The sequence below is a fragment of the Triplophysa dalaica genome, chromosome 13 (assembly GCF_015846415.1).
Source record: "Triplophysa dalaica isolate WHDGS20190420 chromosome 13, ASM1584641v1, whole genome shotgun sequence".
Lineage (NCBI taxonomy): Eukaryota > Metazoa > Chordata > Actinopteri > Cypriniformes > Nemacheilidae > Triplophysa > Triplophysa dalaica.
The window spans coordinates 9,713,016-9,785,104 of record NC_079554.1 but is presented as its reverse complement, the minus strand read 5'-3'; the positions used below and the strand labels follow the sequence as shown (position 1 = coordinate 9,785,104).

Genomic DNA, 72,089 nt, shown 5'->3' with positions numbered 1-72,089 from the left:
TGACAGTACTTAGTTTACATGATATGTGCACTTGCAGTTGGAGGCAGGAAATGTCATCACAGTTTTGTATGTTACAATTACATTGCATCATGATACAAGCATTGTTAAAGGGGAGTTTGACTGCTCCGACAACAAACTATCTGAAAGTGTGGTTTGTCTTACAGATGTACAAAACCTGAGAATAATAGTACACTTCCCTCTACTTATCCAAAGTAAAGCTGATGGAATGTTCAATGTTCAAAGGAGTGGTCAATATATTGTCCATAAGTCACCTAAAAAAAACCCTAAAAACAAACTGTGTGCTCTATAAATGTAAAGATGCTCTATAAAGAGATTTAGAACGGCAGAAATAAAGATCCACTCTTTATGCAGTATAGCTATACTTAGCACATTGCTTTCCTGAAGAGATGAGGGCACCACCCACACACTTCTCTCCGCTTCATATACTGTAATAGTTGGAAAATAAAATCAGCGCTTTTGATATTTGATTATATTTTTATTATTTCCTATCTAGGATAAGCTATTTATCAGCACTCCATCATCTGTCAGTGTTTTTCAACACTGTGTGATGGCTCGCCAAGTATCCCCATTTTTGCAAGAAGACATGTGGCTTTTCTAAATACTGACTGGACTGAAATCACAGTCTGCCTGCCAGCTTTCCAGGGGCAAGCGGCCAATGTTTTATTTTAATCTAATTAGTGCATCAAACATTTAATGCATTTTTACAACACTTCATGTTCATGTTTCTGAAGCCAACATATTGCTGTTGAAAATGAGGAAAATGCAAAAACATTTATGCATCTTTATTTATAGTCTGACCAGAAACCATAAATTTGGTACAAGTTGAGAATATTCCTATTGTGATTATCGATGGCATTTAATGTAGGCTAGATTTTTTTGAATTGCAATCATTTATTTACAGAAATAATACAACTTTATTGTCAGTGTTGTGTGAATGAATCACTTTTAAAATACAAATGTAAAGAGGCAGAGATATAGTTTGTAACCATTTTTTACTTTAAACGGGGGCTGAATTACTAACAATATCTGTAGAGTTTACACAATATGGATTGTCATGGTTATTTATATCAGGATTACTGTCAATATCAGTATATTGTGACAGCCCTACCTCCCCTCCTCCCCATAATCTCAGTAAAAGAGCTCTATTCTTGGTTACAGTAAAGCGCAGTCAGCTTTTACGTCATTACATTCTGTAATGTAATAACCTCTGTTTCAGTATTTATAGATGCAGTGGTGACGCCACATTAGACGCTGATGCACAATATTCAGAGATAATGACTGCACAGCAGGCACATGTGAATCTCTTTTAATGCCTATAAAGGTACTGCATTTCGCTTGCCTCTAGGGAAACAGTACCGTAAGCATTTTTACAGCACAGTACTTGTTACCATGGGACAGCATGTTGATGGCAATCTTTTATAGAGTTTACAGACAGACAGCTCTTTGTACTGTGTGCAGTATTACAGTAGGTTTTTCCCACCATGCACTGCAGCTCCACATTGAGTCAGTCATAAACGATGAATCTTGATGTGCTATACACGGCAAAAATTGATTTGTTGTCTCAACAACCATATTGTATTATGTTAAGTAGCTTCTACTGAAAAATAAACAAATTTATATCATTTCTTGCTTAACTTATAATCCTTTGTTCATGCAACACAAAAATAAAAATTACAAGAAAAGCTCAAAAGTGTGCATAAAGTGAATGGAATATTTGAGTTCTGCAAACTACAGTTAAAATTAAGTCCTAACACACATTGCCAGTCCAATTAACTTAATATTATCAGTACAATTGCTGTGAGGAATACCCATAAGCCCTTGCGCCTGAAAAGTTTGATCATTCATGCTTTTTCAAATAAAAAGCACTTTTGGTGCATTTATATAGATGTTAACAAGATGTATAACGAAATTTACGATGTATTAAGTATTATTGATGTTGTTTTGCATTGAATAATCGTTTTCTGTGAAGTTACTATTCATGTGATTTGTGTTTGCTTTGGTGCATAGACCCTGTTCAACCCTTCATATTTCTTACCACAATATGGAAGACACGTCAGAAATGCAGTATGTTATGAACTTCTGTGGAGAATCATTCAATGACTGACATCAAAACAGTCATCAGTTATATCAAAACTGTTTGAACAGAACTCGTGCTAGATATTTGTTTATGTAATGAAGGTCAAGCGAACTGATTTATTTGTGTAAATCCAATAAAGAATATCTTGTTATTTTTACTTAAAATCTCCTTAAGTTTAATTTACTTAAAAACCATGATGCAAAAATGGTGCACATATTGGGACACATATTTGCACAATACCATTTACTATGTGGTTACATATTGTAACTTATACCGATTTTCTGAAGCCAAACAAACTTATGGTTTGAAAGAGTCTGAATTGAAAACACTTTCTGAAAGAGTCTGATCTATATCATAGTACTGTGAATATGTATAAGCTTTAGGTATATTGATATTATTAAAGAGTACATGTTTTATACAGAATGCAAATACATTGCAGAGCAATAGATTTTATTTTAAATATGTCTTTGTATTTAAAGGTTTTATATGTTTTTTGAATTAGATTAAGCCAGGACCAGGTCTTAGTTAAATTAGGACAGTTTTTACAAAATAAAAACATTATTTATGTGTGTTTTTGAGACAAAACGTTTTCATTTTAGACAGCCTTATCATTTATTTCATAGGATTAGTCTCAAACCCTGTACGGCAAACCACCCCAATATGTTTAACATAAAAGGTTAAAGTACAAACAAAAGATTTGGACTTTCATTGAGACACCTTATAAAGCAAAGTTTTTATTATATAAACATGTACATTCCAAAATAAGCAATTTACGGTATATCTCACACACAGTAGCAATAGCCTAAAAAACTAATGGTTCTCCATAATCCTTTTGTTTCCCAGAAACAAATATATATATATTTTTAAATAACTACAGTATAAGTATATACATACAGTATATTGCTTTTATATCTTTTTTCAAGGTGCAGTATCGTCAATTCTTTGGAGATTTCTCTTTAGATCCGCTAGCTTGCAATGGCCTATCAGAATAAAGTCTGTTTGATATGTGTGATGTGTATTCCTTCTCTTGAGAGTTTTTTATTTCAAACTTAGAAAACACGCAGCTAGCAAAAGTCTACGGAGGCAGCTTGTATCATTGCTCTGAAAGTAAACACTTTCACAAATTTGGGGATCGTCAGGGGTAATGTGACACTTATTCTTTTCACAGTAGTTATGAGCTAAAGAGATCTTTGAAATAAGATAATAACTTCAGCAGTAGGAAGTCATCCATCCATCCATCCATCCATCCATTTTCTACCGCTTATCCGAACTACCTCGGGTCACGGGGAGCCTGCGCCTATCTCAGGAGTCATCGGGCATCAAGGCAGGATACACCCTGGATGGAGTGCCAACCCATCGCAGGGCAGTAGGAAGTCAGTGATTGGTAATTTGTTATAAAAAATATCTTTTGTGGTATAACCACATACCTAAACCATAGCAATTATTTTTGAAAGGACCACAATGTTTCCATGGCAACAGTATCTGAGTATCGCTCCACAAGAACGGATCTACCCAAGACTAAACATTGCATGACAAAACTGAAGTTACTGTACACAGGGATACGGACCAATGACTTACATACATTTTTTATACAAAGCTGTAAAAGTCTTGTTTTGTCATTTCTATATCACAATTACTCTGTGTGGATTCATTTTAGAAAGGAGAGCGAGGCTCAATGTAACTGTTTTTGGTTTTAGCTCAATCACTAAAAAGATATTTGAGCTTGATTAATAATAATTACACAAAACACATACACATATCTACAATGAACACTTAAAGTTTGTTTCTATAACCTACCGTTACCACACCATTACAACAAAAGTGACAGAAGTGCAAACGTTACGACAGCCAAAGTGGGTGGGGTTCATTTGGAATTTCTTGTCAATAAAGTAGTTGGAAATTGTTTGTACATTTGTCTATATTAGATAGATATCCACACATCTATCATCCAGCCATCCCTCATCTAACCATCCTTCTATTATGGATCAATACATATGGATAGATATATGCGAAAATCGTCTGGAGAAAATAATGCACAATGATACAGTTTTTTACGATCGCTATGATATATTTTACGTGCCAACACACCTACAACACACAATTGACAAAAAAGTTAATTTCATGCTCAAAATCACACATTGCAAACTAAACTCCAACATTAATTTTCAAATTACAATAATATAATAACACAATACACTACAACTACAAAAACACTGCAAACATGTCTGAAAAACAAATTATTTGTCCAAAACACTAATACATTTTATCTTCCAACAGGAACATTTAGTCAATCATAGCACAATATCATAAAACAAGGACATCTAATGGAATTACAGAATCTGCATTGTTTTAGGTGTCAGGTCTGACCTTATAAAATAGAGAGATATGGCATTGATCATAGATTGTGTTTTACAGTACAGTTCATTTTTCTATTTAGTTTTATTTTGCTGCAGAAATTAAATACATCATTTGAATGACCAATCTCAGAGCAGCTTTATAGAATGAACGGTTTATGTGAGATAAAAAGAGACAGAATTGCTGCAGTAAAGACTTATTTGCATCAGAAAAACAAGAAAGCAGGAAAAAAAATCTGAAGATAGTTCTCATTTACTGTATTATGTGAATAAAATAACCCTGAAAAAAAAAAAGGTAATCTAATCGGCCCGGCCTTCGCCGTTTTGCCACATGTTCTCATCCACATCACATCTGATATCTTCTCTGGCAAGGCACATTGGGAGAAACTTTTGGTATGCCTTATCCACCCCTGCCAGTGTTCAGCTGTAATGTCTTGGCATGTAGCATCCATTGAATCCAGGACGGACATTTGGTCCTGTGGACGATGGTAAAAAACCTGCATCTATAGGCTAAGAAAAACTCCTCAATGGGGTTAAGGCAAGGGGAGTAAGGGGCAACGAAAAGGGACATCATCCCGGGCATCAAATGGGCATCAAACCAGGCTATGACTGCACGGGAATGGTGGAATGCCACATTGTCACATGTGATCACATTTCCATTGCTACCTCTGGCACAAGTCTTTCATGCAAGTCTTCTAAAAACAGGAGAAGGCGGTCGGTGTTGTATGGGCCAATCACACCAGTTGACTTTCCTGCTGAAACTCTCCAATATCTCCTTGAATACACAAACTTTTAAAACTTTCCAAAAGCTCAAAGAAGACAACAAAGTGAAGGAATCATCAGTAGAATGTGAATAAAAGTAACTGACTGCTGCAGTAAAGGCTGTATTTGCAATATATGTAATTGCTGTTATACAAATGCATGCCCTTTGGTTTAAAGATAGCAAAAATGTGACAAATTAACGAACAAATAATAAATAAATAATGCACAGAACAAAGTACAGTTGTAATATAAATGATCTTCAGCATTTGGATGCTCATGATCATGAATGTCTCAGATTGAGATTGAAATCAGTTATTTTTCAATTATCACTAATTATAACATTCTTATCAGGTCTTTTACTGTAAGATGCTGTCGTTGCAGAAGAAGAAGGGTTTGGAACATTAGGTATTTATTTTTGTCAGTTGTATTTAATCATTTGTAAAAATGATAAAAAGATCCATAATTTTGGTGTGGGGTAAGCTTGTGTGAATAGAAAATGTAAGCATTTTAGAAAAGTATTAATCGATTGAGTATTGTGTGAAAACAATAAGGGTAAAGGTATGTTAATGGTATGGTCAGAACAGACGGATGTTGTGCTAATTGTGTTTAGAGTTATGAAAATGTGAATTCAAATTGGTCAAAGGGATGTTAGGAATTGAAAAAGACTGTAAAGGGATAGATTACCCAAAAATGAAAATCCTGTCATCCTTTACTCACCCTAATTGTCATTTCAAACTAGTGAACTTTCATTTTTCTGCAGATCACAAAAGAAGATATTTTGAAAAACGTTGTTTATCGAACAATGGCAGTACTCATTCATTCTATTGTGTGGACACAAAACCAATGCAAGTCAATGGGTACCCCTGTTGTTGGTTATAACATTCGTAAAAATATCTTCTTTTGTGATCTGCAGAAGAACGAAAGCAATTCAGGTTTGAAATAACATGTGGGTTGAGTAAAAGATGACAGAATTTTTATTTAATGAGTTAACAGTATATATAATTGGTTTATACTGTATATATAATTGTTACACTGCACTAAAACACAGCAGCTCATAAAGTACCGGCCACTCGAATGCCTTTACCTGCAAGATTTCCTTACAGTAATTATGCCCAGAGGGAAACAGTGGGAGCTCCTGAGGACAACCTTAGCAGCTTGACTTCTGACAAGCTGGAAAAAGAGTTCATCCCTCAACTTCCAAAACCACTCAAGCTTGTCTTGTCTTTTTAGTGCGCCGAGATACTCAAGAAATCTGGAGGTGATTGGAGGGGAATTTTAAATTGTGGGATGCCGATTGTACATCGGCAGATGAGGCATGGTGGGTCTGTTGATTTCATCTTTATTCCTGCAGGCTGTATCCTTCCCTGCCTTATTACCCTTGGGGCAGAAAAAGAAAATCCTATAATAAGCCCTCCACCTCCACACAGAGAACATTTCTTTACTCGACTAGAGGAGCCAAAGTCATCCATTCAGGTGTTCACATTCTCTTTCAGTACGACAACGCCTGTATCACTGTGCTGACTTATGTTACATTTAAGAAGTATGATAGTTCATGGTATTTGAAGACCAGATGCATGTCTACATTTACACGGACATAATGCATTACATCTTGCCTTTGTGACGATGACGGAATTTTTAAAACTACCTGACATGAAACTGTCTATATTGAGGAAAAGCTATAATCTAGACGTTATTAAGTGAAGACTATAAAAAGCAGTCTTCTTTTTTTTCTAGGATATTTAATTATATACAGACTCATATGCGTTTAAATCCTCTTGTTCCAATTACACAGACTTGAAAAGAGTTTAGTAAATAGGTGCTTTTGGGAACTTAATCAGGAAATGCTCGGCTGGATTTCCAAACCCATTACAGTGCTCATAAGAGAACCCTAGTGTTTGGGAATAAACCATCTGTTCATGTAAATCGAAATTAACTGCTGTACACCTCTAGGCCATTATTGGCTGCTATGTAATGTGTTTACAGAAGACAGTCACAGTTTAAGTTCAAAACAATTATAATTAAAGCATTGAGTGGCACGTTTTTGTTGCTTCTGAAATGGTCTCTTTGTGAGACGTGTCTGGTTCATATGTGAGTATACTGTACTCTAGATTCCCTATCACAGAAAGTGGAGCTGTCAGGAGTGATTATTTCATGAGACTCTGTTCTGTGTTTGTAAGTGTGTGTCCCTGAACTATAATGTGGAGGTTTGTGTTGTGCAAGGGGTTTTAATGGGGTTTCAGGCTCTGCCCCTAGAGACATACCCATCTTCTACTGCAGACTTATCACATTTACACATATCTGCGACTAAAAATGCTATTGTTTTGTTTTGGGCAAGATTTTTAGTTTGAAAAGAGTGTTTATTCAATATGAAAATGGACGAATAAGACGAAATATATTGGTTTTGAGTTGTTAAGATGTATTTAATGCTCATTTTGTCAAATGTATTGTGCGTATGTGAGTCCACATGTCCTCACAAAGATAGTGAAACCATTCATTTTTGACCTATTCAATTTAATTCAATTCAAGTTTATTTATATAGCGCTTTTCACAATGTGTATTGTTTCAAAGCAGCAAACAGGGGCAAACAGGAAAATCAGAAAAGTTAAAACACAGCACAGTGCATGGTATTTATACAACGAGTAAGATCATTATAATAAATGATATCTAATTTCTAATATATAAATGAATGCAGTCTCCCGGTGAGCAGGCCAACAGTGCCCTGCTGTGGCGAGGAACTCAAACTCCAATGATTGATTAATGGAGAAAAAACCTCGGGAGAAACCAGGCTCAACCGGGAGGGCCAGATCCCCTCTGACGTGTCACAGCTGCACTCAGACTGCTGACATGTGATTTTAGTTTAGCATTTATTACCAAATATTGTAACTTCAGCATTAATAAGATAAATAGTCCGTCTTTGCTCTTGGTTGGGGATGTAGTGGTCTGAGCTCATATTTCTCTTGGCTGGTGGTGGAATTGCCTTAGATGGAGCTGGGATGGTCAGTCAGTCTGCAGCTGTATCTGGCGTAATCTCAAATTGGGGATGGGCATCTGTCGGTCGTCTGGACACGGTGGAACTTCTTCCTACCTCGGGATGGGCATCCCGAGGCAGAGGCGGAAAGAGAATAAAGAGAATAATTAGCGTAGCTGCTGTTCATTAACTATGCATTAAGTGAAAGCTTGGCTGAAAAGATGTGTCTTTAATCTAGATTTAAATTGGGAGAGTGTGTCTGACCCTCGAATAGTATCAGGAAGGCTATTCCAGAGTTTAGGTGCTACGTATGAGAAAGCTCGTCCACCTTTGGTGGATTTTGTTATTCTAGGTGTTGTCAAAAGTCCTAAATTTTGTGATCTAAGAGAGCGTAATGGGTTGTAATGTGATAAAAGCTCGGTTAGGTAAGTCGGTGCTAAACCGTTCAGGGCTTTGTAAGTAATTAAAATAATTTTAAAATCAATGCGATACTTAATGGGTAGCCAGTGAAGCGATGATAAAACTGGGGTTATGTGATCGTATTTTCTTGACCTAGTAAGAACTCTGGCAGCTGCATTCTGAACTAACTGTAGTTTGTTTATTGATGATACAGTACAACCACTAAGTAGAGCATTACAATAGTCAAGCCGTGAGGTCACAAATGCATGAATAAGCTTTTCTGCGTCTGCAACACATAAACTATTTCGTAATTTGGCAGCATTTCCAAGGTGCAAGAAGGCTGTTTTTGTGATATTTGAGATGTGATTTTTAAATGACAGGTTGCCGTCTAATATAACGCCTAGGTCTTTAACTGTATTTGTTGGAGTAACAGTAGAGATTTCAATTTGCAGGCTGTAATCGGAGATATTCTGTTAACTTGATTTTGGTGCAGTAAGTAATATTTCTGTTTTGCTAGAGTTTAAAAGGAGGAAATTACTAGTCATCCAATGTTTTATGTCCTCGATGCACTCTGCCAGTTTGGATAGCTTAAGGGGACCTAGAGGGACATTGTTTGGCCCCCATGAGAAAAACAGCGTATAAGTCAAACTAAATGATGTTTAATTAAAAATGCTGAAAGGTTTGTGTGATGGTTAGGTTTAGAGGTAGGGGGAAAGTTTGGGGATACAATATACTTTATAGAGAATGTAAAGCTACGTCACACCATGTTGAATGTTGCGCGCCATCTTAGGAGGATCGCCGCTTGTGAGTTCAATGCAGTGTTTTCTTTTTATTTTTTGATTAGGAAATATAACTATGGTTGGTCGATCTTGCTGTTTTAAAAACTGCTATAGCGTTACGCAGAGTCATTCAGGAAAAGCCCCTGGTTCTTTCACTTTCGATTTCTCCATATATCAAACAAAACAAGTAATGGTACATATCAAAACAGTAATAGCAGTGGAGTATGATTCTCCCAAGATGGTGGCACCCCTGCAACATGCAACATAGGGCGTGACGTCAGCTTCACATTCTCTTTAGTTTCTACAGTATAAAATCTATGTCTTTGGAAAGTTCCAAAAACATAGAAACCCAACATTTGTGTGTGTTGCATGTGTGTGTTGGTGGCACCGTGGCAGTAATGCCTCTATGTGCAGTCTGTGATATGAGGCATGACTGCGTGCTTCTGTTTACCTGCCGCACTAAACAGACTTCCATCTTTATGGACCCGCTCACCCTGATGCAATAGGGCTTGAGCGTTCAGCTCCATTAAACGCACACATCCCTTGAGTCAGGTTTATCTGGCCATTCACAGGAACACAAGTAAACCTCAGGTATTTTGAGAAAAACAAAGTCAAACAGTTACAGTGTGTCCTGGCAGTTGGGAAGTATTTGACATTCTGGATAAATCTGGACAATTTATTAAAATCTCCTTGGGATTTTTTCTGATCATATAACAGCAATTAACTAGTTCAAGCCGATGATTTGACCTGTCAAACATGCCATTTTATTTCTGTTTAATTCTGTCTCATTTATTTCCACTTTATGAGAGATGTAGCCATAGTGTAATAGGGCCAAACTTCAGGCGAGTACAGCTGGTAGAGAGGAAATTTTAGTTTTAATAAGCTACAAGACCGATGTGCTTCATGCAGGTTTAATGCCATCCAACAATTATCTTCACCGATCCTGATGAAAGTTTGACATATAGTTACAAGCATTTAATGAGGAACCTCAGTCTTACACTTTCTAAAGATCAACACATTTACACTGAGCCAATGTTCTGATGACACTGCATGAGTCAGATAGAGCTCACAATGATAAATTATGCATATCAGCCAGTTACAATATTCTTTTCTGGATAATGCTGAAAAGCCTGATGCGTACTTTTTGAGACAGCGGTGATAGCAGGAAAGTCAACAGAAAGAAAATGGATGTCTCGGTATGTGCCGTTTCTTCTTATTGAGTCATTTAAAGTTGCTTACCAAGTTGCTCCAAGTTTTTAGTTGACAACAATTTGCTCCATTTTTGCCACGTGTGTGTTTCAGTTTGATTCAGGTTTTAAATTAAGTTAAGCCTCTGCTTTGATTGTCATTTTTTTACTTTCATTTGTATGACTCTTTGAAAATATCTGTGAGCAGTAGGAAAGTTATGCAATACTTCAAAAGACTGCCCAAACCGACTATGTACAAGAATAACAGAAGATGTCTCATGACTGTTTTGTGTTGCTTAATAAATTTGAAGGAGGATTTCTTTACTGCAATACTGTTTTTGTCTCAGAGAGGAAAGGATAACTTTATTTTAAAGTTATGGCTGAATGGCGTTATGCACTTCGAAGACAGATTTAACATTCCTATTTCTATGCTACTAACTTCGGCCAGTTGTGAATACGGGGTTAAAAACAAATGGCCAGTTAAATCTGGACATTGACATTTCCAGCTGACGCACTTATTTGCAGATCCAGTGGTGACAGTGAAAAAGAAACCTTAGATTTGGTATTCGGAACCCAAGACTCTGACTTGGATTTATTGCAACACGTGGTATTGAAGTCAAGTTGCAAGCTGAAATGTTGTTACTTAAAACATGTCACCAAAACATATTAAAAGGTCTCAGTCTTTCAGTAACTTATTATTTCACACTTTATAAAATCATGTATGCTGACTGGTTCCCTTGGCAACAGAGCACCTGGTACAACCCAATAGTCCTGCATTTCTATATCTAACTTCTATAACCTTTTGCCAAGAGTGAGGGACCTCTAGCTCTAAAATTTACCACAGTTGTTTGTAAGATTCATGTTGGGAAACGTTATCGTTGAGAAATAAAGCAACACCTTATAATAAGGTCGTATTTGTTGACAGTTTGCTCGTGAACCATAAACAATACTTTTTCAACATTTATTAATTGCTCATTAATTGTTCTTAGTTCATGTTTATTTAAGCATTTAATAATAAAAAAATAATCAAACGAGTTATCTGTTAAGGGGGGCACGGTGGCTTAGTGGTTAGCACGTTCGCCTCACACCTCCAGGGTTGGAGGTTCGATTCCCACTTCCGACTTGTGTGTGTGGAGTTTGCATGTTCTCCCCGTGCCTCGGGGGTTTCCTCCGGGTACTCCGGTTTCCTCCCCTGGTCCAAAGACATGCATGGTAGGTTGATTGGCATCTCTGGAAAAATTTTCTGTAGGGTGTGAGTGCGTGAGTGAATGAGTGAGTTTGTGTGCCCTGCGATGGGTTGGCACTCCATCCAGGGTGTATCCTGCCTCGATGCCCGATGACTCCTGAGATAGGCACAGGCTCCCCGTGACCCGAGGTAGTTCGGATAAGCGGTAGAAAATGGTTATCTGTTAACAGTAGTACATGCACCATGAACTAACATGATTAAATGCACATTAAAAAATATTATTAAAAAGGGTGGCTTGCTCACTTCAGGTAGTTCCTGCCTCAAGTGGAGGAGTACAAGTATCTGGGGGTCTTGTTCACGAGTGAGGGAAGGATGGAACGGGAGATTGACAGACGAATCGGGGCAGCTTCTGCAGTAATGTGGTCGCTGTACCGGTCTGTCGTGGTGAAGAAGGAGCGGAGCCGCAAGGCGAATCAATCTACGTTCCTACTCTCACCTATGGTCATGAGCTGTGGGTCATGACCGAAAGGACAAGATCCAGGATACAGGCAGCCGAAATGAGCTTTCTCCGCAGGGTGGCCGGGCGATCCCTTAGAGATAGGGTGAGAAGCTCGGTCACTCGGGAGGAGCTCAGAGTAGAGCCGAAGCTCCTCCACATCGAGAGGGGCCAGCTGAGGTGGCTCTGGCATCTTTTCTGGATGCCCCCTGAACGCCTTCCCGGGAAGGCGTTCCGGGCATGTCCCACCGGGAGAAGACCCCGGGGAAGACCTAGGACACGCTGGAGGGACTATGTCTCCCGGCTGGCCTGGGAACGCCTCGGTGTCCCCCCGGAAGAGCTGGAGGAAGTGTCTAGGGAGAGGGAAGTCTGGGCATCCCTGCTTAGACTGCTGGCCCCGCGACCCGGCCCCGGATAAGCGGAAGAAGATGGATGGATGGATGGATGGATGGATAATATTAAATGCTGAAAAACTTTATTGCTGTTGTTAGTCCATGTTAGTTAACCTTGTTAACCTTATTGTATAGTGTTACCAGGAATATCATTTAAATAAATAAAAATGACATCTGGATGAAAAAGAATGAAAAGATTAAGAAAACAAAAAAAAAGATAAAAAAACAACTGGTTGTCACTAATCAAATGTAAATCAATGAAATACGTCAATAAGGAGATTCCATCTATGTAGGTGTCAAAACTTAACATGCAAAGACAGCAAGAAAATGTGAGCAAATTCAGATTAACATATGGCTGACAGTACAGGCTGAGTAAGCGCTGAGAAAATTACATTAACAATGAAATATTGAATGGCCTCCGCCACTGTTTGTCGGTGTAGAGATGTTTGTGTGGCCATAACGTTGATTTACATGACAACTTTAAAAAATGTGCAAGCTAGCAGCAAAAGCATGTGAGCAAAGTGTAATACTGTATATGTGTGTGTGTGGCTTTGTCTACATGTGTGCATGCTGCAAAAAAGAAAAATAAGATAAAGGTTTACATAAACATTTAAGCACAACATTTCCAAAACATCTTGTTTCAAGTACGAGGCTTGCATACCTTTGTTCTTTTTGGAAATGGCTTCTTTGTCATATAAACTGACTAATTGCCTTTTACTCCCTGGACAACATACAATTACTGTACTTTCTCTACAGCATTCTTCCTTTCGAAGTGAAACAAATGAACTGTTGGGCGAACAGACTTAACTTCTACAAAGAACCAAACAGCAGAGGAAATTGGGCTTGTTCTTGTAGCAGTTTAACTTCATGGTTCAAGTTGTTTCGTTGGTCATTGAGAGACTTGCATTATTATGTCTCGGTGTGTAACTTTGCTATATGCTTGGTTTGGTATTTGTAAAATGTGCAAATTTAGTCCTCAGGGAGATGTGCAATGTTGTTTGTTTGCTCTAGTTAACCACATACCAGATATCAAGCAACCACAATTCTAAATATAAACTCAATAGGAACCAACTGATTAGACGCCTTTTTTAATCACTAGTTGGACAGTAGATCAATGAAATTACCTCCTTCATTTTTTAACATGTCAATTCACCAAAATGTAAATGTTCTTTAATTGCAAATGGGGGATTGGGAGGGCATCAGTAAAAATAATCATTGTGTCTTGAGTGCTTCTCGTTTTTCAGGCCCTGGAGAACAAACAGAATGCTGAGGAAAGGTCACTGGGACCATCGCTGAGACCCCCAACAGTGCTTTGAATGAATGGAAAGGTGAATGAAAGAGAAAAACAGGCAGTGAAATGAGAGATGCTACTGTAAGTTTTCGTTTTCTGAAACAGGAGGAGTTCGGTTTGGTTCACCGATTGGGTTCGCACTAAATACTACCCCGCTGACTTATGGACCCCCTTCTTCTGCAGTCTTTAGAGGAGTGAAAGTAGAAGTGAAAAATAATGATGACATCATGACGGGGAGTACATTTGGAGGTAAGGGAATAAGTAGAGCCGTTTAAAAATATAAAATGTAAGCTTTTAATATTTAAACATGCAGAGCATATAAAATGGGTAGAAACTTTGCTCAATTGTGTTTTAAAAGATGTATTATTAAACAACACAGATCCAGTTTTCTTGTGAACATAATTCAATGGGGGCATATAGTTGATCACATAATAGCGAACAGCTCTTTGTTTCAAGAACTGAAGTGAGTATTCAGAGAAATGCCAAATGATTGCTCTTGATTCAAACGCCAGTGTGATAAGAGGTGTGAATCTAAAGAGCTGAAGTAATTTACCAAACAGCCATTTACATTTCTATTTAAGTTAGCACTCAAAGACTAAATATGCAGCGTAATACTTGATCATTTAATGGCATAAACTGTGACCTAATTGCTGTGTGATGTTGAAGCAGGTAATGACGATGAAAATGTGAAATATAACATAATTACAGACCACTTTATTTTTAAATTAGGATATCACAGATGTGTTGAAATGAGTAATATCAATTTGAGATAAATGTGCAGATCTGTCAACAGTCATGTATTAATAACATTTAACAAAAGATTGTTACAGCAGTTCACTTACTGTTAGACATGAAAGTTTGTCTCAGTTAAAATGATCTTTTTAAACTTTATTTTTGCTATTGACGAAAACGTGTTCCATTCTACCATCATTAATCGGTAGGATAGTCTTTGGGGACTACAACATCCACCTGGAGAAACTATATGTTTCTGAGTTCCATACCCTCACTGCCTCGTTCGACCTCATGCGCTTCGCCAGAGCCGGTACTCACAGATCAGGAAACCAGCTTGAGCTTTAAGTCTTGATCTTATCTACACCCGCAATTGCCCCACAGATAACATTAAAGTCACACCTCGACATATCTCTGACCACTTCATCACTTTCAACATGCAGCTTCCTACATGCATTACACCTACACCACCACCAGCTTATTTTAGACGGAAACTTTGCTCTCTCTCCCCCCTTGCACCCTCTCTGCTAAAGTGACATCATCTCTTCCCTCCAACCTAGATGCTGACACTCCCACTGACACCTTATGCTCAACACTTATATCCTGTCTACATAACCTTTAATATATGCCCTCCAGACCAGTTATGACCCCCTCCTGCCCTTGGCTGTCTGACATCCTCCGTAAACAACGGAGTACAGTCAGGGCTGCAGAAAGGAAATGATGCAAGACCAAGAATCCAGCTGACCTAAGGGACTACCAGTCACTACTCTCCTCTTTTTCTGCAAGTGTTACCACAGCTAAAACATCTTTCTATACCACTAAGGTGAGTAATGTGCCTAACACTCGGCAGCTTTTCCAAGACATTTAACTCTCTTCTTTGCCCCCCTCCTCCCCCTCCCACTTCATCTTTGACTGTTGAGGACTTTGCTCACTTTTTCACTGAAAAAACATCATCCATCAGCAAAAAAATTCAGCACCTCGGACCTCAGTACACAGTACAATCACTTCAAACATTGAACTCTCCTCTTTCGCCCCACTTACTGACACTGACTTCTCTCCAGCCACCCCACCATCTGTCCCTTCGACCCGATCCCTACCCATCTCCTTCAAGCCATATCCAGCACACACACACCAGAACTCACACACATCATCAACACTTGCCTGCTCACTGGCACTTTTCCATCCACATTCAATCAGGCCCAGGTCACGCCCCTACTTAAGAAACCCACGTTGGCCCCTCAACTGCCAACAGTTCAGACCTGTCTCTCTCCTCCCGTTTATTGTGAAAACTCTTGAAAGGGCAGTTTTCAACCAGGTGTCTTCCTTCCTAACCCAGAATGAACTAGTGGATGACAAGTAGTCCAGCTTAAAAAAAAACACGAAATCTAAATCCTCCGTCGTGATTCTGCTAGACTTATCTGCAACGTTCAACACTGTCAATCAACAGATACTGCTAGCAACCCTGTCATCTCTAGAAATCTCAGGCACCCCCTCTGCTGGTCCAGATCCTACCTCTCCATCAGATTCGTCAAGGTGTCAAGAAGGGGCTTGCTGTCCACCGCTCAGCATATGATCACTGGGGTCCCTCAGGGATCAGTGCTTGCACCACTATATTTCTCCATCTACACTTCATCCCTGGGACCATCATACGGCACATGGCTTCTCCTATCACAGTTATGCTGACGACACCAAGATTTACATCTCATTTAACCCACATGAAACCACTGTAGCTGCTCGCATTTCACTTTTAGAAGACATCTCAGCTTAGATGATAGACCATCATCTCCAGGTGAACCCTGCCAAAACAGAACTACTTGTATTTCCGGCACACCCCATGGTGCAACATGATCTCACCATCCAACTTGGCAATGCCACAATCACTCCTTCCAAAAAAGCCAGGAACCTTCGAGTCTATTTGATGACCAGCTGTCCTTCAATGAACACCTTATTTAACATTAGAAAGGTTAGACTCTATCTCACTGAGCATGCACCACAACTCCTTGTCCAGGCCCTTGTAGAGAGAGAGAGAGAGAAAGAGAGAGAGAGTCGCGCCTGCTCCATTTACTGTAATGGTAAGTTTTTTCAGAGCAATGGCGGTTTGAGGATCCTCTCTCTCAACGGCTCTGGCAGCAAGGTGGGCAAAGGTTCTGATGTGGAGCCGGGCCGGATTCCCGCTCATTCTTCTTCAAAACTTCTTCCTGGTGGAAAATTCTTCCCAACTCAGTCAGGGCAACCACATTCCTCACAATTAAAGAATACTTCAAATCTATCTCTTCTGTGAATACTTACAAAACTGCAAATGGAAGAAGAAAAAGAAGAAAAAGAACTTACCTTCTCTCTAAAAAACTAACCCTCTCTACCATACTCTCTATCACATAGGTACTGTTCTGGCTTTTGTGGAAACAGTAACTTTTGTATTATTGCTCCTGTTTGACATATCGCTAAATGACACAAATGTGAATGTAAATATATTTTGTATTAAACACTGCATTGTCTTTGCGTGTTTATCTATTCTTATCACACCATGTGCATATATACACTGAAAGAACAACTAATAGGATTTACTTATTTTTGTTTTAATTTGGACAAGTTTTTGCACAGCCTCGTTCATGAAACATTCGTTGATATATGAGTAAATTCTGAGTAATTTTCACGTAAAACAGATCTTACCGAATACTTTCCTACGGATTCACAAATACTTCGTAAACGTCAGATTTGTTGGTAAAATGTATCTATGCTAATGAATTCCAATCACTCATACTCGTGCTCATGCACGATCATTTACAATTAGCATAACCCACACCCATGAATTACAGATAAGCAAATTATGTATAGGAATTCCGGAATCCTATGGAATTCATTCTCTGGTTTATCTACATTATATTGCATGCATGAATACTAATAGGTTAGATGCTTACCAAGAAATTAATCAATTAAACGGTGTCCACCAAAGCGGTTTTAGCCAGCTAAAATAATAATACCTGGTGCTCTTCAGAAAACGATGATATCATACGATACATAGTGCATCAAAATGCAGAGTCATCTGTTATTTAAAATTATGTAGAATGTACGTGCGGTTTTACTCACTATTTAGCCTACATGTTATGGAGCAGGTTTTCATTTCTTTCTTATCGTGATGTTTTGAAAACACTCACATTTTCAAGAATACAAAAATTCATGTTAGAATGACTTAAACGATTTACACAAAAACATGTTCTGCTCGTGTTTCACGAATGAGATGTTTTTAAGTACATTTTACTTTTAAAAAGAATTGTCAAGATTTTGCAACCTGTATCTAATCAAATATTACTTATTTTTCGTGGATTTACTTAGAAAACTGTTTGCAAAAACTTGCGCAAATAAACCGGAAAAATTAAGCAAATCCTATTTCTTTGTGTGTACACCAAACAACCTACATATATTATTTTCTTACATACATCTAGGTAGCCTGTTATTGTTTTGTTTTTAGTTTGATTAACATTTTAGCAATTTTGTAACATACTTTTGTCATTCCATTATTTATTTGTTTAGTTTATATAGCTATGTAAGTTTATTTTATTTTTAGCTTTACATTTAATTATTTAGTTTATGTTTATTTTTATATTTTTTGTGCCTTAAACTTATATCAGTGTATTTCTGAGGCAACATTTCTATGTTTAATTTAGTTTAATTCTTTAATTTAGATGTTTAATTTTTTGGCCAACATTTGATTTCAATAAAGAGAAATGATTTCAAAGTTGTTATATTTGTGAACTTATGTTTTTAAGTTGAACCAACATTTATTATACAGTGTAAGCATATCATACACTCCCCGCATTGGCTGTTGGGTTGTAAACTAACCTATGGGTTGTTTCAACCCAAGTTACTTGGCGTTGCTTTAACCCCTTTTGGGCTCAAATACAGTACTACAACTTTCTCTTTTAATTTACCCCGGTGATTGGGTTTGTCCTTTTTTACCCAATGCTGGGTTGAAAACAACCTTGGATTTTTTAGATTGTATAAGGAAGGTTTTTTAATAGATCAAGGAGGTGACACATACTTGGACCCTTGTGTTTTAGGGGACTGATACACATCGTTGCATTTGAGGTCTCTTGTGTATGTGTCTCCTTAGGCATGACTGTGACCGAGTCCTTCAGCCATAGTCCCTATATACAGTCTGTGTCTATGTGTCCCCCATCCTAAAGTCCCACTATTGTCTAATCCATCCTGACAGCCACGAGGACTGCAAGATATGAAAGCACTGAGAAATTTTTGAAACCAAATTGTTTTATATCTAGAAATTGGCTTGGAAGAATGAAGTTAGAAGTTTGCCAATCATTTGTTTAACTTTTGTGTGAAAACTGCTCTGGGAAAAACACATTTTGTGGCTCGGTTGCCTAGCTTCACATTCAAGTAAGGGTCTCTCTCTATCTTATAGATTTAACTAGTTTGAATACTTCCAAATGAAAGGCTTTTATATAAAGTTTTTAGTTTTGTCCTCTGTCACTCTTATTGTTTTCTCTCCTGTCCTTTCTTTTTTGTACGACACTTTCGAGCTCCCACTTGCTGTTGTACCAGGTGCAGCTGTGCCTTTGTGCATTGAAGCAATGCTTCCAAAATTAGTCTCAATGTGCAAAGCAGCCATGCGTAATCTGCCATGTCTTAAAACTTTATGGAACAACAGGCAAATGATGGGGTTATCCTCGTAGCAGACCTTGACTGTTTTTTGCATCGTAAACTGGCCAAGATCTGCTCACTTTTTTCATGCACGTTTTTACTATTTGTCCAAAACCACCTAACACAGGTTTCTCAATTACATTTATTCATGTACTATATTAGACGTTATTTTTCAAAGTTGGACAACCTAGACCAACAAATATGTATAATGCACACAAAAAGAACACCAGTATAAAAGTTCAAACACAAAAAAAAACAAATTTATTAGTCAAATGCTCCTGAAATTGTTTTTTTGATGTTTTGGCTGTAAAAAAAGGGGATGGACTGTAAAAATATTTGTTTTTGTTTGCATGCCTCTCAATAATCCACTTATATTCAACTCAGTATTGTGTAGCTGCTTATGCCATTTCTACAGACTACAACATAAATGGCAGATGTGATTGTGTAGCTCTCATTAATACATTGATACTTGACATTCAGGCGCCTGTGCTTGCGTGTGTGTTCACAAGGTCGTGTCACCGTAATAAAGTCTAATTTAATTATGACACAGAGACATATCACATCCCTCAATGGTACAGAGAGAGGCAGCAATAATAGCCAACCTGCTCTCTGATAAGCAGAGAGGCAGTAATTGGGGTGTCATGAGCCACAGGTGTGACGTCCTCCCACATGTTTCTCTGAGGAATGTACAGTAAGATGACTGGGTGTAATGATGAGATATACCTGACTCTAATTAAAATAATTCGGTCCAGAGAGAGCTCAACGTTAGGATTGGGAATCTGTAAATGGAAACCTACACAAATCCGATAAAGTGTTGTCATGAATTTGGTGTGTAAATGATGCTTCAACATTTATTATGCACTGTAAAAGTTTGTAAAAAATATTTTTGCTGATCCTTATGAGAGCCAATGTGTTGATTAAGTAGTTTTTACAAAATATGTATATTAAATATTTCCTGACCTGTTTACTTAGGTTGTAGTACTCGAGACCAATCTCAAGCCCATTTTTTGATGGTCTCGGTCTTGTCTTGGTCCCAGTGGTCTCGGGAATTTATTTCAAGACCACAACTGTGGAAATTACATTAAATCGCTGGTACATAGTCTGATTTATGTGTTAACATCATTCATGTGATTGGTTCTAAAACTTCTGGCTTTCAAAGCATTTACCATTTGTTCCTTTATTTATTCTTCTGTTACTTTTGTTGCTCTTACTGCTGGAAGGAGAAGAATGGGGGATTTTCTTAAAGAAATTTGGGTAACACTTTACAATAAGGTGTGATTAGTTAACATTAGTAAATGCATTAGTCAACAATGATCAATTAATTTTTTCAGCACTTATTAATCGTTGTTAAGGTGAGTTCATGTCAATACAGTTATTAAAGTTGGTTCATGGTGCATCAACTAATGTTAACAGTAGCAATGTTTGATTTTAATAATGGATTAGCAAATGATGAAATTAACATTAATAAATGCTTCATAAGTATTGTCAATTGTTAGTTCATGTTAGCTAATGCATTAACTAATTATTAACAGCACCTTATTGTAAAGTATCACCGAAATCCGTCAAGAAAATGTATACAAAGGCCCAAAATATTCAAGATGTGATTCCAAAAAAGGGCTTTTATTTGAGATCTTGTTTTTTTATTTCATAATATCTGATGTGATATTTTGTATAATTATTCAATAAACCTTGAGTTGAAAACTGACTTAAGTTTTGATGCAATTAAACAGACATTTTTGTTCTATCTTAGCCAGTCTCAAACAAATCTAGAACAAATCTAAACTTTTGTGCATTTCTGCTATTTTGCTTTTGATAAGAATAAAAAGCAATGAAACCAATTAAGTCACTGAATGCTTTGTTTTGTTGAAGGTCACAGACTTAAATTAATCTTTTTTTTATGTAGGCTATCGTTTCTTTTTTGTGTTTAGTTGTTCGATTTTTAAAATATGTTATAGTACGTGGGTGATAAAACATGGAAAATAAAAACATCCTACGCATAAATTTCTGCACAATAAATCGCCCAAGTTATTTCTAAATTTAACAGAAAGTTGTTTGCATAGTTAAACAACCACTCAGCCTGTTTCTGTCACTGTGAAGGCAGAATGGCAGCAAAATGAGCAACAGGTGAGACCATTAATATAATGAGCGTATAAATGTGTCCCATTAAAACTTCACACTTGAAGTTCTTCCTGGTTGAGTTCCCTCAGAAGTGGCCTTCTTTGCAACCTTTAATGCCTTCTGCACTAATTATATAACCCTTATAAAGTGTCAAATACAAAACGATTTCATAAATGCTTTTTGAATTGTGAATCAAAAAATCTTGTTCATTTAAAATGCAGAATTTTCTTTTAGGTGTGTGTGTGGGTATGTGCACGTCAAACAGTCTGATTATTAACTGTCTCATCGGATTGATCTCTATCTGCACTGCATTTAACGCTCACACATATAACATTCCTCCATAAGGGGTCAAGATGTCAGAATACGTTTACACTTTATGTCCTCAAGAAATAAATCATTTTATCATATTTTCATTACAAAAAAAATTCACAGCGGTATGTGTTAAAACACTGCCATCTACTGTGACACTGATGTCTTTGTGATTAAGGAAAGAAATCTGAGATTCTATGTAAAATTTTACTTGCGTTGGAGATGATGGTTTTGTTTAACACTAAAGTGGGCTTTTGTGGAGGTACTTTAGCAGGGTAGTTCGGTTGCACAAGCAACTGTAATAAATGTCTATCAACAGACAGTCAGTCTGTTGCTTTAAAAGAGTTGTTTTGGTTATTTTAAATGAAACTCTTGCAACTCAGTAGATGCATATTAGTATAATCATAAAGGCTGAAGCAGCTCAATTGCTGTTCAGGTAAAGGTCAAGTAGTAATTATTGTGCACCTTCCAGTTAAGGCTAAAAATGCTTGCTTACACTGACCACTAGATATCAGTCGTGTCTAACTTTAAAATGCATTCATTGAAAATGTGTTACATAAAATGAAACACTGCGTAATATGGATGTGTTAATTTCATATTTCTCAAAACTGTGGAGGTAAAGGAAATAAAAGGAAAATATTTCAACTATTTCACCAAACTATTTATCAATTTAAACTGTTATATAAACATCGGGTCTGGTCAAAATACAGAGATGAGGGTCTTTAAATTATATTGCTGTTGTACTCTGTCTCAAAGTGTTAACATGTGCTCAATGTTTCTTACCATCGTTGGTATATTGTCCATTACCATCATGGTATATTGTCCATTACTATCGCTGGTATATTGTCTATTCTTCTACTTGTTGGAACAAACTGTTGTTAAAATAAATACTTGTTATTGTGGCAACTCCACCATGATATAACATTTTTAACAATCTGTGAGTAAAGTAACAATGAAGCTCATTGTATAATCACCAAATGGGGACCTGGGGTGGGATTAAATAAGATGTCTTCTTCCCACTCCCTTTCAGGCAGAATTTGATTGTCATATTTAAATACTGTATATTCAGTTATTTTTTATTTTTTTTATTTTCACTATATGACTTAACTATATTTGTCTACTTTGTTTTTTTTGGTGCCATTGCCTGAAATAAACAAATAAACAAACAAACAAAACAAACAAACTAAAAATTACACGTTTTGTGGGATAATTATTTTGTTTACTTGCTAAGAATATTACACATAAAACCATAATAAAAACTCTACATTACATGTGGCTCTACTGTGCTCTTACATACTGTAAGAAAAACATGCAATTGCATGCAGATGCTTTAAATTGTCAGTTTACTGAAAAAAAAGTATAAAGCAGTTGTTATGTTAATCTAATATTAAATTGTAAATTGAGTTGAAGTAATGTATTTGACTATTTGGGGATGTTAGAGGACCGTTCTGTTCTTATAACAGATGAACCCACACCGTGGGCTCCCTCCAGTGGGGCAGTAGCGCTATTGTAGGGCACAGTGTCCAAGTCAGGGCTAAAATTAAAGTTTAAATAACGGAAGATTCGCTATAATCACTACATTATGAATTGTATTGCAATAGATTTGTATACTGACTTGTTATACTTGATGTCATATTTTATGCAGTGAAATGAATTTACAGATATTTGAAAAATAATGTTTGCATTATTCATCCAATTTTATGATGTGCATTCTTGTAAACTGGTCAAAATTTGTGCCAAAAAACCCCGATTATTATTATAATATTTATATAAAATATGTATTTATTTTGTTTTTTTGGCCTTGTGTTTTTTTTGTTGGTATCTATATGTTTACGGATGTTTAAGAAGCTCTGACACATGGCATTAAGGAAGTGCACGTAAGGCCTTATTTAAGTGAAGGGAGTGGCTTTACGCACTCTCCACATCTACCTGACTCTCAGAGCTGGACTTTGAACTGGAGCTTTAAGCAAACAGGAAAAATCCCAAGGGAGCAACTCTGCAAGGTTAGTAAGCGACCTATAAACTATTCAGCACTAAACAGCATTTGGAAAAACGTCGCTCGAGTTGTTTTCTGTTAGTATAATTCTTATTTTAAAAGGTTGATTTATTTTTATATTTATTACTAAGTTACGAATTCGAAGATTTCCAAAGTGTCATAACTTTAATAGAGTCACAGTTAAACGCGCTTAACTCGCTTTTAAATTGTTTTGGTCAATATGTGTTGTGTGTGTATATGAGTCGAGTTGAAGAAGGCAAGTCTGCGCAGGTACAGTTATGTGTGCGCGCATTCCTGTGTGTAAATGGAGCGTGTGGTGATTCTGCCTACACCGTCCGAACAGCCTGTGCTTCTATACAGCCTTCTAGGAATCCACAACCTTACATTTCTAGGGTATAAAACCAGTGTAAATATAAGTCGCGTTTGTCATTTCTAAGCGTAGAACTTTCTCCCACTTCTGATCGGTGTTAGCTTTTAGAAAGTAACCATAGCCTACCTCTGAATTTTGCTTGTTTTGGGTCGACTTTCAGGACCTTAGGACCTGGGACCTTATTCCAGGTAGGGGTGATATGGGATAGGGCTACTTAGAATACTGTGTATTAAAATTTTAATGGTATAAAATTGGGTCCCCGGGCCTGGGACAAAAGTGTTTATTCCCCACCCAAAAATATGGGCCCTTTAATAACAGGACACTGATGACAGCCATGGTGTAAACAATACGTAACACATCAATTTTGTATTCAGTTGTTTTTCAGTTCAACTTGCTTCTTTCAGTCCATGCTTAATACTGTATGCTTTTACGCTGTGTAAACCACAAACCATAAAACTTGATATAGTTAGTTGACCCATAAGAGTCCAACAAAAGACCTATTATGCAATAAAATCATTTTGCATTTCCATAATCTGGAATAGGTTTAAATGTTACCTTTGGACAACCTCAAATTATTTTTCTCTGGTATTAGAAAGCACAATTGTTTTTAATTGCTTTAGCCTTTTGTTATGTTTTCTATGTGCTCCATGAGTCCTGAGCTAGTGTTGGTTTGGAAAAATTATAACCTCAAAGGTCCTCAAAGGTCAAATCACACACAGTTGTAAGCACATGACAATAACCCTTTCAGTGCTTCACAGAAATGCACAGCCATGGAATTGTTAACATTTCCTAAAATGTGAAACTGACACTTTTTATTACCATTCATGGTAAATTCATATTTAACAGCAACATTGGTGGATTATAGTTAATCTCTGTATTCTAAATGCAAGAGCATGCAAAAGTTTTGTATACAGTTGACACACTTAACTGACTTTAGCAAAAATACAGGTAGCGTGGCACAGCGAGGCTTGACTGAGTTAAAAAGACACATACAGTCGCTTTACTTCTAGGTATTCATTGCCTCAGGCAAACAAAACAGCAAGACAGAAAATGCATAGGTTCACACAACCTCTGTTAAGAAAAGGAAGATTGATAAGTCTGTATCAGTGTTTTTCCATTCCATCAATACTGTATCAGTTTAAGAAGTCCTATCATTTTACCTTTCTTGGTTAGTGCAGAGATAAGATGAACATACCAGAAAATAGAATCAGAGGGGTGTGGGAACATGCTAATGTAAGCACATGATGACAACCAAACCAATGTGAGCAAACACAGTGTAAACTTTGTTCAAATGCATTTTAAAGGACATCTTGGATTTAGAGGATGGTAGGTTTTTGAGTATTTTTGTTTGTTAGTTTGTTTAAAATGTTAACTATCACTCATTCATCAACAATTCATAAATGTTTTAGAATGCAGACATAAAGTTAGTCTGTAAAGAATACACCTGAACAATTATTGCTGACAGAAAATCTCTCAAAAAATACGTTATTTCAGACTGTACTGTGTATGTAGTTGTAATAAGGTTCATTAAAAGGAAGGAAGGAGTCGGGAACCGGCAAACATTTAAATAAACATTTAATCAAAATAATAACAGCCGGCGGCCCCTCACGGCCGACCGCCGGCGAACAAAACATAAATACAAAACACAAGAACATAAATACAACCGTAAAACAAGTTCGGGCCCGGTCCTCTCTCCTCGACGGTCCGGTCGCTCGTTCCTTTTATATGCTCCCTATCTCCTACGTGATTCGAGGCCGGTGTGCGCACAGCTTGCGCTCATTCACAATTACTCACCGGACTCGAACCACGGTCTCGCCCCGCCTACTCTACTACAGTAGTGTTTCTAAATAATTTATTTTGTAATAAAATGGACAAATTCAGATTTCAAAGGCTTAGGGTTTAATAGTCATACACACAGCCGTGGAAAAAAATAAGAGACTGGTCGAGTTTTGCTTTTTATCAACCTTTTCTGTTTGTATTGTGGCAATTTCAGTCAAGTGTCTGTTGAATTTCACAGAACTAAACCTCAGGAAGGACAAACTCCTCCAACAGCAATGTGAAAAACTGAGAGAACATCCTAAAAATACATAAGTAATGTGTTAAAAATGAAATCAATCTGTTCCCCATTTCAAACATGCAAATAAATGCAAATAAAAACAATATCTTTATTTGGAATTTAGGAGAAATGCTGTCACTGGGTCAGTGTTCATTTTACTTAAATGTTTACCTAAAACGAGAAATTAAAAAAAATGAGTGGAACTGAAATTGATTTTCGAGTTGCTTTGAAGTTTCTATGGATAAAAACCTTTGACGAAATCTGTAAATGTAGCAATATGTTTTTTTCTTCTGCTCTGTAAGGTAAAAACTAATTTTTCGTAATTTCCCTTCTCTCTCAGAATAACTAAAAAACTATAAGTAGTAAGTACACCTTTAACACGTCACAACAGAAAGTACTGATGTGTTTGGGTGGGATGTGCAGGTGAAACTTTTTAACCTTAAACCCTGTTGTTTTTCAAACCATGGCACATGCAGATGAGATGAAAGTGGTGATGGTGTGAGGATACTGTATCTTTGAGGACGTTATTGAGGATGGCAGGTGACACAACTACCCTCTCCTGGAAGGTACTTGCCCAAGACTGGGATGGGGGCATCAAAAGCCCTGACCTGGGTCCTGTTGGAGAAGGTGGTCCTGTGAAGATCATCAAAGTGTGCTTCAGTAACAGCAATAATATTAGCAAGAACTTTAAATTGGTCAAATGTGACAGCTCATGGCAGATCAAGGTATAACTCATCAGTAGAACTACATCATAGTATTTCTAGTCGTGTGTTGGAATACTGATTTTGTTTTCCATCAGACCATCATCCAGTCTATTCTGAACAGTGGGCGCTTGGGCCCAAATGTGCAAAACCCAGGCTGCTTCGGATTGAGCCTCAAACATCTCAAATCTGAGGAGATCCACTGGTTGCACCCAGAATTTACAGTAGGACAGGTAGAACAGCGCTATGAGAGTCATCACGCTGAGGCTGAGTGGAGGTACAAGAGACTTGTTTCTTGCGTTAGCTGTTTTAATCTGTAATCTTTATTAAAACGACTGTGCGTGTTTTATTTCAGATATGACCTTAGAATTCGCTACATTCCTGTTGATTATATGAAACGATTAAAAGAAGACAGAACCTTCCTATTGTATTTCTATCAGCAGGTCAGCAAACATAATTTCCAGATGTTCTCAATCTGTTTGGTTGTGAATAGTTTGTTGGTGAATTGTTCAAAATGTGTGTGGTAGGTGCGGAGTGACTACATGCAGCATCACGCTAATAAAGTTAGCGATGGAATGGCACTTCAGCTGGGCTGTTTAGAGATCAGGTAAAGAACACCAAATCTTGATCGTGCATTTTACAGCTATATTTCTATTGTTGTATTACGAATATTTGTTTTGTTTTCAGGCGCTTTTATAAAGACATGAATGCCAAAGGTCTAGAGAAAAAGACAAATTTTGATCTGCTAGAGTAAGTTTTTATTGTTTATTAAAATCATTTATAAAACTATAGATATTTGGCTAATATGCTATATTTGTTTTTTTTTAGAAAAGATGTTGGTCTGGACCTGTTCTTTCCCAAGGGACTTATTGACAGTATGAAGGTTAAGTTTAGGTTTCATTAACACTTCTTTCTATTCTTTTATTTACTTTTTATAGCAGAAAGTTGTAAATTATAATTATTATAATGTATATTGCACAGCTGTCACTATTAAGTTTTGCAAACATTTGGTATGTATTATTTACTTTAAATCCGTCTCCATAAAAATTTGTAAAAGTTTGGTACTAAGAACATATGTGTTTCTAATAAACATGGCTTATGTAAGCTGTCCTCCTCCAAAAAATTACCCCCATAGGTTGTTTGTGCAAGCAGCTTATTACAATGCATGTTTAAAAGTTAGGACCGTTTGACTGGTGGTGTCATTTTATGTGTGTCTTCATGAAATGACTCTCAAAATGTGGGTTGTTTTTGCGTGTGTGAACTACGTGGTTTGGGTTCAAGGATAAGTCATAAGAGCTGTTACCTGATTTGAGTTTAGCCTTGGGTTATGTCCCAGTCCCATTATTTCTCTCCTGACTGTTTAATCAATCTTACAGATGAAAAAAGGCTAATGTTAGAAAAACGTGTAAAGATTTTTAAATTGAAATTCTTCATATAAACTGAGTTTTGCTTGTAACAGCCTAAGCAGTTAAGGAAGCTCATCCAGCAGACGTTTCAGCAGTACTCGATACTAAAAGAAGACGAGTGTATGCTAAAGTTCTTCGAAACCTTTGGAGAATTCTCCAACTTTGAAGAGGAATTCTTCCCCTGTGAGCTTGTGGTATGTAAACACCTGGCACCACCATCAGGTCTTAAATGCTCAAAAATATAAAAAAAAAAACTACATATGAAAAAATGAACAGATCCACTTTGTATAAGATTTACATTTAGGTAAACAACAATGTGACATGATCTGTTTCTTTATCATCTACTCAGCAAGGTTGGAGTCTAGCAGTGGATTTAGTCATAGGTCCAAAAGGCATTCGGCAACGTACCAAAGCAGACTCCACGGTCAGCAACTTTATACCCATATAAACTTTTTTTATATAATAATATAAAAAATGAACAATATTTACATAATGTTCCAATGTTGATTTAAGTTCTCTTTGTCACAGCCGGTCTTTCTTGCTGAATATAAACAGATCCGAAGCATCAAGTATAATACACAAACAAATGGCAGAACTTTGTTACTTATCGAAATTGAAGGTGCCAGACAGGTGAGAAAGTTCTCACTTTAGTATCAGGCTATAAAACATATATGCACAATACCGTTTTTTTTACCGAACTTGCGGTGACCTTGCATTCCTAGAATCTCTCCATCAGCGTGGCGTCTCTGGCCATCGCAGAGAACATGGCCGACCTGATTGACGGTTACTGTCGGTTTGTAAATAACGCAGACTATTCTTTGATAGCTGGACAAAATAAAAAAAGCAACGCGCAAGGTAAGTCCCAATTACACCTCAAGATGTCAACAGCTTTCTCACAAAGTTTGTCTTGAAAAGATTTTGAGTTTGTGGGAGCTCCTTCAAGAAGCAGTGATCCCTTTTCATATTTAAAAATCTCAATCTCTGAGATAAATGACTGAGTTTAATCTCATAATAACATTTTTGGCAGCATTCTTCAAATGATATGAGGGTGCTGACTGCTCTGCGTTATGAATCACGTCTTTTGTGATTAATATGAGTGTGGGAATTGCCACATTTCTTAGTATTGAAGGCTGAGACTTATTTTCCCTGTCTTAGGTGTGCCGTTGCGCAACTCTCTTCCTGACATTCCCTCGGGGTGAGTACATCAACATTCTTCTTCTCTGTTTTCTTTTCCTCAGAACTACGAAACAGAAACACTGTTAATTAACTTTAATGTAATGACATACATTTCTCATGCACACTGAACAATACACTGTCCAGTATTACATTACATTGTTCATGTGTGTTGTTCTTATTATGTCTTATTCTGTTGTTATTGTTTTCCATTTTTAGAAAACAAAGAGAATCCTTCAGATACAGTAGTGAGTAGCAGTTTCATATTTATTTCCAGTCATTGCAAGATCACATTCTAGAATCGGTTTGATATGTGTTATAACCACTTCCTCAGAATAAAAGTAATATCAGCTCTATCTTCCAGACTCTGATATATACTGTGAAATCCCAGATGAAAAGCCGCCACCACCTGGTATGAAATGGAAATTGTTCTTCATATGATTTAATACAGAGATATATGCCCTCAGTGTTTTTGTTTATACTTTATTTTTGTATGTGTTACATTGAAGTGGTCGTCTTATAGTTTTCTCATGGGTTAAACAGCAAAGGTTGGACTCTCAAGGAGAGAAATTGTCTTAAAGCGTATTCTGGGTGAAGGCTTCTTTGGAGAAGTTCATGAAGGAGTTTACCAGAAAAAGGCAAGTGTGCCCTTTGCAGTGTTAACAAATATTGTAAAGTAAAATAAAAAATGTTTCATGGCATATTTTTATTTGTGCACTTACAAAAATCATTTAGATTCTCTTAGAGTAAGATTTGTGAATCTAATTAATAATGTACAGCAAAAAACTGTTATTGTAAATGAACGTCGGTAAAAATTATTGATAACTCAAATAAATATTGAAACTTGGGTGTTAAGTAGCGTGAAAAACATGCACCAGATGTCATTTTAATTAAAATTAAAATTAAAATAAAGATAATTTTCTTTTTTCTTGTTTTGATTAGAATGGAGAGAAAATCAATGTCGCAGTAAAAACTTGTAAGGACTGTGCTCCTGATGTCAGAGAGAAGTTTGTGGGTGAAGCAGGTATGATAATAAAAACTCCAGGTATTTGTTATAATCATAAAAAAATATTTGACGATTTCTGATCAAATTCTACCTGTGCCAGAGAAATAGATCTATAGAACTATTCGAACATACTTTGGAACTGATATTTTACTGCAGGAACAGTCATTCCAAACTTAAGTTTGCAATTGAAGTCTTTCATGTTGAGGGTTTTGTCATGATCCTGTCCTGAGTTTTCTAGTTCTGTGGACAGGGTCCTGACAGTACCATGTCTTTTGTTTTTGTTGTGTTTTGTGTGAAAACATATGGCCTATGTTGTGACTTTGAGCCATTTGTTCTCCTGTCGCGTGCCTTGGCCCGCCCCCTTGTTTTCCCTTTAGCTTCCCATTGGTGTTTCATTCCCCTCACCTGCCCAGTGTAATTTTCCCTTGTGTTCCCATCTCAAGTCCCTAGTATTCTCTGTCCTGTGCCGGTTCGTCACATCTAATGATTGTTAATGTTACGTTCCCAGTCCCTGCAATTATCCTATTCCAGTCTTGCCTTACCTTGTCGTGTTTTTGGCTTAGTATTTTTTATCATTTTGGACTTTATTCATTTGCCCCTTTGGAAGTATTTGATTTAGTTTCTTCCTCCATGATTTTGTTTAATAAAGTTTTGTTTGTTTGCACCTTGGCTCTCTGCATTTGAGTTTTTCTGTCATATGCGTGTCACGCTTCTTTAAGTCAAAGTATACAAATGTGTACAAATGTATTCTTAACAACTTCTCTAACCTGTATCCGTTCTAACATGACATCTCATCCATCTAGTTATGATGAAGAGCCTGGACCATCCACACATAGTACGACTAATAGGTGTCATTGAGGAAGATCCTGTGTGGATTGTTATGGAGTTGTGTCAACACGGGGAGGTAAGCAGCTGCGTTGATGGATGCTGGATGCTATAATGTTGTACTTGATTGATAAGGCACTATACAGTACGTCAAAACACATCGCTTGGGAAATTGCAGGGCCAATAATGTTGTCACTGTGAGTTATTATATTGGGCAGTGTGGTATTAAATTAAGTGAGATAGAGGAGTTTACATAACTTTTAAATTAAACCAATAAACTCCAAATGGTGTAGATACTCTTTCAATCTATATAGTGCAATTACATTTTATCCGGGCGTGCTGTGATTGATCTCGCAAACTCAATTAAGAGAATCCCATTCCATATAGATGGCTCTATTGCCGTTTACGATATCTGTAAAAACAGTCATGACAGTCAAATGGTTTACAAGCCCACAGGAAGTTCAATATTGAATGTATCATCACAACTGTGTCTTTTAAAGTACAGAAGGTACGGTTTGACTAATCAAGTAATGGGCAATGAATGATTTTATACTCTTTCAAAGCTTAGAAGAGTTAATGGGGTTCTCAGTTACATTTCATTGAAGTTTAAGCTTTGTTTAATATGTTTTTCTAAAAATGACATACAGTACAATAGGAGAAATAGTCAAGCTAGAAAGTTATTCTATGAGTATAGATTTATTATTAAGGTAGATAGAATTGTTGTCAGACAATTTGGTCATTTTTATGAGAATTGTTTGACTTTTAATTTTGAAGTTTGACTCTTTCCACACTTCTGCAAATCTGCAGAGATTAAACGCTTCAAAATCCTCATACTTAATAAAATGTCACTTTTTTTCTCTCCATGTCATCCTATCGCTTTTTATACAAAAAAAATACATATTTTTTTTGTCAAAGATAATAGATCCATTTTTTTATTTATTATTCTAACTTATTGGCCCTGGCATTCTTTCTGTGAAGAACATATATCAGGACAAATATATGACTACACACTGTACACCCCGAGCACATTAATATTACTTAAAGGATGTTCGAGTCCACTGTCCATTTGTAGAAACTGTAGGTTCTGTGTACCTTCATTGTGTCCTCTTCATGTCTGAGCCTCCTTTTAGTATGTTTTTGTGTGTTTGTGTGCGTGAGAGAGAGTGTGTGTAAGTGTGAGTTTTGTGTCTCTGCCCCGGGAAAAAAAATGTGGACCACTTCAATTCATAAATGTGATCTAACAAAGGTACAGGGCAGATATTAACCATATATGCTGTTTAGATTGCTTGTAATTGGGATGAAGTAAATATATTTTAATAATTTTAACATTAAGTGTTTTATTGTGTTGAATTAAAAACCCAAAACTGCAGATGGTCCCACCAACACTGGCTGAGTAACAAAAATACGAACACCACATGTTTAAAAACAAGGGTTTAGTACAACAATTGTGATTCTGTGGGTAAGCACTAAAAGGGTTGTCATCTGATGAAGTAATGCTTCAGAAACCATCATATGAACTAAACATTTACTTCTGTCGAAAAGTGCCGTTATTGTACTACACTAATCCACTCATCTTTTTATTTCTTGTATGTGTAGATGGGGAAATACTTGAGTAAAAATCCGAGTTTAAGCAGCACAACACTAGTTCTCTTCTGCCTGCAGATTTGTAAAGGGCTGGTCTACCTACAGGGAAAGAACATGGTTCACCGGTAAGACTGTTACTTTACATTGAGGACACCAAAAATAAGTTGGAGAAACTTTATTTTCAACATTTACCCTTTTAAACTAAATCTTGTGTATTGTTTATGCCTGTGTGTTTGACAGAGACATAGCTGTACGAAATGTGCTTGTTGCATCACCTGAGTGTGTGAAGCTGGGTGACTTTGGGCTTTCTAGATACATAGAGGATGAGGAATATTACAAAGGTTACCTGTTTTCAAACTCATAAAAGGAACAGTTTGTTAAATTGCTGAAAAACAGCAGTGTTTTGATTCCTTGTTTGTTTGTTTTCTCAGGCTCACTTTATTATAATCTCAAATTGTCTAATGTGTCACATTATGCAAATCTTTTAAAATATGTTTTGTTCTATTGTCCGCATTATGTTTAGTAACCATAGAAACTTCTCATTATCTTACGATATGTCTGTAGCATCTGTTACACGTTTACCCATCAAATGGATGGCTCCTGAATCCATTAACTTCAGGCGTTTCACTGCTGCCAGTGATGTGTGGATGTTTGGTAAGTGAGATTTGAAGGTCACTGACAACTCACAACATTAGTTGGTGTTTACATGGAAAATACTGTTTTGCTGCAAAACAGCTGTAGACCTCAGGTGATCAAAGGAAACAATAACAGCTTCAGCTGTTTTCTTACAAAACTGTCATTAGATATGATTTGATAACACATAGAAAACCATTTATAAAAATTGCTTCCCACTTTTTAAAGTGGGGGGACTGCTACAAAAGAGCTAACATCTCTTATATTCATTCATTTTGAACTGTCATTAAATGTATCATGAATTGTCCACATGTTCTCTCATCCTCTTCTGTTCATGTCATTTAGCTGTGTGCGTTTGGGAGATCATGAGTCAGGGTAAACAACCGTTCCACTGGCTGGACAACCGTGAAGTGATAAATCAGCTGGAGCAAGGCAACAGGCTGCCCAAACCTGAGCAATGCCCTCCTGCCCTGTACTCCCTCATGACGTGCTGCTGGAGTTATGACCCCCGCGAAAGACCCACCTTCACCGAACTCGCCTGCAACATCAGGTCTGGCCTCTTGTGTCCTGTCACTGTTATTAAAAGTATAGTTCAACCAAAATCGAAAGTTCTGTAATGAATAACCCTCTTGTCATTCACAGAACACTTTGGTGTCTAATTTAAAAAACAAAATAGAGAACTTCTTTGTTAGATAAATTGTAATACCCTTTTCCCCACCACGCTTTTTTAATGGTTATATGTCTTTTTTAATAATAATTTTTCAATAATTTTCATTTTATTTGTTTTTATTTAACAATAAACTAATTCAAAAGGAAATATTTTACAAAATATTTGTAGCATATGCATGAAAAGTGCATTGTGTCATTTAACTTTAAAAAGTTTACTTTCTAAACTTAAAAGCTAGTAAGAAAGACAAAGAAAGAAACAAAGCAACTTTATTTATAAAGCATATTGTACCTCTACTCTATTAATTTTCAAAAACTTTACTAATAAACACCAGAGTCATAAAATCAAAAGTATGATGTATAGTCTGAGAAGGAATGAAAATACTTAAATAAAATGACACATTATAAAAAATATGTCTTGCACTTGCATAAGGGGCACCACACTCTTTAGTCAGCGAATACATAAGAACAAACAGTATGTTTTTACCTTCTCATCTCTTCTGAGATCGTTGGGAAAAAATTCAGCTATGGGTGGCATAATAGTAAAATGCTGCCTCACCTTGTTTCGTTAAAACACTTTGGGTTTTAAGCTGACACCATCATAATAATCTAAGAGGCCTATTAGGTTTATGTCCACCAAGCATATCTGCAATGTACAGTTCAGGTTTTACATTTTGCCATTGAGGGATAGTAGCTCTTAAACAATTGGTAGCACTATTTTAAATCAATTCTAAAAGTGACTAAAAACCAGTGTTAAGATTTAAGATTGCATTGCGGTAGTCTACCCAGCTGCTTATCAATGTGACATTGTTCTTGCCTTTTGAATAGCGTATGTAATGTTAAATTTTTTTATTTCCCAACAACTTTGCAATCTGAATTTATATTTAAAAAACATTTTGTTTAACAGTGATGTCCACCAAATGGAGAAGGAGTTGGAAGGAGAGAGAGAGAGAGACAAAGCTCGTATGACCCGGTTCCTGGAGCCCAGGTTTAACATTAGTGAACCCCCACCAAAGGTCAAACCTCATATAATGTTCTTTATTACACTCATTCAGAGCTGCACATTCCTCATGACATCATATCATTACACTGTCACTAATTCATATTGTTTACATCACCAGCCTTCCAGAATCAATACTGGCCGCTTCGGAAATACCCTTGGAGTGGGCCTGCACCTACAGGTATGTGTGTCCATGGCATTTACAAAACTACTGTTTTTGTATACATGCTAAAAAAAGAATGGTAAATGATTTAACAAAGAACCTCTTTCTATTGAAGAACCAAGTTTCGCTGAATAGGATTATTTTAGTTGTTGTGTATTGGTTTACATTAACAGATATGTGTGCTGTTGTCTTTTATTTCCAGCTGAATGAGGCCTTATGTGCCAGTTCACCAGATCTGGCCAGCCCATGTGACTACCAGTCACCTATCGACTCCACCAACAGCCTATCCATTCCTAAGGCCTCGCCCCGACGCCTCAGTCTTGGGGTAAAATTTGACCATTGTAATGCTATCACAAAATCACATGCCTTGCTATTTATTTAGTAAAAATATTAGTCATTGGTTTGGGGACCATTTTCAGAGCTTTCAGTTGATTCAATAGTTTTCTTTAATCTGTCTGTGTGCTTGAGCAGGAGGGCGAGTTCAACTTCGGGCCGCCCAGTATGGAAGATGCCCAGCGGCTGTGGCAGGCAGAGAAAGAGCGCATGCAGGAAACTATGATGATACAGAAAGAACAGATGGAGGAGGACACAAAATGGTTAAAGACGGAAGAAAAGCTTCTGGTTAGGGAGGAACCTTGTAAATCACAGCCATAAATATGTGAACACACAAACACTGCCTCCATTTCAGTTTAAAATAATACAGTATGAATAAATCGGGAGTTGGTCTCTTACAGCTTCCTTGGCTCTTGGGGGGGGTTCCATGTTGGAATATGAATTTACTCTTGTTTAGACAAAAGCATTATTGGGGTCAGGCACTGATGTTGGTAATGGGCTGTATTGCAGTTCACCCTAAAGGTCTTTAATGGGGTTCAGGTCTGGGTTTTTTGCAGGCCTCTCAAATTCATTCCCAATAGGCTGAGTAAATTCGTCATGGACCTCGAACAGGGGCACAAATTTCCCCTGATATAGTCACTAGATACAACCCCCTTCAGTAACCTTAACATGCTTAAAAACATCTGAAGAAATGATCTGACTCTAGCATGTGGCCACATTTTAGTATATAGTATATACTTTATTAGTTTAATATACATCATAGATTTTACTGTGAGATTTAGCCACATCGTAAGCATTTCCAATAAATGACTCTTGAAAAAGTTTTTTCTTTTTTTCTTAGGATCCGATGTTTCATGAGAACTCAAATATTCCTGAGGTCTGTGTTCTTTATTCCTTAAATCCAAATTACATGTTTTATAATTCCATTCTAATTTATAATTGCTTTAAAAAAATCTCATGCTAAGCTACCTTAAAAATGTTGTTTCTATTTATTTCTAGACACCAGAACCATCACTTAATGGTAAGTGCTGTTGTAATGATAAATAGTATCATGTCCACGCTGCTGTTCTGACTATTCTGTATCCACTTATAGCTGACCTGCGGCTGCCTCCTTCAAAACCTCCCAGAATTGCAGTGCAGGTAAGCACTACTCAATGTGAATGATGGAAAATTGTGTGTTGTGTACATGCCATACCTGTTTGTTGTGTTGCTTTATGGAAGGCTCGATTTTGATTGGTCAATAAACAGATATTTACCAACAAACTGCACACATGTTGAATAAATGATAACAACCTCTTAAATGTTTATTTATATCAAATGATAAAGGACCAGTGTCCTCTCTTTCAGCCTGCACCTACAGCGGAGCTGGACCGCTCTGAGGACACCGTGTACCAGTGTGTCATGGATGTAGTGAAAGTGGTTGTGGAGTTTAAAAACGACCTTAACGCACTGCCGTCCAATGAGTACATCACTGCTGTCAAGGTTATGATCACAACAAAAGCCTGCTTTTAAAACTGATGCTACGTTTACAGAATTTTACAAAATGAACATTTTTATTAAACGCTCCAGATTTTTGTCTTCTCTTTTGTAGAATGTTGGACTATCGTTACGAAATCTGATTAACAGCGTGGATGATATACTTCCAACACTGCACAAATCTTGTAGGACTGAGGTAGTATTTTTTCAGCTATTCTTTTATATGTTCACTGTACAAAAACAACTTAAAAATGAAATGAAGCTTTTTAACTAAGTTTTCAAGTTAAATCAAATTTGGTTTATGAATCAATTCAACTTAATTTTATTAAACACGCTTTTTTAAGCAAGTTCAATATAATTTATGTTCAAATGACTCATAAAAATAATTTGATTTAACTTAAAAATTTAAGGCAGCTAACTTTTTCAGTGTTTCATTGTTATTTGAATAGCAATATTTTTATATATAAATCATTTGACATATTTTATATAATTTCTGTAGATTTTTTCACAATGTAGTCTTGACCCATGTTTCGGTGCAGATTGCAATAAAACAGCAGAACTGATAACCAGACTCGCCGCTTTTCAGGAAATGGAAAAAACTGTGTACTTTTTAAATAATTAAATACTGTGTTGTCCAAGTTGAGAAGCTTTTTTTATACTTTTTATATGTTACATATTTGTCAAACCCAGTAAAACATAAAGGGTGACTAATAATAATGATTTGTGACAAAACATCAGGAAATATAGAGATACAAGGTTTCAGGACTAATATTCCACTAATATTCTATGAAATTTTCTTTATGTCTTTCTCATCAGATGGTCTGCAATTCTGATGATTTCAATATCTAGTTTATATCTTTCAACTCGGTTGACTAAATGATCATCTAAATGCAAATCTTCCTCTCTCCTGCTCTCAGATTGAAGGCACACAAAAGTTGTTGAATAAGGATTTGGCTGAGCTTATCAGCAAGATGCGTCTGGCCCAGCAGAACGCCGCCACCTCTCTGAAGGAAGAGTGCAAGAAACAGATGCTGGCATCTTCCCACAATTTAGCCATGGATGCCAAGAACCTGTTAGACTCTGTAGACCAGGCACGTGTGCGCTCAAACCTGGCCAAGCCAAAAGCAGAGGACCCCGCCTCAGAGGAGACAGACTAGAGACTTAAAGAAACATGAGTCACAGCTTGAGTAATGGACAGGATTACCATCTGCTTGTAGAATATGCAATTGTACAACATTGTAAAATGCAATGTAAACTACAGTATGGGACGTGATTCTGCCTCAATTTAAACTACGGATTTACAGCATGTAAAGTTTGATGATTTTGAAAAGCAAGCAATTTAGTCGGTGACTGAATTTTCTCAAATTGCTTTATGCAATATATCTTGTCTTATAAATGTTGAAGACAAGGAGAATACTGTAAAAGGCTTTTATAGCCAAAAGCTTTTAAAAAATACTTTGTTTGCAATTACTATTAAAATATGTTTTTAGACATGAACATTTGGACTTCTTCAGCACTCCTATTAGGTACTTCATGATGTTTCATCGTGACCAGTGCACAGATTCTAATAATATGTGAATATATGGCAGGCAATACAGTATGTCAATTGAAGAGGTTTAAAACCCTCAACTGGTGTTGCATGTTCTGATTGGATTTTGGAATAAAATGATAAATAATAGCAAAAAGTAAAGTTAAACTAACCAGACAATCATGCAGTATAAGTAGGTATAATAGGCTTATTGATTTTCTAAAGTGAGCGAATGATCTTTCAAAATAAATGTCCTGGAATATTAAATTCATCATTTCACTATTGATAGGAATTATGAAACATCTCATAGACTTCTGTTCATACCAGGGAAGCAAAATTTTCATTTACCCCAAAACCTAACCACACACAAACCCGTAGACATTATTACATTAAAATAAAAATTATGTAGACAGTTTACCGGTGTGGAGATACTGTACATACACACTCACACAAAAACAGACTTTACGTAATAAGCGCATTACTAGAATATCAAAGAGAAATGGAAAATAGCGATGTGACTTGTCTTTTCAGTCAAGGTCTTTTCCAGCTGGCACTTTTAATTTTGTCAAACATTTTAAAGGTAATACATTCAAATACAAGCATTTTCTTTGACAAACTCCTTCTTTAGAGGTGAGATAGAAGTTGCTCTCCTTTAAAAATATCTCCAAAGAAAAATATCAGGCCTTGCTGTCACATTCCTGAACTCAAACATGCATCTTATGCCATGCTAGGGGATCCTCGCCACTTACTGAGTGATGTTTGCTCATTGCTTAGACAGACATTGTGTCCCCTTGTGGGTGTTATGTATCCTAGATCATGCCTGCGAGCCAGGGTGGGAGAAAGAGGCCGATTGTGCCCAATAAACATACTATGATGAACATCCATAGAAAGATTCTGTCTATTACCATAGCAACATACTTCCAATCTTCTTTTACCTGTGTGAAGAAATGAACCATAATGAATGTACTGAGCAGAACAGACGAGTCAATGTTTATCAATGTTAGTAACAAGTATAGGCCAAATATACTTTTAATAGACTTTTAATATACTTCTGTATGTAGTTGTAGTAGTGGAAAGTATACTGTCTTTATTTAAGTTAAAACAACTTTTTGTTGGAGGATACAGAATATAGATAGGGAGAAGGATGAATGGGACCGGTGGATACATAAATTTGAAGGGACTTACACTGAAGTCAGCATCTTCTGCTCTTAGGTGGTCTGCTATGTAGTGAACCCCCTCCAGTGCTTGAAGGACACTAGGGGAGAGAGGAAACTCTGCGTTGTCCGTTGTCATGTTGTCAGGCCGCTTCATGACATTAGCTCTACCACCAGGGTGCCTGGAAGCCCCTCCCACCTCCGTTCTAGGTGAGGGGCCGTATTTCTGTAGAGTAGGTGGAGCTGAGCTGAGCGGGCAGGGTGAAGAGGGGTGTAATGAAAAAGAGATTGCAGAGGAAAGTGTCCCCAGTTCTAAATCCTTATAACAGTAGCGTCTGCGAGACTCCTCCTCCCCAAAGTTTTCCCTCCTGAACCAGCTAGAAGATGTGCTGAGAGGAACGGCTGCCGGTCCGAGCACCCTCGATGCCATGCCCTGCCCCTGCCGCTGCAAGAGGAGGAGTTTCTGTCTGCGTCGACTGTCAGGCGCAGGTCTGCGCATAAACAACCATCGCGGGATCAAATCCAGGAAGACAGAATGCACCCACCGGGGCATCTTATGAGTGCTGGGCGATCTGTGATGCACGTTCAGTACGAAAACAGTGATGACTATTGACAAGGTGACGAAAATCATAGTGAAGAGCAGATATTCGCCAATGAGAGGGATAACCAGTGAGGTGGAGGGAATTATTTCTGTTATAAGAAGCAGGAAGACAGTGAGGGAAAGGAGAACGGAGATACACAGCGTGATCTTCTCCCCACAGTCTGATGGCAGGTAGAAAACCAGAACCGTCAGACAGGAGATGAGCAGACAGGGAATTATGAGATTGATGGTGTAGAAGAGAGGTAGGCGACGAATGATGAAGAAGAAGGTGATGTCGGGGTAAATCTCATGGCAGCAGTCGTATTTCTTGGTGTTGTAGGTTCCAACAGCATTGATGATGGCCCACTCGCCACTCTCCCAGTAATCTTTTAAGTCAACTGTGTTCTCGATGCGCTCCAGGTCGATCTTGGCTTTGTCGTAAGTCCACGAGCCAAACTTCATCTTGCAGTTCTGCTGGTCAAAGGGGAAGAAGGTGACATCAATGCTGCATGAGCTCTTGTAGATGGCAGGTGGAACCCAGCGCACTTTACCTGTGTAGAAGAGGTGGGCTTTGGTCATGTGGGTCACGGCAAACTCGCCATCTGCACTGAAGAGGACAACAAAGCTATTTATATGGTCACGTTTACAAGTTGTGAAATGCTGAAGTTCAAAAATTGTGTAATAAGTATGTATTCGTTGCATGTTGCTAATATTGGCATATGCATTTAGTTTTTTCTGCTCTAAATATGTTGTTTAATCTGCATTTCATGGGTTTTGATTTCATAAATTGAAGCTGTCAGGTTGTAAAAGTAGAGTTGCGTTATCACATTCAGCCACTAGGTGGTAGTCTTTTGCGGAGTGTTTTCACTTTCACTGCAACATCATAACTGTATTGTGTTATGTATCCTTAATATATCATGTTCAGCTGCTTGAATCTGCCAACACAGAGTGAGCATTTTTTTCCCTGGTTTGATTTGTTTAAAATAAAACTCTATTCACGCAGGAATAAATGTTGTTTTCCTTAAAGTGTTACTCACTTGTTGTATAAAACTATATCCGGGACCCAAATAAGTTCCGACGGGACTCTGATAGAAGTCACATTGTCATAGTCTGAAGGTTTCCATCGGAGTTTATAGTCATTCCACTCCTGAGAGAGAAGACACATGGGTCAAACCAATACACTTATACATTACAGTATATTAAATTACAATTGGTATTTTTATAATTTGCATTATGTGATATATTATTATAATTATTATCATTCCACCAAAAGAAGGAAAAAACAAAAATCATTGAAAACATTATTAAAATTATACATTAACCATCCACGAGAATCTAAAATTGTCTTTGCGGGTTTCCCAAGGAAAAAAACGATTTAATTGGAATGACATAAGGATGAATAAGTGATAAAAAATCTGCTTCGCCTTCCTGATTTTTATGACTTTGTTAGACTTTCAAAACTCTATTTCACATATTAACTGTGGTGCTGCTGCACACACCTGCTTCAGCCAGACGTTTGTTGTCATCATCTGATTCTTCTCGTCCTGCAGGGGTGAAATGAAGGAGGAAATACGGGAAAGACAGATATGAGATGAGTCAGGACGCGGTGTTTACTTCAACAGAAAGCTTTTGGTCAATAGGGTCACAAACACCCTATACTTTTAATCTCCTAATGGACTTGAGCCTTCAAGGAGTATTATAATTCCTCAACACTATATTTACTGTGCGATTGACTATCGAAGAACCTTTGGAAGCACCTTTGTTTTTAAGAGTGCATGTAGTTGATCCAAACCTGCATACATTTCTTTGTTAGGTTGAGCAGAGATAATTGGACAAATGCTTCTAACCAAGCAGTTCTTGGACCCCATTGACTATAGTAGGAATAATGATTTCAGTCTGTGAAAAACAATTAAGGTTTAAAAATTAACAAGCTTAAAAATTTGATTTCAATCCTTATTTCAATCTTTGACATGGCATTATTAAATCGACATATCAAGATTATATTTTCAGTATGTTCTTATGTTGGATGATTTTAGAAAATCCCCCAAAATGACTTTAACTGGGTTTTCACAGACTGGCTCACATATTTGTATTGAATTTTGAAGTTCAAGCGGTTTCTTACCACATCAATCAGTTGGGCGATCGATAAGCCAAACTTGACAATGACAACATCAGATGTGTTCGGTACAGGCCTTGACCACTTATTGTAGCTTTCAAAGAGCTTTTTGAAGAGCACATCTTCAGCGTGTGAGTGAGTCTTTTCACAACAAGAAACTGCCCGTGGGAAAAACACAAAAACTGCTCTTACTTTTCACTATTGAACCAACATTTATTAAAAGCACTCATAGGATGAAATTGTAATATTAATGAAAAAGGGTTTAAAAGGTTTTCTTCTATTCTATCTTCTACAACATGTAAAAAAACATCTAACGTAACTTTGTTAAGGTGACCCCTGAAGACATTTCATGTAATGATTATTCTTTTGTTCAATCAAACCTGGCATGTAATGTCAGTCACGAACAGAATTTTCAAGTAAATTACATCATCTGATAAAGTGGCACTATTTCTCATGTGTTAGAGAAGCTCAAAACAAGATCAAACTGGCAGCATACTAAAAAGAAGGCATATCAAATAATTGCGTAAGGTGCTTGAAAGCCCCAGGCAAGGATATAAGAACCTAACTGAACTGACGGGAGTCTATTAATCCTGTACGTCTATTAATATATCAGCAGTAATTGCTTACTTACACTACTATTTGCATGTAAATACAAATTAAAAAATATATATATTAGTATAAGCGCGCTTCTACGGTTGGGGATTAACTCATACATAATTACACGGCTCATCACACTTCAGATAGAACTAATTGATTTGCTCACAAAAGTTTCCAGGCAAATTAATCCACACACTTGAAACGCTTCTCTAAAGTGTATTCATTTGAAACCTACTTTAGACTGGGATGTCAAGGTCAGGGATGATTCTGGAATCTTCTGACATGCAAGACGTCTACAAGTTTTAAGGATGTGTGGGCCAGTGATGCTCACACTGAATGTTGCGTTTGAGGGAGAGGATGTTCTGTAATCTCTGCACCCTTGGTTGCCCACCACTGCGGGACAGAGACCGGACACCATTAAGCTGGCAAATTCAGGTCTCATCTCTGAGCTGAGGAGACATAAACGGGGAACCCTGAGGACAGTGTTTGCGCAGAATAGGTGTCAGGCCAGCTATTTGAGTATAGTAGCATGGCTAGACTTGCTCTCTGAGCGCTGTGATTCGCTGTGTGGAGTGGCAAGTTTCCTTAGAGATATGCTGACATACTGTGTGACACTCTAGGGGAATGACAACATGTCATTAACAAGTCAGATTTAGGATCTGCACCACAGGGTATTAGCACAGCGGGACATGATGTGAAGCACTGTTTGGGAATATGGTCAGTGCCATGTAATACTGTCTCCCCACTTGCACACTTCTAGCTTTTTAAGCATATAATGGAAAGGCAATGCGGTTAAAGATATTATCCCTTTGGGGTTTTTGAGTATTTTGTTTTTCTACAATTCACGGGATGATTACACTGTAAAAAAAGGAAAATATTCTGTAAAATAAAAAAAATTCCCTGTGAAGTTAAATGATGTACTCAGTTTTTCTTGTAAAGTTGCGGTCTTGTTCTGTAAGTTGTCGGGTATTTTTAAATACGTGATAAATGTGTTAATAAAACAGTAGAGTTGTTGGACATTCGATGTAAAAAATATCTAGAAAATTATGTTTTTTTAAAGGGAAGTTTATTTTTATATGAAAGAGGGAGCATTAATAAAACAAGCCTATTAGGATAAAATTACAGGTAACCTACACAAAAAAGCCCTGGTGTTAAAGATGTTTTTAAAAGTGAGAATAAATTATTTAATACACTTATAAACACACTCTAAAAAGTAAATAATGTTTCATTGACTTAAGCCCCAGAATGGCTTTTTTGCAATTCGATGGTTTATTTACCCTTTCATCCATTAAGGTGGATAACAAAAAAAACCATTTCCCGTGTACATACTGAGTACTTCTTCAGATGTCCACTTAATTGGAAAATTAAAAGTGTAAAATATGAAAAACAAAAGTTTCAATTCTTTATTTTTTACCTATGTAAGGGCATTCAAACACAAAAATATGAACTGAGGTCAACATAATCATAATCTATGCATGAAAGGTTTAAATACTACAATATGAAGCACATTAGTAATGCTGACATATTACACGTTAAAGTGATAGGGGCTTTAACAATATTTAATTATTTATAGTAAATGTGGGTAAATTGGTATCCACAAGCCCTAAGACCGTCATTAAAGTGTTGACTGCTTAGAACTATAAAGTGTTAAGAGCACGGCGTTAACAACACCAAGGTCGTCGGTTCGATCCCAGGGAATTGCACATACTTAGAAACAAATGTATAGGATGATGTAATGTAAGTTGCTTTGGATAAAAGCATCTGCCAAATGCATAAATGTAAATGTTAATCAAGATCTGCCAAACGGCGGTCAGAGAGCATCTGTTACCCAGTCAGCAGGTGGAAGAATGCACTGACTCTTCTGTTAGATCAAAGCCAGACCTGAAACTGGATGACTACCTGTCTCCTCGTGTATCTCTGTTCAGCTCTGGAAACTTTCAATCTGCTAACTTTCAAAAATGCAAATAGCGGAGGCAAAGTTAATGTTTAACACGGATCTAACCGTATGAACCATATCAGATGGCCGCAGTGCATTCATTCATCACTTAGATGTAGAGTACAGAGAGGTCGTGTAAACGCTGAGTGATGAGCAAGCGCAATAAATCTGGCGGCATTTAAGCATCAACTTGGCTGTGGAGAGGACATTTCACTTTACTGGAAATCGTGCCCGTCATTCAAATGAACCCTCTAAAGGAGAACCCCACAGATGAAATAAAACATTGTATGAAAATCCAACAGATGAAAGAAAACATTTAAAAATACGGTGAGAATTTGTACAAAAACTCATTTCATACTAGTGCACAATGGCATTATCTAGAGTCCACAAAACTTTGTATTGACTTATTTAAATGGCTGTCAGCATACTTGTACCAACGCAAACCCATAGCAATGCAGTCTATACATTTAACCCCATTTATTGTAGAAAAAATGAAAAAAGAATAAAAAATATCACTTACTTGACTCACATAGAATAATACCGAGAAGAGACATCCTTAGAAACCACCGACGACTCACAAAACGCTCCATGACAACCAATGATGCTCTTACTTTCGATACATACATTATAACCTATTTTAGGCATATATTTTCCACCTGTGTTCCACGTTAGAGCATCTGTATAATTTTTAAATTGTTCATGGGTATTCGGTTTTCACTTTTGGCATCATGATCTTGGTATACGAGGTGATGCCCTTGAGTAAAAATCTAGTTTAAATCAAGTTACATAGAGTTGCACATATCTTTTCCATATCCATCATTTATCCAAGCCCGAACGTGTTGCGCACCTGTTCAGCAGAGCACAGGAACGCAGGTTCAGCAGTGTAATTTCCAAAAGAAAATAAACGTTTTACTTTCCAGAAGGAAAAATAAGCATTTGAATCAATAGATATATCCAAAAGTAACTCCATTTAAATGTTCATAGATTTGGGGGGGATTTAAGGACTGGCTCCTGCTGTTTTTCGTGTTTACTCCAGACTGAGCATCCTCTCTCTCAGTCCGCCTATATGAGGTTCCTATCCTAAGGGGAGGGACCTAAGTTCACGAGCTCAATGTAATCCTATTTCGTCCGGGTTTTAGGCGAAACTATCGTAATGTACATACATTTAAAAATTCTGAGCTCACATGGATACACTCATTTTTAACACCTGACACTGTTTCAAACTGTCCCTTTCTAACCCAAATTACATTTTCAAACGCCTATTTTGAAGTGCTTCGACAGATTCCCGCTAGAGGTCAGTGTAGCTGAATAAATGCAAATACATTTGAAAGCACGCGATGTCTTTATGAATTGGTTTAGACAGAGACTAAAGATATTTTTTTTTGTGCTTTGGTGTTATTGCAATATTTTTGCAAGTATACAAGTATACGTGCAATTACCTTTTGTGTTGTTTTTGCATAATCATAGCCAAAATGTTTTTCCAAATTTTAAACTTCTACTCGTTTCAATATACATAGATCACAGGTCAGATTATTCGTTATTTATATTATATATGAGATACATCAAAAATATGACACCCAACATATTTATACAATATACTGTATATTCATGTTATTAAAATACATCCACAAAGACTTTCTCTGTACCTGCCTATAGATACAAAGACACATAACAGAAGTGACCATAACCGACTTGACTAATGTACTGCAAAAATATCTCTCCTGTCATACAGAGTTCAGTCAGTTAACATAGTTCTCGTGATTCTGGGTCCAAGTTGACATGTCACGTTTTTTCCTCAGTGACATCATAGCCATCCTCTTTTCTTATTTTTTCCATTCTGCTCTCTTGAGTTTATACTCGCTGACTTCCAGACCCTCACAGTGCCATTTCACCATCTGCTCCCTAGCGCCAAGACAGCCAGCCCATTGGTATGGGGTTGTCTATACATGGAAAGAAATATTCTTCTAAGATGCCACTTCACTGCCAAGAATATTTTTTCACGTTGCTTGCACACAAAGCCATTATGGTTTTATGGATCACAAATGAACAACCAACAAGAGCTTGGAAAGAAAAACATTGTTCAAATTTCAATCCATCCTCTCTCTAGATGTTTCTCTTGTTCTTATGAAAGAAAATGTAAAGATGGATGTATAGCATCTATTAAAGCTGGACATAAACATATTTTAAAAAGTCCCTTTAGGATTGGATCACCACTTCATTCAGGTCCAGATGTGATGATGTCACTGTGAAGATCATTGTTATTAAAACATTGCAGATGAATATGTCAAACAACATTATAATGAATGTTTCCAGGATGGATGGTGTCCCGTTGAGTTTTTTAGTTTAGCGTGGCTGTCTCGTGTTCTTCCTCAGCTGCTCCATCAACTTCACATGCAGGGCTCGTGAAGAGGTCTCCAGTCGAGTGGCGACATCGGCGGCGGCACGCAGCATTTCTTCAAAGGTGTGAGATTCTTCTTTTATTCTAAGATAAAAACATAAAGCAGAAACAACATCAAAAAGAACCCAGAGGGTAAACAGAGAAAGAGAGAGAGGAGAGATGAAGGAAGGACAAGGAGACCTCAGCTCAGTTTAGTTTTAGACAAGGGCCTCAAAGGGGCTGAAATGGACATTCCTTCCAACTGTCCAGGCTGGTGATGGAAAACCCAGAAACCAAGATCAACTTTATACATTATTGCGGTTAGTCTGAGACTAGTCTGTTCTGTTTTTAGACTCAGAACTCTTTATCGGCATACAAATGTTTTTTGGAAAAAGGTTTTCTTCTAAAACAATCTCCTTTACGTTCAATTGTTACTTTATATGCAACCTTGAGAAAATTAAGCTGAAATATTTAGGTCAATTTCAAATATTATTTCTTTTAGTTTTTAAATCAACACTTTTGATGCGAAGTCCATGTTCTTATAACTAAAGTCTGTTGCCTTTAAATCGTTAAAAGGCATTCTTTAACTATAAATAAAAATTCTGTCATCGTTTATTCATTCTCATGTCATTCAAAACCTGTATACAACTCTTTCTCTGTGGAACACAAAAGCAGATATTTGGAGAAATGTCTCAGTGGTTTTGTTTCCACACAATGGAAGTCAATGGGGTGCAATGTTGTTTGGTTACCAATGTTCTTCAAAATACCTTCTTTTGTGTTCTGGTGAAGAAAGAAAGTCCCGGTTTGGAATGACATAAGGGGATTTCTATTATGGGGTAGACTATCCCTTTAAATATCTCAGAACTTACTTCTGAATTCCTGCCAAAGTAGCTTGAGCATCTCCCGCGAGCTGACTCTCCATGTCCTCTGATGCCTTCATCACCACCTTCTCACAACTGACGTGATCTTCCTTGATTCCAACAGCATTCTCTTGGATCACATCCTCATAGCGTTGATCTCCCATTTCCGCACCTACAAACTGGACCAGGTTCTCCATTACTGCCTGGTTCCCGTGCTGTAGGGCCTTTAGATAAGCAACTTCCTCCCTGAACGCTCGTAACCGCCTTGACAAGATTTGGCTGGTGTGGAAATTTACATAACAGTCGCTACCTTCTGTCTCTGTCAGGGCCTGGAAATGTGGTTCGATCCAGACTGCTCTGTCGGATTTGGTCGTTTCGTCTGCACGGACGACTGAATCAGAGGTGTTGCCAGTGAACACTTCCCTGGGGATGTCACCTGATCCCCATTCTTCATCATCACCACTCTGACAGACGACTGGTACCGCCAAAAGCATGAAGAGCCAAGTGCCCAGTGTTGAGAATAGCCACGTCATGACTCAAAAGCGGGAATAACTTTCCAGTCGGAGAGTGACTTCTGTGACCTTAGACTCGACGGAGTGATGAATGAGAATACAAATGGTGAAAAATGCGAGGTCCCTCTAGAGCTCCTCACGCTTTTCTAAACAGTCATCCCTGTTGCGAAGCTCTGACTTCATCTGCGATAGGAACAAACATAAACTCAGATTACAATTTTTTTAAAAGAAGATTGAGATTTTAGCGGCATCTAGCAGGGACGTTGACAGTTGCAACCAATGGCCCACTACACCCCTCCCTTTTGAAGCACTACGGTGGCTGACACAGCGCAAAGATATCAACATGATTTCAAGGAGATAACGTATTTACGAAACGCGCTCTGTAGAGCAGTTTGTCCGTTTAGGGCTACTGTAGAAACAACATATTGAATTGAAGACCTGTGGTGTGTGTAGATAGAAACAGCTCATTCTAAGGTAATAAAAACATAACACTTCATTACGTTAGGTCTTTATACACCTCTGAAGACATAATTATGTATATTTTATTGCATTTCTGCCAATAGAACTTTTAGAAGAGACTCATAATTAAAATTTGCCTCAAGTGAACAGAAACCAAATAACTGACTAAAAGCACATGCAATGTATAAAAGGGGATAGTTCACTCATTCAAAACCTGAAAGACTGTGTTTTGTCCGTGGCACACAAAAGAAGATATTTTGAGAAGTGTCACAGTGGTTTTGTGTATAAATAATGGAAATCAAAGGGGCCAGTGTTGTTTGGTTAACAACATTCTTCAAAATAACTTATTTTGTGTTCTGCAGAAGAAAGAAAGTCATTCAAGTTTAAAATGACATAAGTGTGAGTAAAAGATGAAAGAATTTTCATATTTGGGTGAACTATCAAGCATGTAAAATTAAAGCCAATGCAATAACATGCCATGTCAACAAAATATGAGAAGGAATGGAAGATCAGAGGATGAAAGTAAATGAACCAGTACATCTTTCCGGGGCATGTGGAAGGGGGGCTTCCGTCTGGTGTCTGTGCTTTGCACATTGGTTTATGTGCGGACCCTGAGGTGCCTCACGTGACCCTTTTGAGGAAGGGGAGGTTGTTTGTCTTGTCCTGCATGCACAGAGAAGTTTGAACTCCCTCTCTCTTGGAAAAGTGTGAGACCTATCTTGGATAATATAAACGCAGCTTACGATTCTTGTAAATCCTGGCACCCGTCGACGCCAAAAGGATTTGCTTTCTAAAACTTGGATAGTTTCAGTCCATTATGCGAGATGGCAGGAGTGTTTTAAATGGTTTTAGAAACCAAACAAAGATCTGTTCTGTTGATTTTTACAAGCAAGATTTTTACATCTCCCACCCTATGATTGTGCGTAAACTCATAGCCCCGAAAGTAGAATATCATCACCTCATCTTTCAATCTCTCCTAACATAACAAAACTATCTATAACTTACAACCTCCCTTTCAGTGTGCTGTGTGGGTTTGCCAACAGCCTCTCAGCATCTGGAACCGTGCGAAATATGATATCTGTCTGCGAGGGAAGACGATGGTTTTTACGCAGCATGAGCACTTTTTGGGTCCTGTGGTACAGGCGGATTTTAGGATTTTCAAGCACACGTTCAGTTTCAACATCGCTGTATGGCCTAAAAATAAAATTTTACACCACTATAAAGTCCAATGACTATCCTCATCTTCAAAGTCCTGACCTTGCATCCGCACATAAAAATGTATTACTGTCAACTGTAATTCACTAATATACTCCAGCTGTTTGTGGATGTGATCTGTGGCTATAATCTCAGAGTTTGCTTTTCGTTTATTTTGTTTTATTAAAAATAACTAAATCGTTCTGTACAGAGATGTTTAAACTAATACCATCAAGAGCATCTTTGCTTCTCCACAGAGGTAATTTATTGTTCATGCTTGTTGCTGATTGACATTTGTGCTCCATGGAGGATGGATAATATCTGTTACCCAGCAGAGCGACGTAGCCTGTAATGAACTTCTGCTCTGCTGTGCATGGCACATACTGAAAGCACTGATTTACTTCTCATTTAGTCCCGGCAAGAAAATGAAGCACTTTGAGAAAATAAATGAAACCCCCTTCGTTATTCTTCACTGAGAAAATTGCCTGAATGTTTTAAAGGGATTTTACATAAGTTTGAATGTGTCGAACGTATCCAAATGAGAACAAAAAATAATGAGTTTCTGTATACAGCAATCTGAATTGTTGGTCACTGGTTTATTTATGTCATTCTTTGGCCAAATTGAGCAAACGTTTTCATATGCGGAAATTTTTGCGAGTTATTGACTGGCATTGTGAATGAACATCGGCACAAATGTCTTGATTTCATTAGCAGCATTGTTTCTGTCTCATGTCGCTGCCCACTTTGCCAAGCTAAAGCTGTAATGTTTTACAATGGAGAAACAATTAAACCTCGTAGACACTTAAATTATATGACTGAAACCACAAGAGCCTATTCGGACACAAGCTTAAATAACCTCTGGGTATCCCTGTTTGTAATTCTCTTAAGAAACATTGTGCCATTCTTAAAAATAATTGCAAGTTCTGTCCAAACAGAAGGTCACGATTATCACTAAGTATGAAAGCCAACTTTCTGTCATGTTCTCCTTGTGCTCAAACATAGTCTCCCGATCACAGAACACATAAATGCATCTGCATGTCAAAATAAGCCATCAAAAATAATGCCATAACAAATATATATAGTTGCAGCACTGAAAAAAAATCGAATTAAAAAGCTTAAATACATTTTTACGTTATATTAAATTAGAATTATGAGTAAATTGTCATATTTTACAACTCGGTCATTTAAGTCAGTTCAATATCATTTAAGTTCAATTAACTTATGAAGCTAATGTGATTTAAGTCAGCTGAAATTAGTGAATTTTTTACACTGAGTACATTAATTTCTTAAGCAATATCTTAATCATGAACACAAAGCAAATGCATAAATAAGCTCTGCCCTATTTATCAGTAAATGCCTATAAATAAACCAACTGAAGTGAAACAGTGAAGTGTGCACAAATCCAAAAGCTGTCAGAACTCACCAAAATCTTCCCGAGGTAAAGTCACGTCTGGTCAAAATGTTCAGAAGTTCTATTTTTTGCTTTTCCATTCATAGACAGAGAAAGGGGACACACAGAATCAGTCTGTGTGAAACTTCTTTTCACTTCTTCCAACAAAGTTCGCTGGGTTAAACTCGAGTCTGTGCCCCTATTTGGTGACTTGGGGAGGGAGTGTTTTAAAAAAAAGAAACTCAATGATTTCTTTCTTTTCTTTTGTGGTCAGGAAAGTGCAAGAGAGAGAGAGAGAGAGAGCGCAGGAAAAGGAATGGGGGGAGGTAAATCTAGTTCACATCTGTGGCTTGCTGTCTGATTAGGTTTGAGAGCTTAGAGTAAAGGAGATACCTCTTCATGGCCATACAGAGATTTTTATATTTATTTTGATATGTTTAATAAGTGAATAGTAAACGATCTTTTAACACAAATCACTAAATTGATCTCGTGAGGTTGGCAAACATAACTAGCAACTTTATTGTGTTGATTTTGGAAAATATTGCGAGAAAACAATCAGAAGACCGGAAAACAACACAGACAAAATATAAAGCACCCTTTCCAAACCCCTGACATTGTTTACTTGCTCTACCTTATAAAAAATACATTTATAAAAATATTACAAAGACTTTTTAACAATAACTATGATTACCTGTCAAAAGATAAGAACATAAACTTATTTAAACAAGACAGAAATATCCTGAACATGTTGATGGGATTTAACGATTATTCTGTTAGGAAATACAACAGTCAGATTGTCAGACTTAATACCACAGAGACCCAGGGTCTGTTTCTTTTTTCTCCATCAAAACACTTGCTTTGCAAGTTTTCAAGTTCATCCTGAAAACTCAATGCTGTTTTCCAGCATGTATCTGATTGTTTTGGCCTCTGATCTCATTGACTGTATTGCATATAGAACCTATATTTCCATCAACTACATTGGAACGAAGAGCTTTTTCACGAACGGCAGAAATCTGCATGACAAAAGCGTCTAAGTGTCTGCTATTTACATGTAGCGTATAGTCAATGTAAAAATCTTATTTTATCTGAAAAAGAAGAAATTGACTTACTGTATATCTGCATGCATATGCATTGGAATGACTCATTGATGCTCATATAGCTTTTCAGAAACAACGGACATAAGGAAATCATTAAAAATGATGAACTGGGTTTAGGTTCCTCCCTCAGAAAACATTATGCCGGTTATACATACATTTTAAATATTCATTTTTTTTTAAATATAATCCACTACAGATAAATGATTCCATGTCCATGCTAGCTGGAAACACAACATAACCAGACTCTTCCTATTCTCATAAAAAGGTTCTCATTACTCACATTTGTTGTAATTCTCAAGGCAAAATGTGCTGGGCAGCTTCAGAAGGACTTTGTTTATTAAGTGTGTAAACTTGCAACATGTTTTAGATTTGGAATGGAGATGAAAACAAATGTCATAAACATGCTCCAAGAGAAGAATAAACTAAATGAAACATTCTTTCAATAATGTTGTGTCTGTGTTCTTTAAAACCTTTATTTTCGCTAACATACAACTCTAGAACTTGGTTGTTAAACTAATTGTTGAAAATTATTGATGATGTGTTTCAAATTCATGACAAATGATGAAGCGAGAGTAGAGACCAAATGAAAGACAATGGTCAGGCTTCAGTGAGTGGCAAGAAACATTGTTTAAAAATAGGTAAATCAGGCCTAAAATTAAAAAAAAGCCTATGAGAAAGAATTATGCTATCCAAACAACAGAAAGTGATTATAACTGAGTGGGTCTTAGTGTAGTCAGAAAAGCCAGTTCTGGCCTCGGGGTACATCATTTTTTGATCAGGGGGAAATGATTCAGTCACTTCCACAAACATAGACCGACCATAGCCATATTTTATAACAGCTTTCTCATTTTCTCGAAAAATGTAAATCGTCTGAAGATTCATAAATATTTATACATTCACGGTGAATCTAGTTGTTGGAGGGATCCAATCCTGGAAATCAAAATAGCCTATAAAACATTGTGTATGTGTATTTTATAGGGTATGCTGGGCCTTTGTTTTACATTCTTGTCTCTCGCTTTCTATCTTTATATTAATAGGTATGTTTTGCAGACAAAAGTTTATCAACATTTGATTTATAAAAAAAAAAAATACTTGAGCAGAATGATAAAAAGAGCCCAAAAGAAACCCACATTTTTGGAAAATAAGATGCAACATAGAGTTTTGATTCATTTTGGACATTTTGAGTCACAATATAATTCCCATAGTTCCATTCATGTTATTCTATAATTTAAGAGACGGTATAACATGAAAAACATTAATAAAGAAAATGAAAGTGACCAAAAATGTATACATACAGTGTTCATAGAATATATACATTAATTATGTAAGTAGGCTGTTATTGACTTTACATGTAATTATAAAATGTTATGCACATAAAATTTATGAAAGTTTGTATTTGGTGAGGAAACACTGTATAATTTGTATAATGTGATTGTGTGGCTGTTGTAAATCAATAGTTAAAACTGGCATGACATTACATTACAATTTTAAATGCATGATGTTAACTATAGTAAAAACATATCATACTCTTGTATGTTTTTAGGTTATATTTAGAAGCCAGTCCTTCTGCCTGTAACTCGATTCTGAAACTCTTTCTTGTAAATCAGTTTTTTATTGAGTTTACTTACCATTTGCCTCAGAGGGGTGCATCTAACAAAAACATAACAAGCCTGAAGTACATAAGCCAGATGCTTTCTAAACCATAGATTACAGTACATTATTCTCTTGCAGGATGCACTTTGTCTAAAAATTGCTATTGATCCTGACTTAGTCAAAAATATTAGAGTAACATTCTTTTCGTAATTCATCACACAGTACTAAATCCAGGTCATTCCCAGTTACATGAAATTATTTTAAAGACCTTGACAGACAAATGGAACGGATAGGTTTTAAAATGGTCTGAAAGAACAGGTGGAAGATAAAAGGATTTAATTCACTCACTCTCAAAATTCAATTTGGATGCAGCATATATTTAATTCAGAAACACTGTTCTGTGTATGGAAATATAGTTTGGCCCACTAAGCAGCCAAGCTCCCAGTCGAGAGGTATAATTGGACTGGTGGTCCTGGTTTGTTGCGGGATACATGACTCATCCTATCTCTTTTGGAAACTTTGTTATTTTCTATAGGATTACACATTCAATGATTTTATTACATTTTATTTTTGATAAATACCTCAAATTATAAAAATAGAAGTCAGATGCAGTACACAACGCATACTTTAATGAGGGAGATAAAATAACAACACAACCTTTTAAATCTCTCGTGCCCTTTCGTCATTTGATGCTGTCAGCTGATGACAATACGTCTCTTAAGACTTCATTATAAATAGACAGCTTGCCCCAGAATAGTACATAGCCCTGCTGTGCTCTGTAAAAAAAAAAACAGGTCAGCACTGTTCCATGCACACATATGGGTGTTGCATCCTCGGATGTCAAAGTCAAAGGGTCAGCAATGCATTCTCCCCTTTAATGCTGAGGTCAGTCAGCTACACGGCTCATGAACATGAGACAGACAACAAGCAAACAAAGTAGGACAGTGCATCAGACCTGAATCACATTTGCATGAAATTATTGAATAATTGTATGAAGTAGTTTTTTCAGAGTTACATGTTCACTTTTCAGTTGTTCAGTTGCTCGGTTGAAATTGAGCTTATTGTTGTTATTGATCATAATTGTTATTATTGGTACTGGTCAATATCTTTGCAAACTTATTGATGTTAAATATAAAAAAATGTAATCATGTAATGTAACTTTTAAAGTAAAAATGTTGTTTTTAAGCCTTTTTTACGGGAATGGGAAAGCCATTAAGTTCCTCTTATATACTCTTTAATTTAAATCATCAAAACTTGCTAATGCAAATCCAAGTAAGAGCATAGATTGTCGTGGTGATGTGTGAACCATTTGGTTCACAGATTAAGCTACAGTAACAATTCAATTCAACTTTATTTAAATAGCGCTTTTCACAATGTGAATTGTTCCAAAGCAGCTTTACAGGAAAAAATAAGAAAAACCGAAAACACAGAAAAGGTAAAACACAGCCCAGTGCATGGTATTTATAGAACAAACAAGATCGTTCTAGTAAATAATATCTAATAAATGCAGTCTTCCGGTGAGCAAGCCAACACTGCCCTATGGCGAGGAACCCAAACTCCAAAGATAAATAAATGTGGAAAAAAAACTTTGGAGAAATCAGTCTCAGACGGGAGGGCCAGGTCTCCTCTGTCGTGTCACAGCTGCACTCATTGACTTTGATTAAAACTTACTGAGCAAATGTTTAGAATGAAGAATAAGGAGAGCTTATTAGTTGTGATTTAGGAGGTTTCGTTTGTTGAAACTTTTATGTCTAATTTGGTCTTAGTTTTTGATCGATAACGGACAGCAGAGGAATGATATAAGCAGGTAAAATAGTAATGGCATAATGTAACTGAGTGCAGCTATAACTTCAAACTGCTGTCATGTGATGTACGCTAAGCATTAAATACCAAGTATAGTAAATTTAATATTAATGTGACGAGTAGTCCATCTTTGCTCTTGCTTGGGGATTGAATTGCCTGAACAAGCAAAAGAAAGCACACCCAACAGGTATCCAGATGCGTTACATTGTTGAAAGCGATTATGTGGCAAACCTCAAGCCCAAATCCCTTAAAGCAAAGGGTTGGCAGCGTGCAAAGCTTCTGATCTAATTGGTCGCATGCTAATTGTCCTCCACTTCATTGCGCGGAGTGCTACAACTCAGCATGGCTCATAAAACACAGGAGATTGAATGGGCTGATTGGCATGATTTCCTGCCCGTTCCTCTCTTTCCATTAGGATCATTTAATTTATTTATTTTCTCTTCAATCTATTTTTACGTGACTGGCACCTCTTGCGACTACCTCTATGAAGAGGCCAGCAGTACCACTTGAATCTGAAATTCAGTACCATTGAGAACAGGGGTGCTGTGATCTGAATTGAAAGAAGGCTTGATTGTGCAAAACAAAATTTTGTAAACACAATTCATTTGCCTTTTACCCTTGTCGGCATGCTTCAGTGTCAAAGATGTTTGAAAGTAAAAAGTATGAGTGATTTTGAAAGAGTTCTACACCTACAACAAATTCATACAACAAGATCCATTACTCTGACCATAATCTTGAAGGCTAAACAGCCAAAGCACTGCTGACAGAATAAGACATTTATATTGTAAAACAGTTGCAAGAGATAAATTCACTCATTAGCAATCCCCTCCCTTAACCAACAGAGATGGCTTTAGATGGTGTGCAACATTTATAACATGGAGGTACCAGTAAAACATGGGCTACTACACTTATAAACCACGGGGCCACTTTGCTTCTGTCAATCCTTTACTCAAGGACAACTAGTTGCCGTTGGCTAGCTGTAAAACCTTCTCCTGAGATTTGAAACATTTCACAATGGGCGATATTGGATATCCAAGACCAGTCAGTACATTGGCTAAGCTGAACACCTTATGTCTTTGTAGACTCACATACACGGAAGCACATTCAATGGAAAAGGAAAATCACTGAAAAGCAAATAGACCATTTTTGTCAAAAGAGGAGTATTGTTTATCTAAACATCTTCTCATCAAAACTTCCAACACCAATGTCTGTAATGTCTATGTTACATTGATGCTGTCCCCATTCATTTTTACAAATACTAGTGTGGTATTTCGGTTATTGGTGGAGTTGTGATAAATGACCATCCTATCATTGTACAGAGGGGTGTACATATAGAGCCGTAAGGAAGTGGTTTGGCATCATGAGTCACGTCCCTTGGCGTCGGTGTCATACCTGGTCGGCCGGTAGAGCGGCACGTGAGGAAAAACCTTGTGGCTGACACTTGGTTAGTGTTGCCCCTCTGCTAGGTAAGTGAAATGATGATGTGGTTGTCTAATGTAAGTGACACTTACATTGGGTAATGTAGTGACATTGGGTAATGTAGTGACACTTTATGGGTTTGCTTTTTCACAGGCCGATGCTTGACGGAGTTTGAGTCAAGCTTGTGCATGTCTGTCAATATAAAGGATGTTTTGGGGCTGGCTGTGTAAACAGCCTCCCAACAAACCGCACATTTGTGTTGTTACCCGATCGGCTGGGCTACGAAATCTCATCAGACGGTACGTGGTCAAACCTCATCCCTGTTAGCCACTTATTATGAGCCGCTAACGCTAATTTCATTTTAGACTCATAGGTAGTATTTTACGGTCCCTGTCCTCCTCATGAACTCTGCCTACAGACGGTTTGAATGAGCCACAACCGCCCTGTGCATTCATCTGTTGGTTATTTACCTGTTTGGTTGGGGTTGGAAAGATTCTACCTTCATGGAAGGTGGTTTTAAATTTGTATAAGGATGTTGTAATTTTGTCCAATCAGTCTAAATATTAACTGCCTTATTGACAGATTGGTCGCGTCTCTACCAGGGATTATTTCCCGCGCTTCTGAGCTGGAGTTATCCGGGGACGCAGTTGCTTTACTTTATTTTATTGTTCTTTTTGTTGTAACATTTTGATTTATATTGTTTTGTTGGCAGTACTATTTTCATGTTTTGGTTTTGTTACTTATTCTTAACTGCTGTGCTTTGTTAAATAAGCTTACCCTGACGGTGCTGCTGCAGTTGCATGTTTTTTATTTTATCTTATCTTTATTTTGTATATGTGTCTATAGGGGGATAGTTGTGATCAAGTAGAGCACCTCCATGCTATACTGCACTGTATAGTGCACAGGAATTGCAGAGGGCCTGCGGCCTTATTGAATCTTGTGCAAACTGTTGTGCCAAACATTTCTGTCCATTATTGTTACAGGACCTGAGTGCCAAAATCAGGGCGGAGTTTGAGGGTGGCGGTGTTCTCCCACGAGTGCTGTGGTGTGTGTGTGCGCGTGTGTACCCGTGTAACCAGTGTGAGGTGCTGTGCGGCCTGTTGTGCCCCTGCGGTCGTGCCTCGGCTCCTGTCCCCTTTTGGTTGGTTTAGAAGTGTCTGTTGGCTCAGGTTCCCTACTGTTGTATTTTACCATCTTAGTTATTTTCTTTTTTGTTCATTATCATTTTTCCCTTTTCTTTGTTTCAAGTGAATGATATTGTGTGGGGATCTTTTAATAAAAGTATATACATTTCTAAGCTTACGTCTCTTGCCGCTTCCTGAAATGAACCTGTGTGCTTAAAGTATAAGAATATTTTCTCTTCCCTGGTGAGTATCCAGGGTGGCGTAGTCGCTTTCTTTTCATTGGTCAATTGGTGTCAGGTCACACTAGAATACAAGCACTCATACATAAAAACATACCTGTAATTGACTCATTTGTGTGTCCTCCTAAGAAATTACAGATGGAACAATGAATCTTAATCAATCAATTCAATCATCTCACGCATTCATCAGCAAAGAGTACAAACACAGGAAATGTTGAACACCATGATGTGTTAAACATAAAAATTACAGTATATCTCTTGCAATACAGTCAACAGAATCTTACGGCAATACATAACTATTTTTCAATGTGGCTAATTTTGGTTAATTCATATGAATTCGTACGATCTCCTTCATACATTTCAATATGATTTGCTTTCACGCCAGTGATTTTAGGTAGAGGGGCAGGGTTAGCGGTGGGGCTTCACTCTTGTATTTTCCCCCTAGTAATCACGTTTTGTACGATTCACAATATACACATTCATTTGAATAAGCCGCGTCGTAAAATAGTTACGAATTCCAGCGAGGGTTGATGCAGTTCACATATAGGTGCACGGAGAAAGATTTGATTCAAACTGAACTACGTGAGACCCAGAGAACAGACTCTTGGTATTAATCATGTGTTAAAATGCCATAGCAACTGTTCAGCAGAGTTTATTTTATTATAGCAGGACAGAACCGAGAAGCACAGCTATTCAACCTGAACACAATATCTAAATGGTGTCTTCTCTATGGACCACGGCTATTATAATCCAACAGGCCATGAGGTTTCTTAGAGCCAGGGATGGGCATATTTCTGTTATGTGCCTGGTAGAACAAAAACAGCCCTTTACTGTGTAATGCATTGAACGGTGCTGTCACAGTAGTGTTGTCTCCCAACATTACATTTTTGCATTTGGCGACTTACATCCCATTGTACTATACATTTGTTCCAAATCCCTTGGGATCGAACCCTGATCTTGGCACTGCTCTAAGCCACTTAGCCAGAGATAAGCTAGTGCCCAACAGCCCAAAAGCCAGTGTTAAAGTCCCAAACGTCTCCTTATTAACCTTGGAATGTGTGGTCTGCTCATAGTCTCATCAGCTATTAACAAACTGCACCTGCACTAAATTTAAAGAGTGCAGTTCAGCACAATGCTGTCTATATCTGTATCTCACATTACTGAGCTTGGCCGCTCAACTAGCTGATGCTGGGGATCTGCGCACAGCCTATTATCAACCATCCTCTAGGCTCATATCACATTTAATAAAACTGGCAAGATCAAAAGGAACATTATTAGCCTCTAAACCTTCCTCTGAACAAGAGAGCGGTGTTTGAGTTTGCCTTTTTTCATTTGATTTCCTTATTTTTTTCTTCAATCATAATGGTTATTATCATAAGTGCGCTTTACTGTGTGCCTTCAAAGGCAAGCTACAACTGAAGAGGTGGAACAAGGCACAGCTACAGATCTTGTCGACTTGACTTTTACAAACTCTACATTCTGAATATTTCTTTAAGAAACGAGATGACATGCAGTAAATCTGTTTTAAGAAGAGAAGTCCTATTGATCGTTTAGAGTACAGGAAAACAGCAGCGTATTAACCAGGTACCCTTTCAATAGGCCATAAACCCCCAAATACCCATGCCACAAATTAAATGTATGCACACAATCACTATATTGATTTCCAGTCCCGAGTGTATTCAGAGAACTTACGCATACTGTACCTGTAATAAGATTCACAGTGATGGCCATAAGTGATGTCCGGAGAGTATAATTGTACAATATTTGCTTTAATGCCACCTCAGGTTAGATTGAGCCATCCAAATGTGAGGTGTGCGGTACAAATAGACAAAACACAACATTTTGGATATTTTTGAACAAAATGTGTGAAAACACAAACTACAGCAAATTGAGGAAAATGCTAAATGCTCACATGAAATAAAAAAATATTTTTGATCCTCTATACTAATATTTCCTAGCCATTCGCCTGGGTCTTGACTTAATAGGCTTTGTGAATGTGTTGTGTGTTACTTTTTGCCTGCACAAGCACAACTACACAACATACATAGGAAATTATGAATGCATCTTCAATAACATTTGAATAATCAATTCAAAGTTAGACATCACCTTTGACCAGTACCTGTTATTTACTTACAGTATATTTTAAGGCAGTCTATGTGGGTTTCGTATATATTTTATATATGTGGCATTTTAGATCTTTCTCCAATTCTATTGACACAAAATACTCATAACCTACATTGGGATTTTTTATATATATTTTTTTCTGCTTGGCTGGGAATTTAAAACCCTGAAGGCTGACATCCATAGTGCACATCAAGTGGTGTGATTGACTGGTCCGATTTTCGGTCTCTTCACTAATTGGACAGAATCACCTATGAATGTGTCTACCATACTGTAGAACTAGTCTTAATGAGCAGCTCTGGTTGGCCATCAGAGAACAAAGCTTCTCAAGTCTCCAACAGACAGGAAAAACAAGGCTAAGCAACCAAGCATAAAGGTGCACACTGCTGTTTTAAGTATTTTTGATTGATTAAATAGAGTTTTATCGGTAAAATTATCATATTAAGGATTAAAGAAAGTTTCATAACTTACCTCAAAGACTCTGAAGGGTCTTGACCACATGCTGGGTGTACTCTAAACAATGTACTGTTATTTCATCCCATCATTGAGTTTAAATGGACAAACCAAACAGTTGGGTTATAGAATAGCCTAGGCTGGATTTATTCAACATAAATGCTGGGTTGATCCATTGTTGGGTCAAATATAAACATTGTCTTGGTTAAATTAACCTAACAGTTGGTTTTGTCCATTTTTGACCCAACAATAGGTTGAAATAACCCAACATTTGTTAATGTTAACCTCACCTATTTTTGAGATAAAGATACAAATAGTGTTCTAGTATAATCTCTCGATGATGATGGATGCCAGTCGTTCAATTTTAATAAGGGTTTCTTTTCAGTCGGTCACTTTAAGAGATTGCTCGGGTAATGGCTTATAGGGAATGCGTTTGACACACTTGAGTGCATTAGGCTGATTGCTGGTTCTCTGTTTATACTGTAAAGAGCCCTGACAAAGGATTAAAATTCAATATTAAACTAAACATCTTTATCATGCACTAACAGTGTACAAATTCCATCCTATTAATTATATAAATATCTGTTGTAAAGGCGTTTCTAAAACATATTTCTTTGTGTTTGAACTGTGAGGTTGTTGTTTACTGATTGATGATCATAATATGAGTGAATCATCAGTCTTATATCATTTATTTGTTTATAAGAATGTCAATGCCACCAATGTCAATCCTCACCGACAGAACACCAAAGCCAATCTGTAACATTGCTGTCTCTGAAAGTGTTATATGACGCAGTAGATCTCATTTAGTTTTATATTGATTTTCTTGTATATCTTGACGTCTACAGGATCAACGTTTCCCCTGAATCCTTTCTTAACATCAGACAAATATGTCACTTGGGAAAAGTTTGAAGTCTGCCACAATCTTTGAGCATTGTGGAAAGCTTACTGGGTCCACAGGTTTAAAAGCTTAAGATGGTTATCTGGGAATGCCAATTGGAAAGACAGACTACAAACAAGATTTTATCACGAGGTCGTACATTGTTCGAATCTGTGGCCATTTATTGAGTGCCACTAAGACTGATGGATAGGAGGGATCTTTTATGTTCAGACACACCTTTTTATTGCCAGACAATGAAGACCAAGATTAATGGGGTAGACAGGCAGTTACTAGTGAGCGTTAGACCATTGCCATCTGCAGCCAGCACTGATAGAGAGGTATCGCTTATGCAAATGGGAAAACAATGCAATTTTGTTTGTGAGTAATGATTAAAGTCTGCTGACACAGAAACACTTTATATCCTTTTAAAAAACACAATGGCTTACATGGTGCTATTTTAGAACTTGTTCATATTTAACTGCAACTTTAATTTCTCCCAAAGAAGTAAAGTAAAGTTCAGTCCACTATTATCATTGCCAATGAACGGATGGCCAAGCTACAATCGATGTTGCGCAAAACTAGTGACAGCACACACAATGTGCAGACAACAATAGGTTATTTTTTAATAAAAAGCTGAATGCTTTCCAAATGTACTGCAGGTACTCTGCAGATATGTCATTTGTTTCCAGACGGCTGATTGGTTCATGTTTCTATGGGCTCACGTGCTGCTAATGGCATTGATTTTACAGGCATGACTTTAAATTATCCTCATCACAGTGAAAGAACGAAGACATTTTAAGAGAAAATTAATGAGAAGTCTCAGGTAACTTATATCGACCCATCAATTTCCTGATTGCATATGTCATGTCTTTTATAACCGCATTTGAAGTAATTATCTTCTCTTCTTTCTACAAGAATCGCTGTAGGTCACATAACCATTTATGCTTATCACATTTTCAAGGACACTTTTGGAGTCTCTGGAATATGTGAGGGTACTGTTCAGATATGGTAGAGTATAGAGGTTTTTTAAAGTAATTTGTAAGTAGTTGGTTGAAATAGTTCTCTGTTGTTAAAGGCTACATAACACCAGTTCATTATTTAAAGGTCTAAAGACTGGGATTTTACAGGTGGAGATTTGCTCACTTCCAGCATAATTTACATGACCATTTCTTTCTCATGTTTTTGTAGTGATGTGTTTTCACTTCACTTTTGCACTACAAAGAACCTTCTGTGCAACTGTTAAATTCGTCAATGGTGGTGATGTTGATATCGAGCGACTGTCTGTTTATAGCCTCATGTTTTTACTTCTTGTGATTGTATTTAGGCTTCAGAAATATAGCAAATATTGTGTAATTCTGTAAAGATTATCTTGATAGACAAAATGAGTAAGTATCATAAACTTTTGTTAATCACAGAGTTTTTGTTTGCGATCTACCAATGCAATGGGATGTTAACTCCTGTGTTTGCCTACAAAAATATGTAAAAATATAAACTACATTTCCCATCACCAGTTGCACCTAAACCACCTTGATGACACCCGCACCTGCACCACACTGAATACATAATATAATTTTTTCATAAAGGCTATCTTTGGAATTGTTCCCCATTTAATAAAACATGAAAGAAACTGAATAGATAAAAATGTTTCTAAATATTGGCTGCTGTGTCACTGAGGTGCTGCGTTTGTAAATCCACTATGATAAAGTGTCTGCTACATTAGGCTAATAAATAATATTGACGTTGTTCTAAAGTCATAGGTTGTCACAAACAAACTCGACACATTTTTCTATTGTTCATCTATTAATGCACATGACACTTGCAGTTGACTTGTTGTAAATGTCAGGGAAGTTTAGTCTGTACACACACTTCAGATCTGAAGTAAAGTTAGGCTGCTGTAGAGATCGACAATACCTGCTGCTCTTTTCACTGCCAGGACCTTGCGCTTTAAAATAGTTTTACTTTAGCTTATTTGTTGTTGCTCTTTTGCAATAGATGAATAATAGTTTATTTGTATTTGGATACTATATATTTATCTATTTTGCCGGACTTCCGCCATTCTCCCGCAGTCCTACCATACAAGTGTTTTACTGACCACATCCATCACATCTTCTTGCAAAACATTTCCTAGCTCTTATTTTATTTCTTAATGGCGTCATCCACTTGTCGACATCGGCGATCAAAAAATCTGAGGTTGTTCATAATATGTTCATAATAATATTTTAAAGATGTAATTTTACAAATAGTGTGCAAGGCTTTAGACTAGTCCCAGGCTAAAATGAATGTTTGAGCTTCCTAATATTAAAAGAACCTGCCCTGACATATCGTAAAATGTGTCTTGCCATTGCTTTGTTTCAAGATACACACCAGAAATGTTTTTTTCCAAGGCATTTTATAAAAGTGACTTCAATATCTTAATTTGAAAAAGTACTGACTTCGGGAGTTGTTTATAGACCTGTTTCAACATAATATTAAGGTGGATGGCACCAAGAAGGATTAAAGAAAACAGAGTTAAGAGCTAATCTAGGGTTTGTTGATGCTAGTTTTAAATTTAAATTCAAATTCAAATTGTGTTTCACCACTTAATTTTAAACAGAGATGAACAAATCGTGGATTAAATCTTTAACCTGTATTTAAACCGTCGTACGCCATGATGTATTTGCCGGTGTTAATAAACAGCAACAGTGTTGCACTGTTGTGTTGCACAGCTTGTGCATGTAAAAGAAACATTGCTATTTGTAGCAAGTTCAAAGTAGGAAAGGAAGGAGGCGGGAACCGGTGAATGTTAAACAAACTTTAATCAAAATAAACAAACAATAACATGGAAATAATAGACCATGATTTAATCTAAATTTAAACCTAATCTTTGTTGGTGTAACCCACCCTGAGTATACCCACCCTGAGTATATCTCAATTTAAATTATTTTAGTTTACAGAAACATCTTCTGAAGCAGGACCTTGGACACATCATCAGTGTTGTTTCCAGGAGTCACTGGGTGTTTCGGGTCTTACAACAGACACCCGCGTCCTGTCGACCCGGTCGAGGCTGATCAGACCCTGGCCTTCGTCCAAGTAGCATTCTACTGCCCCCACTGCACTCCCCTCTTCAACCAGAGCCACCTGATTGCTTTCTCTGCGGCCTCCTCGTTGTTACACACACCTGGTCCTCCATCCGTTCCTCCGACAATCCTCCACCAGTTCTTGGTATTTCTCCCTCTTTCTCTCTTGAGCCTCCTCTATCCTCTCCTTCCAGGGCACTGTCAGCTCATGCAAGATCAGTTGTTTTGTGGCCTCTGAGACCAAAATGATGTGAGGTCTCAATGTGGACTGAGTGATGTATGATGGAATTTTCAGCTGCCTTTCGAGGTCGACTTTCATTGCCCAGTCCCAGCCTGTGGAGTGCAAACCAACAGAGCAGTTTTTCGATACTTTCTCTGGCATTCTTCCTTCCCTGATGAAGTGAATGGCCTTCGCTGTAGTTTGGGTGGTGTTCGCTGTCCTTGATCCCCTTGCTGATTGCCTCAGCTATGGATTTTAGGACCTTGTCGTGCCTCCATCGATTCCGGCCCTCACCCACCGCTTTTTTTGATTTTGCCCCATGTTTACAGGTTGGATGGACTTGGGAGGATATTACAGACTCCCTGAATCAAGAGCTTGATCCACTGGGGATTCCTCTTCCAGATGTCCTTCCAAGTGACACTCCGCTCCATCGCCTGCTCCCAACTCATCCAGGCGCCTTGCTGTCGCATGGCCACTGCTCTGCTGGTTCGCAATTCCTCGACTGAAGCTCATACCTCCTTCTGTACCATTCTCTGCCTCTCCCTTCTGCTGGCAAAGTAATTTAGGGACGCTTTTAGGCTGCCAAGTCCGGCTCTGCCTTGCGCCACTGTTCTAATGATGGCCATGTGCTTCAGCCCAGTCTCTGCTTGCTGGACTGCCTCGGCTGCCCTCCACTTCATCCCTGTCCTCACAACAATCCCTGCACCGGACACTTTGGCATCTCTGGATCCAGAATACTGCATGTGTTCTCCTGCCCGTGCAACAATGAACTCCTCCCTGACTGAGCGAAAAGGGAGCCTGAGCTTGTTGGTGTTCCCATAGAGCCCGATGTTACTTAGGCTACGCGGTAGACCCAGCCATCTGCATAGAGAGCTGCTAACCTTTTACTCAAAACCTTCCACCAAAGTCATGAGGAGCTCATAGTTGAGCAGAGGCCAGAGGATTCTTGGGAGGATTTCATGCTGGTAGACCCAGGCCTTGAATCTTCCAGGGAGCCCAGACTTGTCCACTGTTCTCAACCATTCTTCCAGTTCAGCACCGGTTACCTTTGTCATTCAGGCTACAGTTGAAGCACCTCCCAAGGCTCTTCACTGGTCCCTCTGTGACTGACAGGATCTGGTGTTCTCCCAGCCTGAAGCGGAATCTGTCTGTAACCTTCCCCTTCTTTAGAACCAAAGACATCGACTTTGCAGGTTTGAAGCTCATGCATGCCCTTTGTTTCAGCTGCCTTGACCAGGATCTTCATTGCCAGCGCAAAGATGGTCACTGAGATGGTACAGCCAGTACAGACACTCTCAATCTGATATTGCTGTTATAGTCCAGGATAAGATCTTTCACCTTCTTCAGGATTTCCCCGCCCGTGTGTTCCAGACAACCTGGAACTCCTGGTTTACTTTCCGTTTGCACAGACTCTGATGAGGGCTATGGTGGTGTTATCAGCGCATCGCATAGACCCAGCAGTTGTCCTCTGATGGGGTCACTAAGGGTGGCCTTTAGATGGTCGTTTAAGCCATCCTTGGAGCAGTTAAGGCGGCCTGCCCTCTTTCGGCCAAGGAGCTGTTTGGTCAATTTGAAATTGGCCAAGAATGTTCCCCTCTTCCTGACACTCTCCTTCCGCCTCCTTCTGTGAAACTCTGCCCTCCATAAGGTAAAGAGTTGTTTCCTGGTTTGCTCTCAGGTCCGCTAGGCTGTCTATCTCGACTTCACCCGCTGACTTGTATTGCCTCTTTAGCAGCCTGAATTCTTCCCTGAGGCACTGGATCTTCCTTACTATGTGGCTTGCAGCATATGCCGATAGAGCAGGCTTGGATACCTCGGTTCCAAATCTCTCCGCTGCAATGTTCACTATGAGGGATGTCATCGTTCTCAGTTGGTGAGAGTCTTCATCAAATTGTTGCCACTTAACTCTCTTGGGAGAATTTGGGACACTGGATCCTTAACTGGACCAAATAGTACTGCTTGAAAAGTACTATGCGTAGAACTCTTGATTTTGCAGAAGAGTTTAAAAGATTTATCTAAGAGTATGCAATGCCTGATTTATCTAAGATTACGCAATGCCTGAAAGCAGTTAGCTTTAATATGGCTCCACTAAAAACAGTAACTTTTCTGTCTTAATCATGCTCTCCCTAGAGATACTCCCTTTGCCATGATGTGAGAAATGGCTCTATAAGTATCTATGTGATTAAGTCCAGATTTAGGGGATTGGACTGGGTGACAGAGTTAAGAATTGTGCCAGCGTTAAAGGGACACAGGGGGTGCAAAGATTCATTTTGTCGGAATTTGATGCAGTTTGACTGGTGACAGGTGCTTGGAATCCACTCAGTGGGTGATGACAGAGATAGGCAGCGGCTGTCAAAAGGACATGTATCTGCTCATCAGAATCTGACTGATAGAAAACTATACAGCTTTTCACTAGGTTAGGCTTTTATTGTTTTGATCCCTTTCAGCCAAAGGTTAATAAGTTAGAAATTCTGACCTTGCATTTCCTCTCAAATTTGACTATGCACAAGTATATTTAATAGTTTGTTATTGGTAAATATTTCATTTAGGGTCACAAATGTTATGCTTGGACACGCTTTCTATCTTTGTAAGCCATTAGGCTTTTCTCAGTACTCTGAGAAATTAATATCTTAACCTCTAGACATGAATTAATTTGAAAAATGAAAGTAAATGCTACACTGCTTATACTTCACTTTAATTATTTTTTCCTCAAAGTCTTTCATAAGTCTTCATAGGAATAATGCAATGCCAAATGTAGCTTGAATTACATTTTGTCAAGTGTTTTTTATACATTTGAATGTTGAAGGATCAATAATATCTGAAATTAAAATTTGCACAAACTTTAACTTGTATCTCTGATTGTATGTACAAAGATCATAATAGTTTCAAATCACAAATTAGAACATTTTCACATATCACATAATAAAAACACATAACTGACCATTACGACAATGGGTTTAAAATGGTAACCGCTAGTGAGATAAATTATCTTTCTATACATTCCTTCAGATATCGGCATGTGCAGTCTACGCCCTGACGGAAAAACTTCACAGCAACAGTGAAGTGGGTGGGTTCCATCGGAGAAGACTGCAATTGCCTTTTTCTCCATAAAGTCTACAAACAGCTATTGCATTGTACTTTGCTTCTGGACGATTATCTTATTTGATTCATTAATAATTCGCGTCAGTTTATTTTTCTGCATATATTTGAGTTTTTTGTTGTCTTTTAAGATATAACCTTTATGGATTTTTGGTTTATTTTCGGTTAGTCTTTGTTGGTTGTTTTTATCTATGAAGATTTGGCAAAATGCTACTTTAACAGATCGTGAAAATGGCTAACCACACACTCATTTGATTTTAAACATACACATTATTTATTTACTCTCGTTCTCTCTTGTTTTCTCAATATGTCATGACTGTGTAAAGTTTAATAATCAATTTTAAATACTATTTAAATATTTTAACATTTAAATAAAATTATAACTAGACCCCTCTTATTGTAGGCACAGTGGGTACACTGTGCAGGCACCACTAACACAACTCATGAGATGTCTCTGTGTGGTAAGGAATGGAAAATATGCTTTGAATTTCTATAATAATTTATCCCCCAAACAGAGAGGATGCCTAACCGACGAACCAGTGACACTGGACTGCTTCCGCCTGCATAAGACGTGGGAAATGTCCCGTTGCGCAATGAATCAATGTGTATAAAGTCACATTACTCTACACGAATACTTCAATTTTGAGACTTGCTCCACCTTTACTCCTTTTATTATAACTTGTTCATATGAAGTGCCTGCTATTCCTCTCCTTCTTTGGTTCCAGCAACACAAACACAGGTTAGGCTTTTATTTATTTTACAAAATGCAATGATCCAGAAAAGATTAAAATGGACAGAGACCTGTGCTATAATTCAAGCGTGTTGACGTGCACACTGTCCTTCAGACTTCACCACACCAGCACCTTATTACCTTCCCTAAGCAATGGATTTTCCATCAAGCATTTTCTTCTTCCGTACCTCACTTCTTGTTTAGAGTCTGTACTCTAATCACACTTTCGAGCAGCTTGTCACACTTGACACTAGTGCTAATGCTTAGACAAATGTTATTGTGTAATTTGCCTACACTAGTATAGTCTAGTAACAATGAACTATAAGTATTTTATACACAGTTATTTAGTAGAACAATTTTTATTGCATAATATTGTTATTGCCAGACACTAGATAGATACTGTAGTGTACTGTAACTATTACAACTCTACATTATTGAGACTTCAAAACCACATACAACCTTGAAATCTTCTCACAATTTTATATTTTTCTATCAGGAAAATGAACCAAAATCATTGATAACTCTTCTTGCACTACACAGATTTTCATCCAATCGATCAACAGATATTCTCTAAAATGAAAATGCGTTTGAGCCATGATTGTATGGACATGAGCTACTTGCGGAGAGCACCAGCGAATGCTCTGGTGATATATTACAGTCACTCATCCATGTGACTGAGATATGTCATGCTATTCCGCTCGCGAAACCTCATATCACAGATGTGAAAGGCAGCAGCAGCAGAATCAAACCCCGGATGAATGTCAGAAGACACAAGGTGAGTCATTATAACCTAAGCCATTACATTTCTGTCAATGCGTATGTGAAGGTCATTAGATAAAAACTGGGGTCAAAACTTCCATACGTCTTAAAGAGACAATGGCTGACAAGATACAAAGCCACTTCTTGTCTCACATCCAATAGGTTTGTCTGACTTCTTTTGTTACAAGACACATATTGATAAACAAGTGAGAAATGCTGAGAAATGTTCCTGTATATTGAACAAAGGATTAAAGAAACCTTGCTGTGTGATAAACTGAAACCTAATTTCATTAACATTCAAATGCATCACTTGTATTGTCCATTTTATGCAAACATCAGTACATTGTCATTACCCACACACCTCAGGTTAGAAACGCTGGTCAATTTTATGGCTACTCAAATGACACGTGCATATGCAACGCGGACCTCCCAGTCCCAGGCCCATATTTTACATAAATGGAGAAATGAAAATGATGGACGGCCTGAATGCAACTTCTGGAGAACGGCCGATGCTGATGTGCATGTTTAATAATGAAAAAGTTCAGGCTAGACGTACTCAAGTGACACAGACTAATGCCTTGCGTGCCATTTGGATTATTTATTTAATGCCAAACCAACAGAGTTGATAAGGAAGTAATTATATAATAGCAATGGAGGGAGGCTATAAATAAACAAATAAATAAATAACGCGCATGGTCTGTGTTAGTGACAAAGTAACATGACACGAAAGCCGCGCCTCAAGGGAAGTAAACGGAGAAACCCAAGTCTCTTATTAAGCCCCCTGCCTGAGCGATATTGATAGAATGAAAATAATAATAAAGGGAAAACAGATTCAATTTAATTATGAATAAGATAAACCTTGCGAATGCCATATTAGTTTCATATCTCATATTTGCAGGCATGGCTTTAGCCTTTGGTTTGCAAACTTGGTTTGCAAACAGATTTGGTTAAGAGTGTGACATAAAAGTTACTCTGCTTTGCATTTGGATTAGTTGTACAATCTCAATAAGGATGAGTTAATCACTACTATAGTAGGGAAAATTACAATGGTAGTCAAAAGTGCCCCCGTGCTTTCCAACATTCTTTAAAATATCTTATTTTGTGTTCAACAAAACAAAGTAATGTATAAAACCATTTTGCCAACTATGGTAGTCAATGGTGGCCAAGAACTGTTTGGTTACAAGCATTCTTTAAAATATATTTATCTGTGTTCATCAGAACAAAGAAATTTTAATTCAAAATTTGGAACAACATGAGGGTGGGTAGATGATGACAAAATTTAAATTATTGGGTGAAATACTGTATCCCTTTAATTATTAACACACTGTTTGTGTTGATTTTGTATTAAATACATAGTGTTCCAAAGTCAGATTCAAGTCTTAAAAAAATACACTGCTTTAAATATATATTTTTAAATATCAATAGAAGAGAGAGACAAAAAATCATATAGGTGGAAATTTGAATGTTGTAACAGCTAACAATATTTAATGCACCACATGAACAACTGCTATTGGAATTAGCAACCTTTTTGTAAAATGTTGCCAAAATATTTCATCAGGCATTCCATAAATGTAAGCTTCAGCGCAAGTTCGGCCGGGAAGACTCAATCTTACATCACTTATAGTACAAATAGAACTAACCAATCATCTTTTAACACTTGGAGTATATAAGATCGCCACTTACC

At 37.4% G+C, this 72,089-nt stretch overlaps 3 protein-coding genes and 1 pseudogene across 4 annotated transcripts; 1 reads left to right on the top strand and 3 right to left on the bottom strand.

Annotated features, from left to right (window-relative positions):
• Positions 1-23,598: 23,598 nt before the first annotated feature.
• ptk2bb (protein tyrosine kinase 2 beta, b) lies at positions 23,599-38,609 on the top strand. 2 transcript variants are annotated; one of them, XM_056764407.1, is made up of 31 exons: positions 23,599-23,727; positions 26,623-26,871; positions 26,946-27,124; positions 27,203-27,290; positions 27,375-27,454; positions 27,535-27,597; positions 27,676-27,730; positions 28,307-28,447; positions 28,603-28,677; positions 28,782-28,883; positions 28,976-29,108; positions 29,409-29,448; positions 29,646-29,674; positions 29,791-29,838; positions 29,970-30,064; positions 30,369-30,450; positions 31,236-31,336; positions 32,854-32,966; positions 33,082-33,182; positions 33,406-33,495; positions 33,820-34,024; positions 35,048-35,156; positions 35,262-35,321; positions 35,506-35,628; positions 35,775-35,924; positions 36,478-36,513; positions 36,636-36,657; positions 36,730-36,776; positions 36,984-37,118; positions 37,228-37,308; positions 38,030-38,609. In XM_056764407.1, exons 2-31 carry the CDS (start codon positions 26,680-26,682, stop codon positions 38,267-38,269), a joined length of 3,015 nt encoding a protein of 1,004 aa, XP_056620385.1. In that variant the 5' UTR covers positions 23,599-23,727; positions 26,623-26,679; the 3' UTR covers positions 38,270-38,609. The 2 variants fall into 2 exon arrangements, with proteins under 2 accessions (XP_056620385.1, XP_056620384.1); XM_056764406.1 differs by lacking the exon at positions 23,599-23,727 and adding an exon at positions 24,165-24,278.
• Positions 38,610-39,222: 613 nt separating this feature from the next.
• Positions 39,223-46,039, bottom strand: chrna2b (cholinergic receptor, nicotinic, alpha 2b (neuronal)). The gene is made up of 6 exons (XM_056764286.1): positions 45,553-46,039; positions 42,497-42,648; positions 41,874-41,918; positions 41,412-41,521; positions 39,826-40,981; positions 39,223-39,575 (listed from the first exon to the last, which is right to left on the bottom strand). The coding sequence occupies exons 1-6, from the start codon at positions 45,647-45,649 to the stop codon at positions 39,450-39,452; spliced, it is 1,686 nt and encodes a 561-aa protein (XP_056620264.1). The 5' UTR covers positions 45,650-46,039; the 3' UTR covers positions 39,223-39,449.
• Positions 46,040-46,851: 812 nt separating this feature from the next.
• Positions 46,852-51,996, bottom strand: si:ch211-142k18.1 (uncharacterized). Its single transcript, XM_056765150.1, has 3 exons — positions 51,849-51,996; positions 48,270-48,955; positions 46,852-47,505 (listed from the first exon to the last, which is right to left on the bottom strand). Exons 2-3 carry the CDS (start codon positions 48,791-48,793, stop codon positions 47,367-47,369), a joined length of 663 nt encoding a protein of 220 aa, XP_056621128.1. The 5' UTR covers positions 48,794-48,955; positions 51,849-51,996; the 3' UTR covers positions 46,852-47,366.
• Positions 51,997-65,688: 13,692 nt separating this feature from the next.
• On the bottom strand, positions 65,689-66,872 carry LOC130433939 (uncharacterized; annotated as a pseudogene).
• Between the last annotated feature and the right edge of the window lie 5,217 nt (positions 66,873-72,089).

Coding starts and splice junctions, on each gene's coding strand:
- ptk2bb (XM_056764407.1), top strand. CDS start 26,680: ATGGCAGGTGACACAACTACCCTCTCCTGGAAGGTACTTGCCCAAGAC. Junction 29,839..29,969: donor TGAAAAGCCGCCACCACCTG/GTATGAAATGGA, acceptor TGGGTTAAACAG/CAAAGGTTGGACTCTCAAGG. Junction 36,658..36,729: donor ACCAGAACCATCACTTAATG/GTAAGTGCTGTT, acceptor ATCCACTTATAG/CTGACCTGCGGCTGCCTCCT.
- chrna2b (XM_056764286.1), bottom strand. CDS start 45,649: ATGTATGTATCGAAAGTAAGAGCATCATTGGTTGTCATGGAGCGTTTT. Junction 42,649..45,552: donor TCTTCTCGGTATTATTCTAT/GTGAGTCAAGTA, acceptor TCCCACGGGCAG/TTTCTTGTTGTGAAAAGACT. Junction 39,576..39,825: donor CAGAAGATGCTGACTTCAGT/GTAAGTCCCTTC, acceptor TTCTTCACACAG/GTAAAAGAAGATTGGAAGTA.
- si:ch211-142k18.1 (XM_056765150.1), bottom strand. CDS start 48,793: ATGACGTGGCTATTCTCAACACTGGGCACTTGGCTCTTCATGCTTTTG. Junction 47,506..48,269: donor ACTTTGGCAGGAATTCAGAA/GTAAGTTCTGAG, acceptor TTTTTATCTTAG/AATAAAAGAAGAATCTCACA.